The sequence below is a fragment of the Netta rufina genome (genome assembly GCF_964035555.1).
Source record: "Netta rufina genome assembly, chromosome: W".
NCBI classification, from domain to species: Eukaryota; Metazoa; Chordata; class Aves; order Anseriformes; family Anatidae; genus Netta; species Netta rufina.
The window spans coordinates 12,862,548-12,917,119 of record NC_140139.1 but is presented as its reverse complement, the minus strand read 5'-3'; the positions used below and the strand labels follow the sequence as shown (position 1 = coordinate 12,917,119).

Sequence of the window (54,572 nt, the reverse complement as noted above, 5' to 3'; positions counted from 1 at the left end):
TCATATTATTTTCTCAAAGTGGTCTGAATTATAATAATTATAAAAATATCTTCCCTTTAATCTAAATCTAATAAAATATTTTAAGTGGAAAATTAACAGCAGATTTCTCTGTAAAATGGCATACAACATAACTTGTAAAATTAATCATGTTAAATAGTTGAAAGACTGTGAAGTAAACTACTTCAGAAATCAGAAAATTTCCAGTCAGAAAATTGAGGAGAATTCCTATTGAGAAAATGTGTATAGAAGCAAATATGTACTTCTCTGAACTGGGGATTTTTCCCACTGATGTGACTTTTTGTGCTATTATGTTGATCAGAAGCTATTTTGTCTTAACAGCGCTGAGGATTCAAGGGAACAGGGTGAAGAACTGGATTTGATGTATCTGGAGTGAACAAAACTGAAAAGAGCTAAGGAGCATTGGAGTGGGTTATAAGGGCATTCCAGACCAAAGGTGGAAAGTATTAAACCTCCCTTCTTTTTTAAGTTTTGAGTACATCCAATATATTCTGGCATAGCCTATCTGTCTCTCACTGATAATTTTAACCTGATAAGTCTCTAATTTGTGTATACAACTTTGGAAAAAGTGAAAGAGATCAGGGATCAGAGGATGAGGTATTACTAGAGCTGCCTGTGACCATGACAACTTTCCTAAAAATATGCATTTCTGCAAAGTCTTCAGATTTTTGTTGTGAACATTATACCTCCAGATACATCAGGAGTAGGTATGTCTACGCTTTAGGCTGCAGTGTAATTTGGAGGTCCACAAACAGTTTATATATTGAAATTAGAGTAGCTTCAGCAGTACAGCATGTGACACAAGTTAATTTATTCTGTGTCTTGGAGCAACAGATGTCAGCAGAATAAACAATACAGAGCTCCACTGCTTAAGTACCTAAACTAGCTTGGGATCTCTGCATTGTCTTCAAACCCAAGTCGGATACATCCAAAGAAACTGTTCACTTCAGGACACAGCTTTTAGCCTCTTGCGTTCTCAGGATGGGACAAGGTCTGGAGCACTGTTGCAACTGCGCGTTGCTGTGATGGACACTACCCCTCAGGCAGATCAATATTCAATATAGCAAGTATGGCACGGGCACCCGTGGAGGGAGGCAGCAGAAAGCCCCTGGGGATACTGCGCTTAGGCGGGAAGGGGGCGGTTAAGGCCGTGCACTTCAGGCCACGGCTCTGCGGTGAACACCGAGCGCCCCCACTAGGCAGGGCAGGGCCGAGCAGAGCAAAGCGCCCTCGGCGGCCAGGACGGGAGGGGAGTGGTGCCGCCGAAGGTGGAATCCCGGAGCTGCCCCTGCTCTGGCACCGCCTCCTTCGCCCCTACACTGTCCTGCTGGCCCTTCCGCTCCCTCCTGGCTGGTTCCGGTTGGGACTCGGCGGTTGTCATTGGCTTAACGGCCTCATCCGGGTAACTGGCGTAGCGCTGTTGCTCAGTCTGATCGTCCCAATATGGCGGAGGTGAGCGGGGAAAGTGGGATGAGGTGTTGGGGTTCGGTCGGCCCCCCTGTGCTCACCCCGTAAGGCGTCACCAGGGTGGCGCAGGGGGCTGGCAGAGCGGCGGGGCAGCTGAGCGACGGGGTGGACGGCTGAGTCGCTGGCGTCAGGGCAGTGGGAGCCCGTGCGAGTAGGCCGCACAGTGGGTGCCTGGTTTGTAGATTGTGAGCGGCCGACAGGCCACAGCCGAGCGCGGATAGGGGCGCGGCCGGGGCACGGGACAGGCCAGCGGCGACGTCGCAGCACGGGCGATGGAGAAATGCCTGGTGGGAGGGAGGAGGAGGAGCGAGCCCTTGGCTGGGAGCGGGGAAGAGGCTGCGGTCGGTCCGTCTGCCTCTGTCTCTGCCTGCCTCTGTCCTGTCCCGTCGGGGACGGAGTGAACGAGCGGGAGCGCCGGGCCGGGCCGGGCGCGGCTCCTGGGGAGCTTTTGCCAAGGGAGGAGGGAATGGGAGCAAGAGGTAGGCAAGAGGTGGGCGAGGGAAAGAGGAACGGGAAGGGGGTGAACGGGATGGAGGGGTGAGTGGGATGGGAGGCGGGGGCTGTGGTTGAGGTTGAGGCTGGTGACCCGTGCGAGTGGAGGAGTAGAGTGGCAGAAGGGGGACGGTGGGAGAAAGAGGAAGCTCCGGTGATGAAGGGAAGGGGGAACATAAAATAGTGAATCCTACTTGCTGCAGAGTGAGATGCTTCACCTCGATCTCTCCTCTCCCCGCAGGCTTCCTTTGGGAGTTCGAGCCCAGGTTCGTTCTTGCCAGCTACTGCCCAACACGCTGCCTGCCACCCACACGCTGTGGTCTCCCTCCTGCTCCTTTCTACAAATATCCCCTCTTGCCTCGTAGCTTTTCTAATGCTTTGCATTCATGTAACTGATTGCCTGCCTGATTTTTAAAAGAAAAAGAAGTATGTTGTGGAGTTCTTTCCTTAACTCCAGTTGCAGTTAGTAATTGGCTGCTTGGAGTTCAAAATGAAATCAGTCTTGTAGTGCTTTTAAGTCAGCATCTCAGTAAAGCCATGTAGTCTGAAGAAAGAGAGACTGCTTCTCTTGCTGGTAACTATAGGCTTGTGTGACTTCTTAATAGTATCAGAAAACATTTAAAATCATAGTGACATGCAGTTGTTAAGGCTTGAACCACGGTTAAGGTTCTTTGGAATATCTTCATTTACACACGTGTATTTAACATCAATAGGGCTACTCATTAATAAGTATCTGGGGAGTGCATTTGTTTCTGCATAACTGCTTTCTGTGTTAGCTGTTTTTCTTCTTTACTCTTACTAATTTCAATGAGCTTGTTTTACTTGAGTATGGTTTTAAATTGGATATTGAGTGTTCAGAGCCACCAAGTGGGACTTATTTTTATCTAAAGTCTGTGAGTTGTATAGACCTTCTACTTCAGTTATTCAAACATAAAATGAGTTAGAACAGCGATTAGAAACGATAATCTTGAGCACATTTGTGTGTGTGTGATTGTTGTGGTTTAACCCGGTTGGCAGCTAAACACCACACAGCTGTTCGCTCACCCTCCCCCCTCCCTCTCTGGGATGGGGGAGAGAAATGGAAAGTGAAGCCTGTGAGTTGAGATAGAGACAGTTTATTAAGACAGGAAAATAATAATAATAGTACTACTAATAATAGCGTGTATGAAACAAGTGATGCACAATGCAATTGCTCACCACCTGCTGACCAATGCCCAGCCTATCCCTGAGCAGCTGGCCGCCCCACCCCAGCTAGCCACCCCTATATATTGTTTAGCATGACGTCAGATAGTATGGAATACCCCTTTGGCCAGCTTGGGTCAACTGTCCTGGGTCTGTCCCCTCCCAGCTCTTGCTGCACCCCCAGCCTGCCCGTTGGCAGGACAGAGTGAGAAGCTGAAACGTCCTTGGCTTGGTGTAAGCACTGCTCTGCAACAATTAAAACATCGGGGTGTTATCAGCACTCTTCTCATCTTAAGCCAAAGCGTAGCACCCTACCAGCTACTAGGAGGAAGATTAACTCTGTCCTAACTGAAACCAGGACAGTGATTAAGACAGTTGACAGTTCTTGAAAAGCTGTAGGATCAGGATGTAATAGGCAACAGCAGAAAAATTGTGTGCAAAGTAATTATTGTGATTGGAGTAGCATTATAAGCAATGCTGAGAGATCCACGAGACTATAATATGAATAGCATGTGAATAAAAATATTTTTGGCCTGAATGTTTCCTTATGGTATGGTATTGTGAACTTGCATAGTATTGTCTTAATCTAAATGGACAAAGTTTATGTTAAACAAAAATGCTGAATCTAATGATAACTTTCTAACAGTTGACAAAATGCACTTAAGCCATCAAAAAATAGTTATTATTTTATGAGTATCCTCTTGAATAATGAAAACGTGTCTTGGACCATAGAGCTGTCACAATGATTTGTTAATTAATGTGATCCATTAGAAGCATTTTATTTCCAATATATTTTCCTCTATATTTCTTGAGACACTGCCATATTTTTTCTTTCTTTCTACATCAAGTGCTAAGAGTTTAGCCTTGCAGATCAGATGCTTTATTAAAACTAGCTTAACTAACCTGAAGTGTGTCTCACTTTATTTTGGTGTTAGTTAGAAGTTGATTTATAAGCTATGTTAGCCATTTACTAGTGAAAAACTAGGCTAATTATCATATAAGTCATTCAAGAGTCAGAGACCCTTGATTTGTAAGGTACAACCGGCATGCTTGCGGCATCTGAAATCTTGTGACGTGTGCTTTGTACCTTAATGATGATTTCAAGTATATTTTGAACAATCTTTTATCCAGTAAAATGCTCATTTGGGATTGTACTTATTGAAACTTTGTTTCAGTAGTTTAGGTAGTTCTTTCAAGTATTTATACTGCAAGAGAGAAAACTATGCATATTACTTATAGATATGAAAAGGGAAGGCCAGCTAAAACAGCTATATTTGTCAGGTAGTTAGGAGTTTGTTCCAGTTATTCCATTGAGAGTTCCCTGTATGTAAAAGAATTCATGTAACCTTATTTTTTTTCTATGATGTAACTTCATATGTTGGTGTAGAAAGAAATTACTCAGATTTTTCTTTTTAATAGTTGGCTCTTTATCATCTGAGGATCATGACTTTGACCCTTCTGCTGAAATGCTGGTACATGATTACGATGATGAGCAAACTCTCGAAGAAGAGGAAATGATGGAAGAAAGCAAAAATTTCAGCTCTGAAATTGAAGATTTAGAAAAGGTAAGAGTGACTCACCCTCTTCTAAATGTCCGTATGTGTTGTACCTCTTTTACTGAAAATAATGGTCAATGCGTTCTTTAGTCAGTATTGTATATTGTAGTTTCTTGCAAAATGCCTTTACAACTTTTTTATTAAAAAAATAAATACAATATAATCAGTTTCAGTTAGGGTATAGCAGTGCATCCTCACAAAAAGGTGGAATTTAGCTTTTCAAATATATTAGTGCTGTGTTAAGTTCAGGTTCTTTTTTATTTAATAATGCTTTCACTTTGAAGGAGAAATTACTGAAGCTGCTTTTAGAGTTGTATTATCTAATATCTCTTCTAATTTTTGTAAGTCAGTAATAAGTTGAAATTGCACATTTTGAGTACTATTAAATGACAGCTGTATTTCATTCTGTTGGTCAGTTGTTATTTTTCCAATCCAGAAATGAACTGGAGCTACTCATCTTAAACACTCTATTACTTTAGGTCCTGATCCTGGAAAGACTTGGACATCAGTTTATGTTTACCCATTGTGAAAAGTCTTTGCAGGACTAAGACTAAAGAAAACAAGTAATTTAATCAGTATACAAGTCCAACAATAAATTTTTGAAGGTAATTTAACTTTTAAAGGTATAAATATCAGAAAATGTTTCTAATTCTTTGATGGCTTGAATCAGGTAACTAAAAAAATCTCTGCAGTTTGTTGTTTTATTGTCTTAGGATGCAAACATATTTAGAAAAATCACTTCTTTTTTTTTTTTTTTTCCAACAGTTTTTGATCATTATAAATCCAGCCTTTCTATTGTTTTTTTTTTTTTTCCATTAGCTGTTCTCCTATTACTGTCTCAGCAGTCATTATAAAGTATTTTGTGCAGGAGATGGAAATAATAAAAAGTTGCCGTTTTGGTTTACTTTTGTGGGTTTTTGAATGCACACATGCAGTTGTAATTATATAGGACTAAAATCTTCAAGTTTTTCTGCAATTCTCTCTTGTAGGGGGGTGGTTGTTCTTCTGTTGTCTTGAAGAAATACAGGCAAATCATGCTGTACAGTATGAATCAGATAAGGAGCAAATATTTAATAATCAATTACTGTTTATTTTCATCTAGCAAACAGTTTTCTTGAATAGCTTAATGGGACTTCATTATATGCCAAGAGAGATGGTGATGAATCATTTCAGTCTTGTGCCTGAAAATATTTTAAACCTTGATTCAAGTTTCCTGATTTCAATAAAGTTTTTCTTTGTTTTTTACTTTTTTTTTTTCTTTTCCCCAAAATATGTCTTATCCTTTTAGGCCTGAACTGTTTACAAGTGTTTGGCAATATGTTGAAATGTTTGTAAATCCTCTTGTGTTAGGAAGGAAACATGCCATTGGAAGACTTACTGGCATTCTATGGCTATGAAACCACGATTCCAGTTATGGCAGGTTCTAGCACAGATAGCTCTCCAAGTGAACTTGCAGATGAACTTCCAGATATGACTCTAGATAAAGTAAGTTGGAACCATTTTTCCCCGTATTACAGATTGAAAGCAAAAATCCAGGTGACTTCAAATAATATTTCCCTATCTCTTAATGTTACAAAATGCATATCTTTGTCAATTTCAATGTACAATCAAGAATTACTATATTATTATGAATTCTTTCATTTTCAAGGACATTGAGGATCTGATTCTAATTATTCTTATTGCACTTAAAAATGCAGAGCGACTTCAGTGGCACTATATTACTACAAATGAGAAATTACTAAATTAACAGTTGTTCTAAAACACATCCAAAGAACTGTAGACTTTTTTTTTTTTGAGGTGGAATTTTCCTGAAAAGATCTATATTTTAATGTATGCAATGTCCAGAAATAATAATTTGGGCTTCCAACATACGTGTTATATACCAAAACTGTGGATGACTTGAAAAGACTCTCCTGAATACTTTGGAATGTTTCTTTCTGATGTATATCATTTAGAAAGAGATTGCAGCACACACGGTTGTTGCATTTGTTGGCTGGATGGTCGCACTCAAAGAGTTACAGTCAACAGCTTAATGCTCAAGTAGAGATCAGTGAGGAGTGGTATTTCTCAGGGGTCAGTATTGAGACCGGCGCTATTTAACATCTTTGTTGGTGACATGGACAGTGGAATTGAGTGCAGTCTCAGCAAGTTTGCTGATGACGCCAAGCTGTGTGGTGCGGTTGACGCTCTGGAGGGAAGCCATCCGGAGGGGGACCTGGATAGGCTTGAGAGGTGGGACTGTGCAAACCTCATGACAAGTTGAACAAGGCCAAGTGCAAAATCCTGCATCTGTGCCAGAGTAATCTGAAGCACAAATGCAGGCTGGATAGAGAATGCATTGAGAGCAGTTCTGAGGAGAAGGACCTGGGGGTGCTGGTTGATGAAAAACTCAATGTGAGCTGGCAATATGTACTTGCAGCCCAGAAAACCAACCGTATCCTGGGCTGCATCAAAAGAAGCATTGCCAGCAGGTCGAGTGAAGTGATTCTTCTCCTGTATTCTGCTTTCGTGAGACCCCACCTGGAGTACTGTGTTCAGCTGAGGCCCCCAGCACAAGAAGGACATAGACCTATTAGAACAAGTCCAGAGCAGTTGTGGATTCCTCATCCCTGGAAGCATTCAAGGCCAAGTTGGATGGGGTTTTGAGCAACCAGGTCTAGCAGAAGGTGTCCCTGCCATGGCAAGGGGGGGGGGTGGGGGGGGTTGGAATTAGATGATCTTTAAGGCCCCTTCCAACCCAAACCATTCTATGATTCTATATTAAAAAAAAAAAAAAAAAATCCTGTTGGAGGGGGGGAAAACACACCTAAGAACAAAAAAACCAAACACCACACACCCTTCAGCTTCTGTGATTTGCAGGCTAATATCAAATTCCGAAGTTTTAATCTGTTTTTTTTGGCTGTAAGACATATGTAGCTAGTAGTTTGGATCCTAAAATTTGTATGTAGTAAACATATGCTGTTTCTTTTTTTTAAAAAAAAACTTTTTCTGTGAGTGATGTAATGGTAAATTCCACAGAAAGTTGAGTATAATGATGGCTCTGCACATCTGATTTTCATTAGGGTTCACAATTGTTGAGGCTACAAAAATGTAGTCGACTTGTTGTCTAATACAGTTCTTTTGCTCCCTAACTTTTATACAGAGGTATTCAAACATCTGCTGGTGGAGGAAGTGAGCTTTTTCTGTTTTCCTTTTTTTTCTTTTTTTTAGTCTATGAAAACTTAATTTTGTGTATTTTGGGAAGATAACCGGTTGTCCGTTTTCTGTAACTGTCCTTAGCAAAAGCCTACAAAAATGCCTGGCTGTTCTATTTTCTTTTTCCGGAGTTTAAGGGGTAACAGCCTCTTAAACCTTCAGTGTATCTATGATGTAAAGAATAACAAAATTCTAAAGTTTTGAGGCAATTTCCATTGGTGTTTTTCATTGGAAGCAGTTGGAGGAACACCTGAGGTTGATAGTTGCAGAGGTTACTTTTTGTTGACTTCATTTTAACGGAAGACAGGGGAAATGAACCCCTGCGTTCAACTCTGAAATTAATGGCTATATTTGTCCTCAGATTTAGGAGGAGCCAACCCCCTTTTTAATTAAGGGAATACGGTCTACTAAAATTACTTACGGTAAAATAATTCATTTTATTTAATGGGACTTATAATTTGCTGAATCTAAATGCTCATTGGTCTATACTTAATAAACATTCTGAGGTTTTAATTTTTATTTATTTTTCAAATGATACAGGAGGAAATAGCTAAAGACCTCTTGTCAGGTGATGATGAAGAAACACAGTCCTCTGCAGATGACTTGACACCATCAGTTACTTCACATGAGGCTACAGACTTCTTTCCTCGGCCATTAAGATGTAGGAAAACTAATTTTATAACAGTACTCAAAACAGTCCTGACATTATATACAACATCCTAGCTTAAAATATCAAAATTGTAAAGTACTGCTGACTTTTCTGGGAGTTGAGAAACAGTGCTTTGGGGGGTATTGAACATGAATGTTGTCTTTGGTTGTTAGTAATGATTACTTGAAAGACCTTTTTGTGGTTTAACCTTGCAGGCAGCTAAGCACCACAAAGTCGTTTGTTTCTTCTAGAGAAAAAGGATGATAAAGGTGATGTGCTGCCTCAGTTACCTGCAGTTGTAGTTCCTTGTGCATTGCTGATTGTGTAGTGAAGACATTCAAATTGAAAGAGATTTAAAAAAAAATAAATGTTGATGCCCTTTTTAAATTAAGCAAACCCCAAATTTGCTGGCACTTAAATGTTGCTTGTGAACTGTTAATGAATATGACACTGAAAGTGTGGCAACTTTTATGGAGAAATGATTAGCCCCTCATTTTGCTCAGGATTAAGAAATAGTCATGTTTGTTTTCAGCTACCATGGTTTTCTATCAGAATGTTACTCTTTCTCTATTAGAATGTTTAGTTGGACATCTTAAAATCAAATATCCACCGTTTCAGGAAGGGAAATGTCAGTTTTCTCTGCTGTTGGAAGTTTCATCTTTTTTTCCATTCCTTGTGTGTTTCTCTAATATTAAGATAATGTTAATTTTTAAGTTAAGTATTTATAACACTTAATCCAAATTTAATAAAATAATATATTATTTGGAAAAATAATTGCATATTGTTATTTCATAAGTTTGTTTTAGCTTCTTGCCTGCTACTTCTAACAGCAAAGAGAGACTGGTAATAGTAGTAATGACTACAGAAGAGCCTCAGTCTATACGTTCTTGGATATTGTCTCTGATGTTGACAACTCTAGCTTGGTGTGATGAAGATAAAATTGCAACCCCACTTTTGAGTGTGTTATAGTTTGAGAATACAATGTAACTTTAACTTTAGTTTAACAGTAGATTCCATTCTACCAGTGATTATACATCTATAAAAATAGAATTACTTCAGAACACAGTACCACAGTGTTCCATATTCTAAAATATGAGTAGTTCTGTAAAGTACTGTCTTTGAGTTACATGGAGTGTTCTGCTGTCTTTCTTCCCAAGGGGAAAAAAAATTAAAGACTAAAAAGAGTAAGCGATGAGCTGTCTTTCGCTTATTCTATTTTGTATGTTGCTGCTGTATCTAGACTCTATGTTGAGGCAGCCTTGTTTAAAAGAATGTTTTGAATATCCATCAAAACTTCCAATTAAAAGCTTTGGTAGGTAATAAAGACTTGCCTTCAACATTGCTTTTTGTGATTGACTAGGTTGTAGCCCTCAAAGTATTGTTTTCTCGTACCTTTTCTGTAATGTATAATCATTCATTGAAGGGGAGGGGGCGGGAAAAAAAGATAAAATAATTTTATTTCCTTTTGTCTGTTAGAAACGCAATAGGTTGTCTTAGTTGCATAAATGTTTCAGTTCTGCAGTATACAAGTACCAGTGCTTTCTGACTTGATGCTATAGTTTGATAGATGTGTAGATCAACAAACTCATGATCAGTGTCTCCCTGAATAAAAGCAGGTGCTCTTTTCAAAAGTAAAAGATACCCAGCAATTTCTTGTAGTGATGTTTAAACTAAAAATGCTTCCTAGCTAAAAACAAACTTTTTTGTGTCTGAAGCGAACACTGCATGTGATGGAGATAAAGAATCAGATGTTGAAGATGTAGAGGCAGACAGTGGTAATTCATCTGAAGATTTGAGAAAGGTAATAACTATTTCTTAAAGCAAACAAAAACAGATAAAAAAACAACTTTACTATTAAGAAAGAAATGCATTAATATTTACAGTATGTATCTAAAATAGTACCTTAATTCTGGAATTCTCTGCTGAAAGCCAAGTAAATGTCTTTTTTTAATGCTTCCATGTGAAAAATATGTTAGGCTAATATTTTTCTTCTGTGTTTTTTGTTACGTCTTCAGGAAATAATGGTTGGTTCACAGTATCAGGCTGAGATTCCCCCTTACCTTGGCAAATACAGTGATGATGAAAAGGGTAAGTTCTTCAATTTGTTTTACTTCTTATATGTAGCAGTTGATGGAAAAACATTATTTAAATTTTTAAGGTAAGGTCAATGGGTTAGTGAAAATCAGACCTTAAAAATACTAGAAAACTGAGTGATGCAACCGCATAATTATTTCTCAGAAATGTGATTCTACGACTTTGAGAAGACATACACAAAAAGACATAGGAGTGTGGATTACAGTGTTAATTATGAAGTATTTAATAATCTTAGGAGGCAACAAACAGTGGGTCTCCTCAGAGTATCATAAGTGTCATAAGTGGGCCATGAGTGTGTAACTTAGTTGACATTGAAGATCTTCAAAATGTGTTGGTTTTTTTGTTTGTTTGTTTTTAGTAAAACCGTATGGGCTGCAAAATGTATATAGAATCATTAAGGTTGGAAAAGACCTCCAAGATCATCTGGTCCATCTATCCCCCTACTAATAATGTCACCCACTAAACCATGTCCCTAAGCACCAAGTCAAACCTTTACTTAAACACTCAGGGATGGTGACTCCACCACCTCCCTTGGCAACCTGTTCCAATGCCTGACTACTCTTTCTGAGAAGAAATGTCTCCTAATTTTCAACCTAAACCTCCCCTGTCACAACTTGAGGCTGTTCCCTATAGTCCTATCACTGGTTATCTGTGAGAAGAGGCTGACTCCCAGCTCCCCACAACATCTGTTCAGGTAGCTGTAGGGAGCAAAAAGGTCTCCCCTGAGCCTCCTATTCTCCAGACTAAACAACCCCACTTTCCTCAGCCGCTCCTCCTAAGACTTGTGTTCCAGACCCTTCACCAGCTTCGTAGCCTTTCTCTAGGTATGCTCCAGGGTCTCCATGTCCTTTTTGTAGTGAGGGGCCCAAAACTAATCGTAGTACTCGAGGTACGGCCTCATCAGAGCAGTGTACAAGGGGATGATCACCTCCCTGGTCCTGCTGGTTACACTGTTCCTGATACAAGCCAGGATGCCATTAGCTTTCTGGGCCACCTGGGCACACTGCCGGCTCATGTTCAGGTGAGCACTGATCAATACCCCCAGATACTTTTCCTCTGCACAGCTTTCGAGTCACTCTGCCTTAAGCCTGTAGTGTTGCATAGGGTTGTTGTGACTGAAGTGCAGGACCCGGCACTTAGCCATGTTGAACCTCATCCCACTGGCCTCTGTCCATCAACCCAACCTGTCCGGGTCCCTCTGCAGGGCCTTCCTACCCTCCGGCAGATCGACACTTCCCCCCAACTTGGTGTCATCTGCAAACTTACTGAGGGTGCGCTCCACTCCCTCATCCAAATCATCAATAAAGATATTGAAGAGGATGGGCCCCTACACTGACCCCTGGGGAATAATCCAGCTGGTGACTGGTCGCCAGCTGGATTTCACTCCATTCACCACCACTCTCTGGGCCCAGCTGTCCAGCCAGTTTTTAACCCAGCACAGAGTGTACCTGTCCGAGCTATGGGCTGCCAGCTTCTCCAGGAGAATACTGTGGGAGATCGTGTCAAAGGCCTTGCTGAAGTCTAGGTAGACTACATCAACAGCCTTTCCCTCATCCACCAGGTGGGTCACCTGTTTATAGAAGGAGATGAGGTTGGTCAGGCAGGACTTGCCTTTCACGAACCCTTACTGACTGGGCCTGTTTCCCTGGTTGTCCCACATATGCTGTGTGATTGCATTCAAGATGACCTGCTCCATCATCTTTCCTGGCACCGAGGTCAAGCTGACAGGCCTGTGGTTCCTTGGTTCCTCCTTATGACCCTTCTTATAGATGGGCGTCACATTAGTGAGTCTTCAGCCATCTGGGACATCTCTGGATGACCATGACCGCTGATGATGGAAAGCAGCTTGGCAATTGCATCCGCCAGCTCCCTCAGCACCCTTGGGTGGATCCCCTCTGGCCCCATGGACTTGTGACAGTCCAGGTGTAGCAGCAGGTCTGTTTCCACCTGAACTTGTGTGTGTGTGGGGGGGGGGGAGGGGGTGTTCTTCTGCTCCCCGTCCCAGGCTTCCAGGTTGGGAGGCTGAGTACTCAGAAGATAAGTGGTCTGGCTAGTAAAGACAGATGTAAAGAAGGCATTAAGAACCTCAGCCTTTTCATTATCCTTGTAGTTGTGTTCCCCTCTGCATCCAGTAAAGGTTGGAGATTCTTCTTGGCAATCCTCTTACCGTTAATATATTCATAATAACATTTGCTTATGGAAAACATAATGCAATAAACTATTTTCAGTTTCCATAGCATGAGTAGAAGGTGTAGGTATTGATACGTTTTGTCTTTTACAAAATGAGATGTTTTAAGTATAATTCCCGTGTAAGTTCAAGTTAAAAACTGAGATTGTGCTAGAATAGAAAAAATAACTTGATTTTTATTTGGTATCTTTAAAAGTCTTCACTATGATAAAATTATAGCACATAGAATTGTGTGATTCAAAAAAATATTGAAAGAAATTTGCTTATGGGTGAATCAGTTGTGAAGTTAAAGGAACGTTTTGGGTGATATTTTAATAAATGAAGAGCATTCTGGTTTTTTTCTAAGTTATTAATATTCTGTTAATTACTTGTGTTGAAATTGCAGTGTTTCATGGGAATGTTATTCTAGTGAAGCATATGAAGTCTTTTCACCATTACCGACAGCTTTTGGAAGAACGTTCCTTTGCTATAGAGAAGAATATTTACTATAGAGCTGGAAGCATTAGCAAGTGGACATCTGTTGTGTTGTTTGAGACCTAGAGCAGTTTACTGTTTTCTAAGATTCAGGCATGATGCTTACTAGTCGTAAGAAATGGAGGAATAAAAATAAGATTTTTCTGCATAGTCCTTTTACTATTTATACTTTTTGACTTTTTATTAGCCAAGAACTAGAGAATAACCAGGGGATGACCAGGAAAGAGTTAGTGCTAGAGAGAACCAGTATGAGTTTTGTTTGCTGGCTTGGCCAGCAAAGCTCTTGGCCAGCTCTCAGATTGAAGAGCCCAAGGAACTCCTCTTGAGAATATCAGGCATGGACTCCAGCAAGAAATACTGGATTATCTTGGTTAATAAAAGAGGTTGAAGCTGGGTGTCAGCAGTGCTCAGAGGCACTGGACCTGGCTGTATGGGTGGAGGTACTCTGGAACACTGCATGTACTGAGAAAAACATGATTTAGGATTTGGAATTACACTGCAGGAATTCAGAAATCATCCACTTCTACGTAATGTGAATCTGTGAAAGCCTCTTCTATACTCCCTGAAGAGGTGGCGTTGGCAAACGTGTTTATATTTCTGCTGCATAGTCCAAGCTACTGGAGTTGTGATAGATGGCCATTTAGTTCTTCTATAAACCTTATACTTATAACATGTCTGTTTGAAAACTTCCTTAAGCTGTCTGAAAGCTTTTTCTTAAGCCATAACAACACTTTTTCAGTAGATGTAATTTTATTCTTCACTTTTGCTTAATATTCTTTCCTGCAGTTTTATGAGATGTTTGAGAATCTTCTTTGCCTCTTCTACTGTGCCAACCATTATGCTTGTGTGTGTTTGGACTGAATAATTTCAATTTTGCATTGCCAAGAGATTACATGAAACCTTATATGCAATGTTAATCATATCTATTGAATAAAATAAGATTTATAGTTTAATCTAGAATTCAAGTGTGTGCACAGACTGACAAAGTTTCAGGGCAACTCTTGTATATGACCAATATATTGTCTGTCAAATAAGATACTTAAGAGGTGCATACATGACTTTAGTGTACTATGAAGGAAGACTAAACATCCTGTTTGCTTGTAAAATGTGCAATGCACAAGTTGTAAACAACATTTGGTTGTTAATGAACAGAAAAAGAAATTGCAGAATTAAGATCTAGATTCCATTTTGGTAAGGTAAGTTTTGGCAAATTTTAATTGAAAATGACCATTTAGCAACCACCTCTTTTTTTTTTTTTTCCATGACACGCAATACTTAAAATATGAAAGTAATACCCTACACTCTTTTATTGTAAACTATAGATTATTTGTTGAAAACAGATGAATAAAACTGAGCGTATTTGCTAGTTTGCTTATACAAAGATGATGTGTACATATACGTAATTTGACTTGAATCATCTAGCAGTCAACAAGCTGCCTGAAGAGTTTAGTCCCTTATCTCGTCCTCATGGAACCTGAATCTCTTCACCATACCATGCTGTAGAGTCTGTCTCTTAACTGAGGCTTTTGGGCAAAAAGTGAGCTGCAATTCACAAGTAGCATGATGATATTTGATTTCATTTCTTCTGTGTTCCTGTTCTTTGTCCGTGAGATAGCTTTTTATGTTACAGTCTTTAAAATGTCACACCTGTTGTTAATGGATTTCTGTTTTAGCAGCCTATGAAAATGAAGACCATTTACTTTGGAAACCTGGTGTGATTTCAGAAAGTAAAGTTAAAGAATACCTTTTTGAAACCTCCTTAAGAACAGGAAATGAAGAAATAATTGGCAGAATTCCTGAAGGGCTATATACAAGGGACAATGAGCAAGTATGTTTTATATCCTGTACCATTTGTGACTACTCCATTTCTTTTTTTTCCTCATTAGATATGATTGGGGTCAGGATCTTATTGGTAATTTTCATAGAATAAGGTCCCTTCCAACCCAAACCATTCTATTAAAGATCATCTAATTCCAAACCCCCTGCCATGGGCAGGGACACCTTCCGCTAGACCTGGTTGCCCAAAACCCCATCCAACCTGACTTTGAATGCTTCCAGGGATGGGGCATCCACAACTTCTCTGGGCAACCTGTTCCAGTGCCTCACCACCGTCATAGTAAAGATTTTCCTCCTAATATCTAACCCAAATCTACTCTCTTTTAGTTCAAAGCCATTAACCATTCTCCTGTCACTACGCTTCCTGACAGTCTCCCCCTCCAGCTTTCCTGTAGGCCCTCTTTAGGTACAGGTAATCTGCTATAAGGTCTCCCTGACATCTTCTCTTCTTCAGGCTGAACAACCCCAACTCTCTCAGCCTGTCTTTGTAGGAGAGGTGCTCTACCCCTCTGATCATCTTCATGACCCTCCTGGATTCCTTCTAATAGGTCCATGCCCTTCTTGTGCTGGGGGCCCCAGATCCAAACACAGTACTCCAGGTGGGGTCTCATGAAAGCAGAATAGAGGAGGAGTATCACCTCCCTTAACCTGCTGGACACGATTCATTTGATACAGCCCAGGGTGTGGTTGGCATTCTCGGCTGTGAACGCATTACCAGCTCATGTCAAGCTTCTTGTCAACCAAGACACTCAAGTCATTCTCCTCAAAACTGCCCTTACTCCATTCTCCACCCAGCCTGTATTTGTGCTTGGGATTGCCTCAACTCAGATGCAGGACCTTGCACTTGGCCTTGTTGAACTTCTAATGAGGTTTGCACAGGCCCACCTCTCAAGCCTGTCCAGGTCTCTCTGGATGGCATCCCTTTCCTCCAGTGGGTCAATTGCACCACATAGCTTGGTGTCATCGGCAAACTTGATGAGGGTGCACTCGATCCTGCTGTCTGTTTTGCCAACAAAGATGTTAAATAGCACCAATCCTTGAGGAATGCCACTTATTGCTGGTCTGCACCTGGACATCTAGCCATTGATTGCAACTCTTTAAAGAACATGTTTAAAATTATGAATATTTGAATGTTGGCAGTGTTGTGTTCTGTGATGTTTCTGATTGCCATGCTCTTGACAAATCTAGCCTTTTTTTAATAATTGTATGTAATATTTCATATTTGTTTAATCAAACCTTGCCTCAACTTTTAGATGGTTTTGCTTTTGGCTGTTTTTTTTATCGTGTATAAAGATAATTATTTTTATATGAGGTGCGCTCGCTGAAAGGCTAGTTTCAGTTGTTTAGATTGGATATTTGCAGTCTTTGACTCTTTTACAAAGACTTCTTTTATTTTATAGGCGCTGTATGAACTTCTCAAGAGTAGCCATAACGTTAAAGAAGCAATTGAGAGATACTGTTCAAATGGAAAGGCATCTCAGGGTAAGAAGAGTACCTGAGTTTTTCAGAAATGTGTGTTTGAAAAAACCTGCCTGGCCTATTGTTTTTTTGATGCATTTGGATATTTGTGTGTTAGCAACACTTTTTATTCTCTGTAATAGTTTATTGAGTGAAAATACACTTATCGTGCTGTTCTTGTTATTGTCAGAAGAGATGACAGCATGGACAGAAGAAGAATGCAGAAGCTTTGAACATGCACTTCTGATTTATGGAAAAGACTTCCATCTCATACGGAAAAACAAGGTTAGTGTTTTTACAGTTAAATGGAAGAATTGGTAGATGCCGAAAATCTGTAAGAGCAATATGTTTGTCCAAAGTCACGCAGAAGAGTGAAATAATAATCAACATACTAGAACCAGCTTGGTGTTTTTGTGTTAACTTTATCTCAGATGTCATTTGAAAAGGCAGATGAATCAGTGTGTTATCTCTGAAATTGACTTAAATTGGCATCACTTCCATTTATGCACTTATATTTTATTTTAGTTTAAATGTTTGCCTTGCCTAGTATAGTACTTCGTGCTGCGGCTGTAGGAAGGGAAAATGCTTCTTTACTTAATTTTATCAACAGGAGGGTGTAGTTGTACAGAAACAGGTTTAGCGTATTTGTGTTTTCAGAAGAAAGTGCTATAGGCATTGATCAGGACTTTGTTTTCTGGCTAACGAAGAAGTTCTAATCTTGATCTGGATTGCTTCCGATTCATTCCTCTGTGCCTGAAGAATAAGGATTGGATATTTTTTGATCAAAAATATGTATCACTTGGTACAGTTGATAGTATTGGACACTTCCAAATTTTATGTGTGTTTCCTTTATGTTTTGATAGCATCTTGAGGGTTTTTTGTTTTCTTTAGGAGACTGGTGTATTTGTCATATTTCAGGTAAACTACAGTGTCGTAGTTGCTGTTGAACGATAGTTGACTAGTCCTGCTCAATACCTGGCTTAACTTGTCCTATGATAAATGTTTGGGCAGTTCAAATTTTAAATGGACCTTACCAATAAATAATAACTGCCCAGAGAGATGCAAAGAAATCATTTAAAAATATATATAATAAAAAAAAAAATCCAACATGCAACAAAGCACACGATTTGGAGTATCTGTCACTATGGACTAGAATTTGTCGAAGAAATCCAGTCGTTTTTATCCAAGTAGGTAAAACATCAGAGACGTCAGGGACCCAACATAAACTGACGTCACTTGTATATGGAAAGTATCGGCTAGTCAAGATTTAGTGCATGGAGAAATTTAACGACAGATGCTTCCTCATCACTGTACTGCAAAGCATTAGCTGAGACTTTGGATACTAGGTGGTGCATATGGACATATATTTGTTTTCTCCCCTGCCTGGTATGTTCCTGTATAAACTAGCAAGGGTTATTACTATGCCCAAGGTGTTTTGGATTTGCCTCTGATGCTTCTGTAAGTTTGATCAAGCTCAAGTATAGTTTACTGACATACTATATCAGGATGGAGTTTTATATTCTAGTATATAGTGAAACTTAAATGGGAACTGTGGGCTGATGATGATTTGAAATGTTTCTGCATCCAAAAAATTGTATATTTTATAAGAATATAGGTAGATGTAACAGATTTTTCTCCAAGAAGCTGACTTTGCATAGCAATGTCCATTTTGGGGGGTGAAAAAGATGAACAGTTAACAGATCAAAATGAGTCTCTTAAGTCCTTAATACCTTCAAGACAACAATTTTTACTGAAGGGGGTCCAAGACAGCTGGTCAATGTTCAAGCATCACTTCCTCCAAACTCAAGGTCGGTGCATCCCTATGAGTAAGAAGGCAAGCAAAAAGGGCAGGAGACCTGCATGGATGAGCAGGAAGCTCCTGGCAAAACTCAAACAGAAGGAGGAAATTTACAGCATGTGGAAAAATGGACGGGCCACTTAAGAGGAATATAGGGATACTGTCAGAGTATGCAGGGATGTGACAAGGAAAGCCAAGGCCCGTTTTGAATTAGATCTGGCAAGGGATATCAAGGGCATCAAGAAGGGCTTCTTCAAATACATCAGTAGAAAAAGGAAGACCGAAGAAAATGTTGGCTCACTGCTGAATGGGGTGGGTGCTATGGTGACAAAGGATAGGGAGAAGGCAGAGTTGCTGAATGCCGTTTTTTGCTTCCGTCTTCATTGCTGATATCAGCCCTCAGCAATCTCAGACCCTTGGAGACAAGAGAGGAAGTCCAAAGAAAGGAGGACTTTCCCTTGGCCGAGGAGGATTGAGTCAGAGATCGTTTAAGCAAACTTGACATCCACAAATCCATGGACCCTAATGGAATGCACCCACAGGTGCTGAGGGAGCTGGCCGATGTTATTGCTAGGTCGCTCTCCATCATCTTTGAAAGGCTGTGTAGAACAGGAGAGGTGCCTGAGGAGCAGAAGAAAGCCAGTGTTACACGAGTCTTCAAAAAGGGCAAAAAGGAGCACCTAAGCAACTACAGGCCAGTCAGCCTCACCTCCTCCATCCCTGAAAAGATGGAACATCATGGAACAGCTCATCTTGGAGGTCATCTCCAAGCACGTGGAAGATAAGAAGGTGATCACGAGTAGTCAGCATAGATTCATCAAGCGGAAATCATGTTTAACCCATCTGATAGCCTTCTGTTATGAGATGACTGGCTGGGTAGATGAGGGGAGAGCTGTGGATGTAGTTTACTTTGACTTCAGCAAGGCTTTTGACACTGTCTCCCATAGCATCATCATAGGCAAGCTCAGGAAGTGCGGGCTAGATGAGTGGACAGTGGGGTGGATTGAGAACTGTCTGGATGGCAGAACAAAGAGGATTGTGATCAGTGGTGCAGTGTCTAGTTGGAGGCCTGTACTATCAGTGTCCCCCAGGAGTCAGTACTGGGTCCAGTGTTGTTCAACCTATTCATCAATGACCCAGACGATGGAACGAAGTGCACCCTCAGCAGGTTTGCTGATGGCACAAAGCTCAAGGAGTGTCTGATACCCCAGAGGGCTGTTCTGCCATTCAGAGGGACCTTGACAGGCTGGAGGGTTGGTCTGAGAGGAACCTCATGAAGTTCAACAAAGGCAAGTGCAGTGTCCTGCACCTAGGGAGGAATAACCCCATGCACCAGTACAAGCTGGGATCTGACCTGCTGGAGAGCGACTCTGCAGAGAGAGACCTGGGAGTCCTGGTGGACAGCAGGCTGACGACGAGTCAGCACTGTGCCCTTGTGGCCAAGAAGGCCAATGGTATCCTGGGCTGCATTCAGAAGAGTGTTGCCAGTAGATCAAGGGAGGTGATCCTCCCCCTCTACTCAGCCCTGGTGAGGCCACACCTGGAGTATTGTGTTCAGTTCTGGGCTCCCCAGCACAAGAGGGACATGGAACTACTGGAGAGAGTCCAGAGGAGGGCTACTAAGGTGATTAGAGGACTGGAGCACCTGTCATATGAGGACAGGCTAAGAGAACTGGGCATGTTTATCCTGGAAAAGAGAACACTGAGGGGAGACCTCGTTAATGTATATAAATTTCTGAGGGGAGGGTGTCGAGAGGATGGAGCCAGTCTCTTTTCAGTTATGGGTCTAGGGTCTAGGCTGACAGGACTATAGTTCCCTGGGTCTTCCTTATGACCCTTCTTATAGATGGGCATCATATTAGCAAGTCTCCAGTCATCCAGGACCTCCCCAGATGACTATGACTGCTGATAGATGGTAGAAAGCAGCCCAGCAGTCATATCTGCCAACTCCCTCAGCACCCGTGGGTGCATCCCATCGGGGCCTGTAGATTTGTGGGTGTCTTGCTTGCCTAAATAACCTCTAACCTAATCCTCTTCAACCAGGGGAAAGTCCTTTCTCCAGGTTCTCTCTCTTGTTTCTGGGCTCGGTAGTGTATGGGCCTAGCCTTAGCCTTAGTCCTTTCTCCAGACTTCCTCTCTTGTCTCCAGGGTCTGAGATTCCTGAGGGCTGATCTTAGCAGTGAAGACTGATGTAAAGAAGGCATTGAGTAACTCTGCTTTCTCTGTATCTGCTGTCACTAAGGCACCCACCTCACTTAGCAGTGCACCCGCATTTTCCCTGGTCTTCCTTTTGCTTCTGATGTATTTGAATAAGCCCTTCTTGTTGTCCTTGATGTCTCTTGCTAAATTTAATTCTAACCAGGCCTTGGCCTTCCTCACTGCATCCCTGCATTCTGTGACAGTGTTCCTATATTACACCCAAGTGGTCTGTCCTTTTGTCCACATCATATGTGCTTTCTTCTTCTGTGTAAGTTTTCCCAAGAGCTTCTTGTCCATCCACACAGGTCTCCTGCCCCCCTTTGCTTGACTTCTTTCTCGTAGGTATGCACTGATCCTGAGCTTGGAGGAAGTAGTGCTTGAATATTAGCCAAATCTCCCGGGGCCCCTTTCCCTCGAGGGCCCCGGCCCAGGGGATTCCTCCAATTAGGTCCCTGAAGAGGTCAAAGTTAGCTCTCTTGAAATCCAGGGTTGCGGTTCTACTTTTTGCCCTGCTTCCTCCTTGCAGGATCTTGAACTCCAACATCTCGTGATCACTGCAGCCAAGACTGCCCTCAGCCTTCACGTTTCCAACTAGACCATCTCTGTTTGTTAGTACTGGGTCCAGCAATGCCCCTCTCCTTGTTGGTTCACCTACCACCTGCGTCAAGAAGTTATCCTCAGTGTTCTGCAGTAAACTCCTGGACTGTTTTGTTCTGAGCTGTGTTGTCTTCCCATCAAATATCGGGGTGGTTAAAGTCCCCCATAAGAACCAGGGCCTGCAGACGTGAGGCAACTTGCAGCTGCCTGTAGAAGGCCTCATCCACTTCCTTTTCCTGATCTGGTGGCCTGTAGTAAACACCCACCAAGATGTCACCCCTGTTGGCCTGCCCTTTAATCCTCACCTATAGGCTCTTGACTTGCACTTCATCCCCCCCCTATGCAGAGCTGCAGAGCTTCCAGTTGCTTGCTCACATAAAGAGTAACTTCACCACCTCACCTTCCTGGCCTGTCCTTCGTAAAAAGCACAAAGCTGTCCATGGCCACATTTCAGTCATGAGAGCTGTCCCATCAGGTTTCAGTAATTGCGATGAGATCATAGCATTTAACAGTGTGACCAGCAGGGCTAGGGAGGTGATCGTCCCCCTGTACTCGGCTCTGGTGAGGCCACACCTCGAGTACTGTGTTCAGTTTTGGGCCCCTCGCTACAAGAAGGACATCGAGGTGCTTGAGCGGGTGCAGAGAAGGGCGACGAAGCTGGTGAGGGGCCTGGAGAACAAGTCCTACGAGGAGCGGCTGAGGGAGCTGGGCTTGTTCAGCCTGGACAAGAGGAGGCTCAGGGGCGACCTTATCGCTCTCTATAGGTACCTCAAGGGAGGCTGTAGCGGGGTGGGGGTTGGTCTGTTCTCCCACGTGCCTGGTGACAGGACGAGGGGGAATGGGCTTAAGTTGAGCCAGGGGAGTTTTAGGTTAGATGTTAGGAAGAACTTCTTTACCGAAAGGGTTGTGAGGCACTGCAACAGGCTGCCCAGGGAAGTGGTGGAGTCACCATCCCTGGAAGTCTTCAAAAGACGTTTAGATGTAGAGCTTAGGGATATGGTTTAGTGGGGACTGTTAGTGTTAGGTCAGAGGTTGGACTCGATCATCTTGAGGTCTCTTCCAACCTAGAAATTCTGTGATTCTGTGATAGCCCCGCAACTGCATGCGTATTTCCAGTTCCCCTTGTTTATTCCCTATTCTGCATGTGTTTACATAGGCATTTGAGTTGGGCTCCCAATGCGTCTGCCTTTCTGGATGGGGCAACTATAACTTGTCCATGTGGGCCTGCGGTAGCTCTCCTGTTAAGCTCTGTTCCCTCTCTAGGCTCTAGGCATCCTTTGTCGGCTGTGGTGTTCAGCTGGCGTAAGTGGGATGGCATGTCATCCTGTACCTTATCGCCAGCATCCCTGATGATATCCCCCTCCTTCATTGAATCTAGTTTAAAAACATGATCAGTGAGCCCTGCCAGCTCATGACCAAGGACCCTCTTCCCTCTTTGGGAAAGATGAATTCTGTCTGATGTCAGCAAGCCTGGTGCCATGTAAGGCTTCCTGTTGCCAAAGAACCTGAAATTTTGGCGATGACACCAACCATGGAGCAACGTGTTAATGGACGCTACCCTTCTGTTCCTGTCGCTGTCAGTACAGAGAATGGAAGAGAAGATGACTTGTGCACTCAAGTTTCTGATCATCTGTCCACATTCCTTGAAGTCCCTTTTGATTGCTCTCAGGCTACATGTTGCCCCTTCTCCTTCCAGATGTAGGACTAGTAATGGGTAATAGTCTGAGGGTCAAACCAAGCTTGGAAGTCTCCTGGTGACGTCCTTAACCCGGGCCCCAGGAAGGCAGCAGACTTCCCTTAGAGGAGGGTCCCTCAGTGGCCTCAAGTTGTGCCAGGGGAAGTTTAGGTTGGAAATCAGGAGAAATTTCTTCTCAGAAAGAGTAGTTAGGCATTGGAACAGGTTGTCCAGGGAGGTGGTGGAGTCACCTTCCCTGGGGGTGTTTAAGGAAAGGTTGGATGTGGTGCTTAGGTACGTGGTTTAGTAGGTGATATTGGTGGTAGGGGGGTGGTTGGACCAGATGATCTTGGAGGTCTTTTCCAACCTTAATGAGTCTATGATCTTCAGAGGTCCCTTCCTACCTTGGCCATTCTGTGATTCTGCTGTGCATGTCTGCTGTCAAAGCCTTGGCAGTTTCTGACTTTCCCAAAAGGAATGAGTACCCTGAGTCTTTTCTGCTTCACTTTTTTTAGGTCATTAATCTAATGAGCTTTTTCTATTTTAAGAGAGTCTGTCTTACAGTTTAAAAAAATGTTATAATTTATGAACTGAAATGTTTCCAATATGGAGTTTCAATTTATTCAACAACAAAAAAACAACAATGTAATACAGTAGAATAGATGTAACAGCTATTTGAAACTGTATATCTCTTATGTCTTATAAATGTCTTAATTGAATTGGTTTGTTCCAGATTCTAGAGTAGTAAAGCTAACAATATTGCAGGTATACGGGAATTGGAGAAATGACAAAACATAAGTCTTGTCAGTTCTTCTTGCCTTCTTTTAGGTAAGAACCAGAACAGTTGCTGAGTGTGTGGCTTTCTATTACATATGGAAAAAGTCAGAACGTTATGATTACTTTGCTCAGCAAACAAGATTTGGAAAGAAGAGATATAACCATCATCCAGGAGTTACGTAAGTAAAATGTTCTTAGAATGTGTTTTCTGTTTCAAATCTTAAACGTAGAAGACTTCCCCTTGCCCACTTCCTCCTCTCACCATTGCAGTGTAATGCTGCAGTGGCTATGACAACTGAAATTTAATCCATCATCATTTTAGGCCTTGATTTCATTTTTATTTTAAATAACCCATTATAGGTGTAATATTATTTTAGGGACTACATGGATCGTTTGGTAGATGAAACAGAAGCCCTTGGTGGAGCAGTACATTCTTCAGCCTTAACATCTAATAGTCGAACAGAAACCATTCCTGATCAACAGCTAAGCATTCTGAACTCTATCACTGCCAATGAGTTGACAGGTAAATCAAGGCAGGGGGGATCTTTGTTGTGACTACATAAACTATTTCATTTACATTTGTGTTCATCTGTTGTTTTTTTTTTCCAGCACTGACAAATAGTGTAGCTACAGTCTGCCACGCTTCAGATGTGAACTGCCTGGATGATGCCTTTCCTCCTATGGACAACTTACCCCGAGCACCAGTTAATCATGTGCCTGTTGGAACAGAAGAATTGCTTAACTTGCCTAGCAATGGTGAAAGTGATTGTTTTAATTTATTTGAGACTGGCTTTTATCATTCAGAGCTAAACTCAATGAACATGTGCAGTGAGGAGACAGACAGACCTGCAAAGAGATTGAAAATGGGGATTGCTGTCCCAGAATCTTTCATGAATGATGTCTCTGTAAACAACCTTAGTGTGGACTTTGAGAACCACACGCATCATATTACAAGTGCCAAAATGGCTGTTTCAGTGGCTGACTTCAGCAGTCTACCTGCAAATGAGACAAATGGCTTTATCAGCACCCACACTCTTCACCAACATACTGCCCTTCACTCAGAGTGACTGTGGAAAATGAAACAAACGGTGGGTACTTTATGCAGTAGTAGTAAACTTGATGAGAGCTATCAGGTTTGCTTAGTCTTTCACTGGAAGTTTGAACTTTATGACATCAGTGATGTCTTTGTATATATAGAACTATATCTTGATTTGTCAAGAGTAATTTCTTTTTTTTTTTTTTCAGTCCATAAATGTGGAAATGTCATGTGATGCTTGGCAGTTTGGGACTAAGAGATCTCTGTGTTGCAGCTTTAAGCTCTGCTTCAATTTTTTTTAAAGCCTGTAGACAGAGGCCACCATTTCAAAACCAGCACAGAAGTTCTGAACTGATCAGAGTGGCTTTTTAGTCTGTTACTTCTGCTGTAATAAATGTAGTGGAATAACAGTGTTTACAGGTATCAGTCCTGATTCCTGCACAATGTAGCATTTTTTTTTTTCTTATAAGGCAAGTATGGGTTTCTTTAACTTAAACTGCACAAACATACAATTTTTTTATTTTTTTTTTTTTTAATGGAACCTTCTCGTGATATTAAACTAGAGCACTTCAGTTTACAAAACAGCAAGTTCATCTTGGTGGAAGCTAACACAAGGGACTTAACATGCGTAAAGTATGAAGACATGCAGTTGGATGCTGTTACAAAATTATAGGCCATGGCTACCGTACATAAGTAATTATACTGCCAGAGGTGTCTGTGTACTTTAACCTTACTGGCTTAAACAGATGCATTTTAGGCTATTGTATTCTGATGGGTTTTGTCTACAACTTTGAAGAGTAATATAATTGTGTAACTAAGCTTTCTACAACGTCAGTTGCCTTAGGAAAGTTACAGTCTGCACAGTTTAGGATTTACAGCTAGTCTGTTTTTGGAAGACATCTTAAATTGTTTGGGCAGTATGTTTGGAGCACCGCAGTTCAAAGTGTTACAGTTTTGAGGGACTGTATAGTTTATATAGAAATAGTATAACGTAGTATGTATTTAAAAGCTTTTCTTCAGTGTGGATTGCATTTATCTGTTTTTAGTAAAGTCATTAGATAGTCCTTGGTCAAATATGAAAGAATGAGTAAAAACGTCTACCATAAAAGTAACTATTTAACTTCAGTAAATTTTTATTCTGAAAGTTGAGTGCAAGTTAGAAAATGCAAGTTCCAGAAAGTTTGTATTGCAAACGCTTGTTCTAATTCTTATGGGAGAGTTGAACCAAACATAGTATTGGTTTGTAACATGTAGCATACAACTTGCAGATTTTTATTTTTTTACTGAGAATCTAAACATTATTTCCATAAGATTAGTTTTCTCTCCATAATTTTCTTTGCACTGATCATATTATAAATTAAATTGACTCTAACTTGTTTTCATTATTCAAGTGATTAAATTTATGTTGCTGATATTTGTAATAGTTGCTTCAAGGTCATGCTGAGTAATTAGAAAGTAGTGGCCTTAATATTTGAAAGGGAAGAGGGTATTTATTATGCATACTGTGAACTGCATTGACATCCTGAATTTTAGATGGAGAGCATGAAGTTTTCTTTACAGCATGGTAATGAATATTACTTTGAAGTGTTTACACAATAGCACCTTTACTATATTAAAAATAAATTAGTTTAGCACAGGGGACATAAATAGAGATAAATTTGTAATCAGTTCTTAACTTATACATCTGATATATGTAATTCTAGTAAGTACACAGTAAATAATGGGTAGCCTTGACCCTGTTGTACTCTGGCCTTTTTTTAGCCAAGTTGTCAGCTTCTTGTTGCTGTTTTGTGCTGAACTCTACCTTTTTTCTTTTGTTTATGAATCAACACATTTTATGTAGTTTTGTAAAATATTGGCCATAATCATTTATTATTATACATTCAAGTTTATCTGTGGGTTTACAATGAGTGGCTGGTGTGTATTACAAAAAAAATCATTATACTAATATGACTGATTATACCAGTTGCACTTAAATGAATATGCCCATTCTCATTAACTGATGCAGTAATATATTCGGTTTATCTATGCATTGCTGGGATCTTAATGTAGACAGACTTGTCTAAGGTTTAGGTTGTCAGCAAGTTGAATGGACACTTTAGTTATTTAATAATGACTTTTGACCAAAATAATTCAGAAAAATGATATGAGAGAAAAATGAATTTCAGCTAGTCTAATAAATTTAAAAATGCTGATCTTATTTAACCTGTTGTCTAGCTAGCTGATATTGTTTACTTTGAATTCCTTGTGAAAATGAGGCAATAATTTGCAAGGTTTTGTAAATATGTAAATTCTTCATATCTTTTTAGTTACCTATTTCACTATTTACTGACTACTTCTGTGTGTAGTAACATTTCTGTGCATGCTCAATGTGACGTTCATAAATTTTGTACCACTATGACTTTATCCATGTAAAATAGCTATTTATTGTTTTTTTCTTTTAAAAGTTGGACTTATTTTTCTCTCAATTTAAACATTTAAATGGAGAACTTGTTACCATTTTTTTTAATAGAATTGTGTTTTAAAAGTCAGCATGAAGATAACTGAATTGCAAGCATATGAAGAAATTATATTGCCTTGGTGAAGCACAATTCTTATAACAAACTGTGATGAATTCTTTGTCCTTTGCCATGCTTTTTTCCCATACAAACAAACCAAAAATCCATAATGGGCAATTGCAGTGTTGGTAAATGTATTCTTTTTTATGTACAGGGAATCTGAAGAGGATAGTTGATTCATTTAGAAGTGTAACTGGTGCTGTGATTATAGCAATACTTTTACTTTTGTTAAGTCTTCTCATGCTATATTTTCAAATGTTTAGTTTTCCTCTTGTCATGGTCAAACTACTGAATTTATTTGAAGGATGTACAATACTATTTGAAGAATACTAAATTGTGTACAATTAGGTCAATGAATTGTGCAATTGCTTCCTTTTTTTTTATTATTTTTAAAACAGAGAGAAAAAATGTATGAAAACTTCAGATCCAATAGAACATAGTGATGCTTCTTAATTTAACCAAAGTCTCTAGTGAATATTTCAACTTTGAATGTAAACTAATGGATAAACTGACCAAGAGGGACATCATTTGTCCAGGACTACAAACACATTATCTACTGATGGCAAAACTAAATACAGTAATTTATAAAATAATGACAAGGTTACTATTTTTTTATTCCTATTTTTCATTTGAAAAAGGAAAATACCTATTGTATTTTACAATTGATAGTATGGTTAGAGTCCTCTTAATAAAACAGATTCCAGTTATTCTCGATTCAAAGTAAGTACCCTGTGCATAACAATAAATTTATTGACAATCAGAACATGTTTTAGTAACAGATGTTCAAGAGGGAAGTTGCTGTTGTTGCATTGGTTTTAATATTTGTACGCACACTTTTTTAGCATTATTTTGTATTTGTTGTACTTTAATACCTGGTGTACAGTTCCAGAAATAAATGTCTGGAAACCTTTCTTTACTTGTAAAGATTTTCATGCATCTACACCATGTTTGCCATTTCATTTTCAGAATTATTCAGCACCAACTCCAAACAAACTTTAAGGTACTCTGGGTAACACTTAAAGTACATGCTACTATTCCACCTGATGTTATAAAGGGAAGAGTGACAAATGTAATATGCAGGTAAAATAATAACGATTTCCCTCAAACGTTAAGAACAGCAAAATTGTAGATCGGACTTGCACAAAAGCTATGCTTAACAGCACAGCACCATAACCTGGTATGTAAACTATAGGTGTGGTGGTTTTACTCAGATGGGCAGCTGAGCTCTCATTCCCCCTCCTCAGAGAAGAACGGGGAGAAAATACGATGAAAAGGGCTCAAGGGTTGAGATAAGGACAGGGAGATCACACAGTAATTATTGTGACAGGCACAACAGCCTCAGCATAGGGAGATAGTAAGATTTATTGCCTATTACTAACAAGCTAGAGAAGTGAGAAACAAAGGAAGGAAACCAAAAGCACCTTCCCCCCCATCAACCCTCTTCCACCTCCTCCCCCCGAGTGGCACGGGGGAATGGGGAGTCTAGCGCTTCTTTGCCACCGCTCCTTCTCAGTCACTCATCTCCTGTGCTGTGGGATCCCTCCCACAAGATGCAGTCCTTGGTGAACTGATCCGGCATGGGCTTCCCACAGGCAGCAGCTCTTCAAGAACTGCTCCAGATATGGGTCTGTACCATGGGATCCATCCCTCAGGAGAAAACTGCTCCAACCTGGGTTGCCCATGGGCAGCAGCTCCTGCCAGGTCACCTGCTCCTGCGTGGTCTCCTCTCCATGGGCTACAGGTCTGGCCCAGAATCTGTTTCAGCAGAGTCTTCCATAGGCCATAGCTTCCATTAGTGCAGTGACTTGTGGAAAACGGACTCCACAAGTCACTAAAGTAGGTATGTTTATTCAGTGCTGGGCAGCACGGGGGGGTAGTCCCACCAAAATCATGTGCACCTGATGTGGCAACTTGCCTTGGTTATATGCAGTAAAGAGTTACATATACATGAGGTTTTACAATATGCCTATACATATTCATAACCTGTCTCCACTTCGTATTAAAACTAGTTCCAAGGAGTGACTTCCATAATCTCCTCCCATCTGCGCTTGTGCAATGTATTCTATTGGTGGTCGTGGGGATGAAGATTGATGCCTCTTCCTCATCACCCCTAGTTGACCTCTTGTCTTGGCGCAGACTCAGTTGCTCCTTGGCTCTTGTCCATCTGCAGGACCAGTTTCTTAAGATAAGCTCACACTCTTATTAGGAGACTGACCTTGGTAAGGGGCCCAGGGATTCTTGCTGTAGTTAATTTGCACAATGTACCATAGATAACAAAAACAGGAAGTAGCATCCTAGTTTAATGCCATCAGCCCTATATTGCTACTTGATAAGATTCTCCTAACTCTCTCTCTCAGTCCCTCCTTTTCTAAAAAGTTAGTAAATTCTTTTACTAGGTTCAACATAGTGTTTCTCTATTACTCTTTCAAAATATCTATTAGACACCAGTTTCTGTCTGAGTTGGTTCTTTTTCCTCTTGCTGTAGGAGTTTCTTGTACTCTTAAAACATCATAAGGTAACATCATAAGGTACATCGGATCACTATGCAAAGAACCATGGGTGAAACCATGACCACGATTATTGTGATAAACAACTGTTTCAGCTAGGTTAGGTTTGGCAACCAGGAAGTTAATTTTTCTACCAAGTCTGTAAATCCCCAGGATGTATTAGCCTGAGTTATTGCATGCAAAATTTCATTCTTTTCCCAAATCTTCCCTAGGTCAGTCTCAATCTGTTTTTGTTTGTTAACACATACACAGCAAGTTTGGTTTATGACTGTACACAATCCTTCCTCCTTGGCTAAAAGTATATCTAATCCCATCCTATTCTGAAGCATTACTTTGTGTAGGGAGGAGATTTCTTCCTGTAATGCTGAAAGAGCATCGGCTGTGGCATTTTCAATAATTTCTAATGTGGCTGAGATATTTACAACAGCTTTTTCTAATTCACTTATTCCCAGGGATGGAATCAACCACCTTACAAAACTGTGGAATCCCGTGGGTCTTATCACGAGGGGGTTATTCAAAACAGTCTGTGTTTGTCTCCATAAGGTCCGGACTATTCCTGGAGGTGGTTCAGTGAATGTACCCCCTCTAGGGCTAAGATAGCCCCTGATACAATGACCCTTCCAATTTAAGGGTAAGCTTTTTCTAGCATGCCCATCTCCACATAGCCAATAGAATCCTTTTTGTAGCTTGCAAAATTAAAAGTTCCTACATATTCTGCCATATTACAGTTGTCAGGTTCCAGGGATAAATAACTAAGTGGACCTGTACCTATGCATGGGTTTTTATCGTTTAAGCATCTGGTGTGTATGTTAACATGGTCTTGTGGAGTAGTTCAAATCTCTTCCCTAGACATTCACAATCATCCTCGCCAAATGGACATGTTCCGTTTCTTGGTTGCGCAAAGGTCAATGTCCAATTCATACTAGGTATGCCCCATACGGGGAATTCTAGGTTTCCTCTAGGCAGCAGTGTGCATACCCAACACTCAGAAAGGTTGAAACTGTCACTCACTGCCTGGGTGAATTTCACATAGGTATTGTGCACCCACTGTTCAGTTTCCTTGACCAATGATACCATTAAGACCGTGAGAAATGTAACCTTCCAGGTCGCACCTGAGTAACCTTCCATGGGGTCTTGGGTGCCTTTTTCACTCTGGTGTGATGGATCCAGGCATTCTGCTCCTTGATTCTGATTGCTGTGACCTGGAACGGTCTTTCCCACTGAGGTTCCAAGCTCTTCTCTGTAAGAGACTTTACATACACATAATCTCCAGGTTGTATATTGTGCACTGGTCCATCTAACCCTCTACCCCAAGTCCCACTCTGTGGTGGTTTTACTGTGTTAGGCAGCTAAACACCACAACTGCTCTCTCACTCCCCCTCCTTAGATGAGGAGGGGAAGAAGTAAATCAAAGAACAACTCACGGGTTGAGATAAGGATAATTTAATCAAAGGAAAAAAATAAAAAAATAATTATTAAGGAAAGATTATTATTAACTAAGCAATTTAACGAAAGGAAAAAAAAGGGGAAAGGGGAAAAGGGAGGGGGAAAGGAAAAAAAAAAAAGACTGTGGAAGTGCAGAGGAAAGAAATTACTCTTTACTTCCCACAAATGAGCGATGCTTGACCACGTCCTTGAAGCAAGGCCTCAACGCACGTAGCCAGTGTTCAGGAGGACAGAAGTTTTCGCAATGAGAGCCCACCCCTCCCCTCTTCTTCCTGTTTCCACCTTTTATTGCTGAGTGTGACATCATATGGTATGGAATATCCCTTTGGTTGGTTTAGGTCAGCTGCCCTGGTGATGTTTCTTTCTCACTTTTTTGCCCACCCCCTAGGAGGGTTAGAGCGAGTCCTGATGCTGTGCCAGCACTGCTCAGCAGCAGACACAACACTGGTGTGATAACACTGCTGTTCTAGCTACAAGTGCAGAGCACAGCATTGTATGGGCTGCTGCAGGGAAAGTTAACATCCCAGCCAGACCCAGTACAACCTCCACCCCTTATTCCATAACATTTGTGTCACACTCAGATCCCGATACTTTAGCATATAAGTATTCTCATCACCATTATTCCTTGTCCTTTAACAGATTAATAGGCAGGTATATCTTTTCATTCTATAGGTCTTTCTCAGAAAATGTTCATAAGAACTGTTGACGATTTGGTCTTCATCTGCCAAAGTGGTCACAGGGTAGCTGGAGTTGGATGTCTGGACGCCAGCACCAGCTTAGCTCAAGTCCTTGTTGCACTTGCCCAGTTCCTTGTGAAGCTGACCTGTCATTGATCCTGCAGCGTCTTCCTACAACACATAACTTAGATTACAGATTAGTTTTCTCTCAAGGTTAAATCTCCTTGAGGCATGCACTTGATATCCCCATTCTTTTGCATGACCCACCAGGTATACCCTGGTCCTTGGGCGAAGACAATCCCACGAGTGGGTTTGCCTTTTCCCGAGGCAGGAGCAACCCACACTGCCTTCCCCATCCACTTTCCTACATGCACTACAGGGACTTTAGCTCCTTTCACCGAGTGTAGGGGTTTTGTTTCGGCAGGACCAGCACAGCTGTCAGACCCCCTGTTGTTAACTAGCCAAGTGGCTTCTGGTAGATTTATGTCCCATTGTTTCCAGGTCCCAGCACCTAATGCTCGTAACATAGTCTTTAACAATCCATTGTACCTCTCAACCTTCCCAGAGGCTTGTGGGTGATAAGGGATGTGATACACCCACTCAATACCATGCCTCTTGGCCCAGGAGGTGACAAGATTGTTTCGGAAATTACTCCAATTGTCAGACTCAATTCTCACACTCAGTTCTCTCTTGTGTACCATATTGCCACAGCACTTGTCTTTCCAGGCCCAAGATAGTGTTTCGGGCAGTGGCATGGTTTACGGAGTATGTTTCCAGCCACCCAGTAATTGCTTCTACCATGGTGAGTATGTACCATTTGCCTTGGCGGGTTTCTGGGAGTGGTCCGATATAGTCAATTTGCTAAGCCTCAACATATCGAAACCCAAGGCACCTCCCCCTGTTCCAGGGAGATTTTACCTTCATGGCTTTCTTGATTGCAGCACAGGTCTCACACTCATGGGTAACCTGTGTGATGGCCTCAAAGGCCAGGTCCACCCCTCGATCACGAGCCCATCTGTATGTGACATCCCTCCCCAGATGTCCTGATGTTTCATGGGCCCATCGAGCTACAAACAGCTCACCCTTACGTTCCCAGTCTAGGTCCACCTGAGCCACTTCAATTTTCGAAGTTGGATCCACTTCAATTTTCGAAGTTGGATCCACTTCTTTGTTGTTCTGATGTTCTTCAGTAGCACGACTCTTGGGCATGTGGGCATCTACATGACGTACTTTAACATCCAGGTTTTCTACCCGGGCAGCAATATCTTGCCACAGGTAGCAGCCAGATAGGTTTACCTCTGCGCTGCCAGTTGCTCTGTTTCCATTGCCGCAGCCACCACCACAGAGCATTTGTCACCATCCATGAGTCAGTGTAGAGATACAGTACTGGCCATTTTTCTCTTTCGGCAATCTCTAGGGCTAGTTGTATGGCTTTTACTTCTGCATACTGACTCGACTCGTCTTCCCCTTCCATGACCACCACAACTCATCGTGTGGGACTCCACACAGCAGCTTTCCCTTTCCGATGGCTTCCTACCACACGGCAGGATCTGTCAGTAAACAACACATACTGCTTTCTGTCTTCTGGCAACTCATTGTATGGTGGTGCCTCTTCAGCACGGGTTACCTCTTCTGTCGGCATTCTGAAATCTCTACCTTCTGGCCAGTCCATGATCTGACTATAGCCTGGAACATGAATTCTCCAGAATCCCACAAGGCCTAGGAAAGCTTGCATTTCTTTTTTGCTACTTGGCGGAGACATTGCCGTTATTTTATTGATCACATACATCAGAATATGGTGACGTCCATCCTGCCATTTTACCCCCAAGAACTGGATTTCCTGTGCAGGTCCCTTGATGGCAAAACCAGCTTTCAGGAGAATTTGGATTACTTTCTTCCCTTTCTCAAAAACTTCTTCTGCTGTGTTGCCCCACACGAGGATGTCATCAGTGTACTGCAGGCGTTCAGGAGCTCCCCTTTGTTCCAGTGCAGACTGGATCAGTCCGTGGCAAATGGTAGGGCTGTGTTTCCACCCCAGGGGCAATCTTGTGGTAGCAATTCCCTTGGTCACTACACCCTTGTGGTAGCGATTGGTACCTGTTGTTCTTCAACCTTCAGCAATCCTCCACCAGAAGGGTCTTCTGAAAGGCCAGGCAGGGTAGACAGCTGCCTAATCTTCTCTGTGCTCAAAGCAGCTATGCCAAAAGCCCACTGGTACCCTTTTGGATCCTTGAAGTACCCTCTCTTGAGGTAGTCTATGCCAAGGATGCATGGAGCCTCTGGGCCAGTCACAATGGGATGCTTTTGCCACTCATTCCCAGTTAGACTCACTTCAGCTTCCAATACAGTTAGTTGTTGGGATCCCCCTGTCACTCCAGAGATACAGATGAGTTCTGTCCCTTGGTAACCTGATGGCATTACAGTACGCTGTGCGCCAGTGTCCACTAGAGCTTTGTATTCTTGTGGTTCCGACGTGCCAGGCCATCGGATCCACACAGTCCAATAAATCCGGTTATCCCTCTCTTCTGGCTGGCCAGAGGCAGGGCCCCTCTAGTCCTGGTTGGAGCGTCTGCCACTTAATTCTTGCAAATGAGAAGCAGAGGTCCCTTCATCAGGGTCAAGAATAACATCAGCCCTTCTACTGCCTCTGGGGAACTGCCCAACAGAAAATGAAGCAGCGGTTTTCTTAGGAGCCCCTCTTCTTGCTGCTGTATTTCCTTTCAGTTCACGTACCCGAGCAGCTAGGGTTGAAGTAGGTACACCATCGCATTTCCTCATATCTTCCCCGTGGTCACACAGATAAAACCACAAGGTGCCACATGGTATGCGTCCTGGGTACTCCCTTGAGCAGGAAAATACTGATTCTTAGTGGCTGAAATATCACTCCGTCTAGATGTGGAGGGATATTCTCATTCTATGAGGTGGTCAAGTCTTTTGGACAGTTTCTCCACAGCTGAGACACAGGCCCGTAGCAGAGCAGAGAGATTGTCTTCATATTTTTGAAGCTGGCAGGGTAGATTATACACTGTTGGTCCCATCCCCTCATCCAAGTGAATTGCTACCAGCGTACTGGCATGTGCTGATGGTGCACTCCGCACAAATTTACGCCACATGGATGTTGTGCACTGGACTTCATCTTGAGGTGTCTGGGCGTTGTCCAAATCACTATAAATCATCTCCAGCACAGCTTATTCCCGCAGATGCTGGAGACCTTTATCCATAGTGGCCAACTTACCTACTTGATATACAATATCTTCCTTATGGAGATACCTTTCTTTCACAGCTGCCAGGAGTTGCCTCCAGAGGCTGAGAACGTGTCCCTCTCCCAATTCTTTTGTCAATTACCGTTTCTCTAGAGAGGGATCCCAGATGCTTGGTTTCATTGCTTTCTAATTGTTGGCTAATGGCCCCAGTGTCCCAGCATCAAAGCAGCCAGGTGAAGATGACCTGGGTGTCGACCATAATCCTTTCATATTTCTTGCACCTCACTCAGGGATGGGGATTGAGTGGTTTCTGATTCCTTTATGATTTCCATCTCTTCTTCCTGCTGTTTTTGTGATGGCTCTGCTTTAGAGGTGCATGCCTTTTCCCCTTCTCCCTCCTTCTTAGGAGAGACTTCTTCCCTTACTAAATGAGCTGACTTCCGTTTCCATTGTTTTGACTTGACTATGGGGGAGACTGATGCCATAGTCGGTTGGTCCTCTGGGTCAGCCACAGCATGTGTTACTTGGTCATCAGATTCAGAGACTTCCTCCCTCTCTTCAAGGTGCTGGATGATGTTAAACAGTGTTTGATAGGAGTAAGCCAGGACCCAGCACAATGCTGCAAGCTGTTGTTCTCCGGCATTATCAGGGTCAGGGCATACGACTCTCAAACAGTCTATCAGGTTTTTAGGATTTTGCACTTGTTCAGGAGTGAAGTTCAAAACTGTTGGAGGAGACACCCGTGACAGGTACCTGCCTGTATACTCCTACACACCTTGCTACCCGCCACCATACTGTTTTGGGACATTTTCCTGGGTAGGCTTTCTAAACAATCGACTAATCTTAGAGAGAAGAGGAAACCCGTTATTCAGAATTAGAAATAGCAATATATGGGTTACACAAGGATATTCAAAATACTCAAAAACTGTTGTAATTAGCCCAGTGTGAAAGAAGGAGGAGGTACCATTGCTGATATTATTAATAAACTGACATCCAGATGAGGAAAGGAAGGCAGTATAGTTCTGAATATTCTCTAACAGATAGTTTCCATGAGATCCAAATGATAACAGTGCAGAGCCTGAATGCCAGATTAAATTCAAGGCCAGTGCTTGGCAGCACAGCGAATTAAAAAAAACGAACACTGATTGTGGCACATTCTCGGATCAGATATAGAGGAGAAAGGAGAACATGACACGGATTGCATGACATATGATCAAAGAAGCCACTATTAACAGGACACTGAACATGGTGACTAGGAAGTAAGTGTGTTAGTTGTAAGAGTTTTAATCAATTCTATTGTTATCTCAACCCTTGGGGCCCCGCGTTGGGTGCCAAAAAGGACTGTGGTGGTTTTACCGTGCTAGGCAGCTAAACACCACAATTGCTCTCTCACTCCCCCTCCTTATATGATTGTGTCTGCTCAGCAGCAGACACAACACTGGTGTGATACCACTGCTGTTCTAGCTACAAGTGCAGAGCACAGCACTGTATGGGCTGCTGCAGGGAAAGGTAACATCCCAGACAGACCGAGTACACACTCACATTCTTTCCGATTTCATTGAGCTGTTTACCTAAGGCCACCATTTAGGAGGTCATAATCTCATCCCCAGCTTTCATAGATATTCCTCTTTGTATTTCATAGGGTCATCCATATAAGATTTCAAAGGGGCTTAGCCCTTCCTTTGCCCTTGCTCTAGTTCGTATATGCAGAAGGGCTAAGGGAAGGGACTGAGGCCAAGCCAAATTTGCTTCCTGTCCCAATTTCACAATTTGCTGTTTGATTAAGTGGTTCATTTTTTCTACTTGGCCACTTGACTGAGGGCGATATGGAGTATTGAAACATGGAATTAGAAATTAGAGAGCAATTGATTAAGAATGAATACGTGCTACATTTGTGATGTACTGTGCCTGTGCTGCGCTTAGACTTCCAGATAACAGGAGCCCTTTGGACCCCCGAGAACTAGATCAAAACAACCTCATGGTTGGACTTTAACCAAGGGGTCTGAGATAAGGAGGACTGTTCACAAAGGGACAAGATAAAGAATGTCAAACATGCAAGGCCTCAAGACAACAGGAGCCCCTCAGACCCGGAGAACCGGACCAAACCAACGTTATGGCCCAGATTGTGACCAAGGGCTCAGAGAGCATGCGCAAGGAGACAAGGTGAAAAGTTACATCAATAAAGAAGCAGGAAAAAGAAGTGAAGAGGAACAGGCTGGCAGAACGGAGACCAGGACGGGAACAGGCATTTTGATTGCCTCATGAAGATAGGTTTGGCCAAACTCAGCAAACCGCTCAGGGAAGCTCGTTGCTGGAAATAGGTGCACTGGAGCTGGAGAGAAGCTCGAGATGAGAGAAGCGGACCTGTGCACACAACTGCCTCTCGCTGGTAAGCAGTTGCGCATTATGGGGAATCATATGTCCTTAGGAACAAAGACTGTCCTGGTAACCTTACAGCTTATTCTCCTTATTAACAATCGGACAGTTTATGAGCCTGAAACATGGGACCAAACTGAGGTCAAGGTGTGGGACTCTGCAACTAAAAATGACAAGGTTGCAGTGGGATTGCTCGGCACCTGGCGAGCAATCTCTGAGGCCTTAAAGAGCCATGTGGAGCCACAATCACAAACGTGTGGCTTGACAGATAGTGAGGGAGCTGCGGTCTCCTTTACTGATCCGACTGCTACGCCATGGCCATCGGCCTCTCTGCTGCTACAGCCATCGAAGGCTTTTGCTGTTACGCCCCCTGCTGACTTGAACGTGCCTTTTGACCCAGGCCTATTGGCCTTGAAAAGGAGATGAAAATGCTTTTCTTCGATCTGGGAAGAACGGGATACATAAGGCCTGAAGACCGAGTTGCTTGACAACTTAAAGCGAGATATATTGTTCAGAAGGAATGGAAAAATGGAGACTGTTAATTCATGGAACTTAAAGGATTGTTTGTTACCTTTTATGTATAGGCGTACTTGATTTTAGTAAGTTATGGAACTTAAAGGATTGTTTGTTACCTATCCTGATTGTATGTATGTATAGGCATACTCAGGTTATTATGTAAAGTGATTAAGGAGGTATTGGGGAGGCATTGGGGAGGCAAGGACAATCCCCAGACATGGACTGTATATCTCGAAACAAGACACTGAAACTCATGATAAGGAAGCGGCAGACGGACAGAGAAACAAACGTAAGGACTATAAATCTCAAAACTGGACACTGGAATTCATTATAAAGATACAACAAACGGAAGAATTGGCAACAACCAGCTCTCGCAATTAAGAAACATGCCAATTCAGCAGATTCCTGACCAAAGGTGAAAAGTACACTGTGAGGAAGACTCGGGGTCTTCCTCCCAGAGACCCCTGCCCACGTCCCAAAGACCCCTGCCCACAATTCTTGGAAGGCTCTACGCAGGCGCAAGGTGCCAAAAGGCTAATTAGCATGAGAAGCGAGGGAAGGCGGGGATAGGTAATGAATATGTATAGGCGCTTGTAGAATATTGATAGATTGATTGTATAAATTCAAGACTGCTTTCTGCTTTGGGTATGCACGATAGGTGGAGAGATCCCCCGTGCATCCAGCGCTGCAATAAAGAATATACCACTTAAAGGAATTTCGGCTTCGATCTTTGAATCAATCTGGCACCCCAGATGGGACGACCTCTCTGCCGGACCGCAGGACCCGCGGGGGACAGGACTCCCTAGGGTACCCCCGGGATTTCCCGGAGGGACTCCTCGACTCACCGGATCACTGCGGAGGCAGACAAGGACCCCATCATTGTAAGTGAGTATATTCTTTATTCTGGTTTGGTTTTCTGGTAGACCGGTCATCTGGGACTGTCCAGTAAGTCGGAAGGTGACTTCTGCAGGACAGTATTTGGTACATACTTTGTGGTTAGTACCACAAGTATATCTGGGGACCTTGGGGTCCATCTGTATCTGGAACTGTCTGTAAGTCAGAAGGTGATCTTCTGCGAGGCAGTGTTTGGTATATACTTTGTGGTAAGCACCATAAGTATATTTGGGGACCTTAAGGAAAGAGCTCGCTTTAAGGTCCATCTGGAATTGTGTTGTCTATTTCGGTTTTCTGACTCATGGAGTATGGTATTTAACTCTGGTTATTGTTACTGCGATTTTGGCTATTTTCCTGGTGGTAATAGTAGGTTCGTGGCATTGTTATAAGAAAGATATCATTACGGTGTTACACAGTTCGGTTTTCTGACTTATCGCATGTGGAATTTGACTCTGACTATTGTTATTGTGATTTTGGCAATATTGCTGGTAATAGTAGTTTTGTGACATCGCTACTGAAAGATATTGCGTGCCCGTATTTTTGTGAGTGATACGTTTTGTGATACGCTTTTGTAAGTAACGTGTATTCTGAAAGTGTAAACTGGAAAATGGGGGGGCAAACAAGCAGTGAAATTTAAAGAAAAGTGTGTTAGGATGTGTTTTAAGTCACTGGAAGGATATTGGAGGATCTGCCGGTGGAAGTGTGAACAGGAAAACATTGATGAAATATTGTAATCAGTGGTGGCCGCTTTATAAGCTGGAATGTGGAGAAAAGTGGCCCCTAAATGGAACTTTAAACTATAATATTTTGCTACAGTTAATGTTGTTTTTTTGAGAAGCAGAACAGGATGAAATGTTGTATACTGATGTTTCAGCATCTTGGTGGGAAAAGGTATGGAATTAAGTTGGCCCCTGACTGAGCCTTTGATGATGGCATTAGAGAAGTACAGGCTGGAGAAAGATAAAGGAAGTGTTAAAAGGGTTGTTGAAAGTGTTAAAGGTGTTTGAAGTTGAATGAGCAGGGAAAGAGGATGTAGGAATGTTAATAGTTCTGCCTCTGCCCGAGGCAGAGATCTTAAAATCATGGGTGTTAGCCCTTTGGGGCAAAGGGACCATGATGGGTCCGAGAGAGTTGTCACAGAAACAGAAAACCAGTTAACTCTTAAAACAACCTGAGTTCATGTGCGAGCTCAGATTGCCGATGGGACCGCTCAGGGAACTGTGGACAATTGCATTCCCCTGACCGACCCCCACTAAGACCCGAATCATCCCGAAAATTATGAACGGTTAAGTAAATACTAAAATCTGGATGAATTGGGAATTGAGAATATGCTTCCAACAAGGTCTAAAAGAAACCCCTATGGAATTTTTGGACCAACTCTGAAATGTAATGAAAATAAATAAATAAATAAATAAATAAATAAATAAAACAAAACGGTTTGGACCTGGCTTCGGAGGACAAATTGACTAGCCTTTTCCTAGGATAATAGACCCCTGATTTCAACAGGAATAACGGGGACCTGGGGAATCTACCCTAGCGGATCCTCCACTGGTTATAATGAAGCTAGGGGAGGAATGGAAGTGAAATTTCTTATTGATATGGGGCAACGTATTCAGTTCTAAATCAAGCATTAATGCCTTCACAGAATTATTATGTTAGGGTAGAAGATGTGTCGTGGTTTAACCCGGCCGGCAGCTAAACACCACGCAGCCGGTTGCTCACCCTCCCCCTCCCTCTCTGGGACGAGGGAGAGAAATGGAAAGTGAAGCCCGTGAGTTGAGATAAAGACAGTTTAATAAGACAAAATAATAATAATAATAATAATAATAATAATAATAATAATAATACAATGATGATAATAGTACTACTAATAATAATGTGTACAAACAAGTGATGCACAATGCAATTGCTCACCACCCGCTGACCGATGCCCAGCCTAACCCCGAGCAGTCCGGCCCCCTCCCCCTGGCTAGCCACCCCTATGTATTGTTTAGCCTGACGTCAGATGGTATGGAATACCCCTTTGGCTAGTTTGGGTCAGCTGTCCTGGGTCTGTCCCCTGCCAGCTCTTACTGCACCCCCAGCCTGCCTGTTGGCAGGACAGAGCAAAAGGCTGAGATGTCCTTGGCTTGGTATAAGCACTGCTCTGCAACAATTAAAACATCAGGGTGTTATCAACACTCTTCTCATCCTAAGCCAAAACATAGCATTCTACCAGCTACTAGGAAGAAAATTAACTCTGTTCTAACTGAAACCAGGACAAGGTGTAACCGAAAAGGCTTATTTTTGTGAACCTTTGAAGTATAAGTTAGGGAAACAATGGGGCATACACAGATTTTTATATATGCCTAGCTCCTCATGGGCACTCTTAGGTAGAGATTTATTAGAGCAAGTAGGAGCAGAAATTGTTTTTGAAAAAGGGAAAATGGAATTAAGTATAGGAGAAGAACAACTAACAAATGTGTTAAGCTTGGCACTAATACAAACTGACCCTAAAAGTGAAATACCTTTAGAGATCACAGATCAAGTATGTCCAGGAGTTTGGGCTACTGAAACCCCTGAAAGAGCTAAAAATGTGACCTTAATAATTATTAAATTAAAGCCAGGAGAGAAACCCGTTAAGGTTAAGTAATATCCTTTGAGGATAGAAGATAGGAAAGGAATTAAAGAGATAATTAATAAATTTTTACAGTATAGATTATTGATTGAATGCGAATCAGAATACAATACACCCATATTGCCAATTAAAAAAAGCAGATGAAAAAGCTATAGGCTAGTTCAGGATTTGAGGGCCATAAATAAAATCACTGAGGATATACATCCAGTAGTGGCAAACCCTTATACTTTGCTGACTAAATTAAAGAATAGTCAAGGCTGGTTTACCGTGCTGGATTTAAAAGACACCTTCTTCTGCCTAGGCTTAGCCACAGAAAGCCAAAACCTATTCGCCTTTGAATGGGAAAATCCCGATTCAGGCAGAAAGACGCAGCTTACGTAGACATTACTACCTCAAGGATTCAAGAATAGCCCCACTATTTTTGGAAACCAATTAGCAAGGAAACTCGAAACATGGATGCCTCCGGACACTGAAGGTGCTTTGTTACAATATGTACATGATCTCTTAATAGCTACTGAGACTAAAGGGAGTTGTATTCAATGGACTATAAGTCGTCTTAATTTTCTGGGTTTAAATGGATATCAAGTCTCTTGACAGAAAGTCCAGCTGGCTCAACAAAGTGTGACCTATCTGGGATTTGAAATTTCGGAAGGACAACGAGAACTAGGAACTGAACATAAGGAAGTCATTTGCCGGACTCCAGAACCTCAAATGGTAAAGGAGCTACAAACCTTTTTAGGAATGACAGGTTGGTGTCGCCTTTGGATTTATAATTATGGACTATTGGTAAAGCCTCTATGTGAATTGATAAAGATTAACCAGTCAAAGTTAGTCTGGACTGGAGAAGCACAAAAAGTCTTTAAACAACTTAAACAAGAATTGATGATTTTGAAATATCAAGCAATATTGGTAGAACAGGACAACGTGGAAATTGTGATAACTAATATTGTGAATCTAGCCTCTTTTCTTAGTGATGCTCCGGCACAACCTGTGATTCACGATTGTTTAGAAACTATAGAGACTGTGTATTCCAGCCAACCAGACCTTAAGGAGGAGCCCATGGAAGATGCGGAAGAAACTTGGTTCACGGATGGGAGCAGTTTTGTTATGCAAAGACAACGTAAAGCTGGATATGCTATAACAACTACTCAGCAGGTAATCGAGTCTAAGCCTTTACCCCCTGGAACATCAGCTCAAAAGGCGGAGATAGTTGCTCTCACGAGAGCATTGGAACTGGCAGCTGGAAAAAGGGTAAATATTTGGACAGATTCTAAATATGCATTCGGCGTGGTACATGCTCATGGAGCAATTTGAAAAGAACATGGATTGCTGACCGCTCAGTGAAAACACATAAAGTATGCTGAAGAAATTTTAAAATTGTTAGAGGCTGTAAAACAACCAGAAAAAGTAGCTATCATGCATTGTCAGGGACACCAAAAGGGGAACACCGATTTTGAAATTGGAAATCGATTGGCAGAGGCTAAGCAGGCAGCTGAAATAACTGAGGTGAAGGCATTGTCTTTGATACCAGACGGTAAAATCCAAACTATATCCAAATTATACAAAAGAAGACTTAAAATTAATTGAAGATTTGAAAGGTAAAATGAAACCAGATGGATGAGTATATTTAAAAGATAACCACATAGTAATACCCTCTAGTTTGACATGGCCCATAGTTCTTACAGAACACAATAAAACGCATTGGGGAGCTGGCACACTGCATAAGAGCCTGAGTCAGACATTAGTGGGACGATATGATAAAACAAATAACTCAACAATGTAGCATTTGCTTACACAATAACCCCAATACCAAGGATAGAATAAAATTTGGAATAATCGGTAAAGGAAATTATTCGGGGCAACAGTGGCAAATTGATTTTTCAGAACTCCCTAGAAAAGGGGGGTATCATTATTTATTGGTTCTGACTGACACGTTTTCAGGAAGGCCTGAAGCCTTTCCCTGTCAAACAAACAAAGCAAGAGAAGTGGTTAAAGTCTTGTTAAATGAAATAATACCATGCTTTGGGATTCTAGTAGCAATGTCTTCTGATAGAGTTCACATTTTTGTGCACAAGTGGTAGAACAGATAAGTAAGATTCTAAAGATAGATTGGCAACTGCATACTCCTTATAGACCACAGGCAAGTGGACAGGTAGAAAAAATGAACCGTTTAATTAAACAATAAATAGCTAAAATTGGATAAGAAGCTAATTTGTCATGGCCTCAATCCCTCCCTTTAGCATTACTTGGAATTAGAGTTAAACCTAGAATAAAAGGGAATTTGAGTCCCTTCAAAATCTTATATGGAAGGCCATAGCAACTTCTATTTAGTGGAGAGGACCTAACGCAGTTAGGATCAGAATATTTATATGCTTATATAACTGAACTTCAGAAACAATTAAATAAAGTACATAAATTTGTTTTAGGGACCAGGGCTAGAGGGTTGGATCAACCAATCCACCCCTTTAAGCTCGGGAATTATATATATATAAAGACTTTTTCAGGACAACCCCTACAGGAAAAATGGAAGGAAAGTGGATGGGACCATACCAAGTATTACTGACAACACACACCGCCATTAAGATTAAGAAGCAAGCAGCTTGGATCCACAATTCAAGGGTGAAGAAGGTCCCGGCGAGGATACAGACCACCACTCCAATTGGACCAACAAAATTATGGTTTTCCAGATCCTAATGATTGCAGGGGTGCGGTTCTCGGATTCGGGGTGGGCAACTTGGGATGAGAACTTACACCTGACCTTAATACAAACAATTTCTCAAGTAACTAATAAGACGAACTGTTGGGTATGCACCCATCTGCCACAGCATGGGAATAAGGGTGTATCGTTAATCGGGATTCCCTTGCCTGCAAACTTATCTTGGACTAATTTGTGGGAAAACACATCTTGGGGTCGAAAATATGAAGAAGTTTTGGAACTAGAAGTTAGTAGCTTCGTGCCGTTGGAATCTTACTATGTATGTGTACAAAGGTGTAACCCGCCTAAGGGTATGGGAAAACAGGATTGTATAAATACAGGTACTACTTATGTGGGGAATCAGACATCTTGTAATCGAACAATTGATATTAGTACAACTAGCAGTTGGGCAAATTCAACCAGCTGGCCAGTACCAGAAGGAAAAGGGTGGTATTGGCTATGCAATGATACAGCCTGTAAGGTCTTGCCCGAGAATTGGAAGGGAACTTGCACTCTTGGAGCGGTAGTCCCCAATATGACAGTACATGATGTAGTGCCTTGAGGTTACTTGAGAAATCATATGCGGAGAATCAGACGAAAAATTAACAATCCATTGATAGAGAGACACACCGCTTTTCATAGTTTTGTTTGATGGTTTATCCCATGGTTAGGAGTGAGTGAATTGGAAAAGGCAATAGTTAATATTTCTGCAATTATAGAGAAGTTAGAAAACAAAACTCCGGATGCTAAAAAGGCTCAACAAGAAGAGATATCTAGTTTATCACAGGTAGTATTACAAAATCGGATGGCCCTAGACTTGTTACTGACCGCTCAAGGGGGAGTCTGTACAGTAATAAACACAAGTTGTTGTGTGTATGTAGATCAGAGTGGAAGGATCTCTACCGACCTGGAAGAAATATGGAAGCAGACAAGGGTCCTACATGATATCAGTAAAGATGATCTTTCGTGGAGTTTTAGTGAAATATGGAATAAGTTAACCTCTTGGTTGCCCAATTTCCAATGGTTGAGACAAGTGTTCATTGCTCTAATCACATTAGTAGTGTTAGGAATATTTGTGTGCATGTTGTTTAGATGCCTGCTTTGTTGTGTTACTGTAAATAATGAAAGTATCTGATGCAAAAGAATTTGCATGGGAAAAGAAAAGGGGGGATTGATTAAGGAGGTATTGGGGAGGCATTGGGGAGGCAAGGACAATCCCCAGACATGGACTGTATATCTCGAAACAAGACACTGGAACTCATGATAAGGAAGCGGCAGACGGACAGAGAAACAAACGTAAGGACTATAAATCTCAAAACTGGACACTGGAATTCATTATAAAGATACAACAAACGGAAGAATTGGCAACAACCAGCTCTCGCAATTAAGAAACATGCCAATTCAGCAGATTCCTGACCAAAGGTGAAAAGTACACTGTGAGGAAGACTCGGGGTCTTCCTCCCAGAGACCCCTGCCCACGTCCCAAAGACCCCTGCCCACAATTCTTGGAAGGCTCTACGCAGGCGCAAGGTGCCAAAAGGCTAATTAGCATGAGAAGCGAGGGAAGGCGGGGATAGGTAATGAATATGTATAGGCGCTTGTAGAATATTGATAGATTGATTGTATAAATTCAAGACTGCTTTCTGCTTTGGGTATGCACGATAGGTGGAGAGATCCCCCGTGCATCCAGCGCTGCAATAAAGAATATACCACTTAAAGGAATTTCGGCTTCGATCTTTGAATCAATCGCAATGTTCTGTATACATGTTTTTATAAATGTTTGATGTGTGTGTGTGCGTTTTGGTGGAGCATAGACTCCCCCCGCACACCCAGCACTGTTTACTTACCTTTTTATACCTTTTAGAAATATTTGTTTTATAAATATTACAAAATTCAGATTGACTTGAGACCTCATTTATAACACTACCAACTGGTAACTGGGACTTGTCCATATGCCCATGAACTTGCATTCTGACCTTCCAGGAAAGAAAAAGCATTACAGTAATCTGTAGGGAGAGAAAAAAAAAATAGCCTGCATTTTTATACTTTTCCTTTACCCTGTTCACTTTCATAATCAGATAGCTATATATTTAAAAAAGAAAAAAAAAAAAAAAAAAAAAAAAAAACAACCACAAACAAACAAACAACAAAAAAGCACAATGGCTTCTGAAAAGTTCAGGTTTGCAAGTAGTACATGTTCAATATGATGGTGCTTTAACATAAAATGAGCAGTGCTTGGATCAAGGGTATAAACGTAGGTCTTTCCTCTTTCAGGCAGTGTCCTAGATGCATGGCCACAAACTCCTCACTGCCCTTTTTTCCAGGTAACCTGTTGAAACTGAAATGCATTTTTGGATAGCAGAATAGCTTTAGGTGAATGAGTTTAATTCTGTTCAAAATAGCACTTGACCTTGTGGATACAGTTCAAATCATCAAGTGGAAAGGAACTGAGTCTGGATGTCTCTTCTTCCTCACGTCCTGAGCAGGGAAAACCCCTTCCATTTTTTTTTCCCTAAACCAAAGACAGACCTCTGCATGGTTATGGGAGAGGTCTGCTCTTCTAATCTGAAGCATTGTTTGGAGCTTCCCTCCCTCCAATTTTGAGTCAAGTCTCTAAGCCTCTATTTTGGTTTAACCCAGCAGACAGCAAAGCACCACCCAGCCTTTCACTCACCCTCCCCCCGCAGTGGGATGGGATGGGGGAGAGAATCGGAGGGGGGGAGAAAGTAAAAGCTTATGGGTTCAGATAAAGACAGTTTAATAGGACAGAAAAATAAATAATAATAATGATGATAGTAATAATAACAATATGTACCAAACACGTGATGCACAATGCAATTGCTCACCACCCGCTGATGCCCATCCCTGAGCGGTCGGTTCCCCCCACCCCAGCCAACCACCCCATATTAATTTTTCAGCATGATGTCATATGGTATGGAACACCCCTTTGGCCAATTTGGGTCAGATGTCCTGGGTCTGTCCCCTCCCAGCTTTTTGTGCAACCCCAGCCTGCCCGCTGGCAGGACAGCGTGAGAAGCTGAAAAGTCCTTGGCTTGGTGTAAGCACTGCTCAGCAACAATTAAAACATCAGTGTGTTATCAGCATTATTCCCATCCTAAATCCCAAACACAGCACCCTACCAGCTACTAGGAGGAAAATTAACTCTATCCTAGCCAAAACTAGGACAATATCCACTCCTTATTCCATAATATTTATGTCAAGCTCAGGTCCCACACTTTCCAATACATTCCAATGAATATATGTATATAAAATGTCCATGGATTTTGTTTTATCTGTGACTGACTGGGCTCCACCTGTCACAACAGTCTTTTAGGGCAGAAGAGATGGCGTATGGTGCTGGATTGTCACATGCTGAAGCCCGTTCTGATTACATCAGACTGCTGTGTTTGTCCAATTCTATCAAAATTCATTCATCGTTATTTGAGTGACTGTTTCTGTTATGCCATTAATAGGACATACAGCAATTATAGTAGTAATGACATACAGTATTATATAGTAATTACCATCATACGATTCAAATCATGGGCTATTCTCACCCAACATTAAAACCCCTTGAGGTACACATCGGACTTCCTCATTTGTCTGCGTTACCCAAAAAGTGCACCCAGATCCCTGAGCAAAGGAATCCCACAGATGGGTGTCCTGGTTTCAGTTAGGATAGGGTTAATTTTCCTCCTAGTAGCTGGTAGGGTGCTGTGTTTGGGATTAGGATGAGAAGAGTGCTGATAACATGCTGATGTTTTAATTGTTGCAGAGCAGTGCTTACACCAAGTCAAGGATGTTTCAGCTTCTCACACTGTCCTGCCAGCGGGCAGGCTGGGGGTGCAGCAAGAGCTATTATTATTATTATTATCATTATTATCATTATTATCATTATTATTATTATTATTATTCCTGTCTTAATAAACTGTCTTAATCTCAACTCACAGGCTTCACTTCCCCAAACAAGCTTTTTTTTTTTTTAAGTGAAAAAAGTTGATGGTATAAATCAAAACATAACTTTGTTACAAAACATAAAACAAAACATAACTTTCAGATGATAGTTAATAGTTGTCAGCAGTGATGCTCAACAACAATAATTAGCATTCTTGACTTCATACATGTCCTTTTCCTTCCCCTTCAAAAATGAAGCAGCTTTGAAATTACTAGAATACAATGAGTAAACAGCTATTTACTAAAGCAGCAACATACACTTTGTAGACAGGGTCAGAACAGACCATGGACAGCACACTGCAGCAGGATTTAACCACGACATCTTCTGAGGTAGTGTTCTGAGATGACCCACTAGCTGCTCCCAGAGCTCCAACACTTGTGTTGTTTCCATTGCTACTTCCAGAATTTCCAGTGCTTTCACCATTAGCCAGTAATAGAGCACCACTAACATCATGGGAAAGACATCTAAGTGCCATCTCTCGTATATTCCAGTTTTGAGAAAACAAGCAGCCAACTAACTCCATTCCAAATACCTGCCAAGGAAAAAGCAACCTTACATGAGTCAAATTGAATAATGTCACAACTTAAGAAGAGCAATCAAAAAAGAGCAAAGAAATGTTTCTCGTGAAAAATCATTTTAAGTAGTCTGACAGCAAAAATATGTCAGAGGGTATACAGTCTTAAAAAATTCTATGACAGAAATCAACCATCATAAATGATGAATCATCAGTTCTCCAAAAACTCTGCTAGGACATGTGGGGGAATGACAGTATGGGTAGTTTCATTTACCGTGGTTTAATTACTTAATATGGAGTTTGTTTTTAGATGCTGATGTAAACAACCCTGAAATCGAGGTCCAGCTATGCTAGACAAAAATTACAGCAAAAATATAGGCAACATACATTCTCCCATTCTTTTAAGTGTATAACCCATGCTCAGTTGAACCCACCTCTAGGCTAGAGAGTATTTAGGCTATTTGCAACCCAACTTAAGTAACAGTAAGTGCCAATTTTGTATTTATGTGACACTTGCACAGTTAAGACCAAAATTAGGAATACTATATTTTATTACATGGACCTTCAATAAGAGGCCATATGTTGCAGGAAGAACGGCCGAAAGCACGACAGACACTAGTACGGTCAGATCATGCTCCATTTTATTACCCGAATAGCCTAGGTTTTATAGCGAACTTAACGGGGATGGATAGTATCTCACACGAGATTATTGGTCAAAAGCACTCAGACAAACAACTACAAGAAAACAACCCCCTTGTGATTAGCAGTCACGTAGACCTTGTCCTTGAAGCCAGCTGCTGGTAACAATATTTTTCTGAATTCCTCAATTGGGCGATGTGGGAACAATGTCATGGGAACTTCTCATAGTTGCCCTGGTAGCTTGGTTTGCTCAGCTGCAGCAAGCCATGGGATCTTTGCTGTTTCAAAAATCCCTCAACAGCCATTGGTTGAAAGGATTGATTTCATATTGAATCTTTCTCATGAGCTCTTTCAGGAAAGTAATGGATTTGTGAATTGACTCACTATGATCAAAAAGGTTCAAACAGCACATTCCCTCAAAATCCTCACACCCATGCCCTTGAGCCAAAAGCAAGAAGTCAATAGCAGCTTGATCCTGTAAGAGCGCATGTCGCAGACTATTTTGATCTGGTAACATCTCCTCAAGTATCTCTGTCGTGGCATGGGCTCGTTTCTTGGCCCAGCATACCAATTTTTCTAAGTTGTTAAGTGCGGCCGCAGATGCCACTCCTGGCACAAAAATTGCCAATGCTGCTCTAGCTGCAACACCAAGCAACTCAACATTATCATTGCAATCCAGTGCAAGCAATACCCATTTATGTCTGGTGACCTCACGCAACTGCGACAAGCTAGGAGCAAATATAGTAAGTTTACGTAAGTAACGTGGACGTCCGATAGCATTTGCAGGGATACCTTGCCAGGCCCTATCCCTGCAAATCAGGAAACCATCAGGAGGTAAGGCCATAGCTGTACGATTGTTCCAAACGCTATAGTTGTTACCCCTTGTCTCCATGCCATAAGCCCCTAAACCCTGCCTAGCAGTGTTTTTTATTGTTTGAGAATGAATACTCGCAGGACGGTCTTCTCGGTCCCTAATCAAACATAAGTGATTCACAACAACCGATGCCTTGGGCAATCGCTCATTGATGTTCTTGATCTCTTTTAATCTCACTAATTGTTCCTTTAAAACCTGATGTGATCGTTCAACCATCACTTGGCCCGTGGGAGAAAACGGAACACTCGTTTTTGGCTGAATCTGTAGGAAAATCCATTCCAGAACTCGACAATGCTGCCCTATCATTCCACCCTTGCCATCACCTGTGTCATTTATACTACTCCTATTACCCGTGCTATTAGTGTCAGCGGCATCCTCCTGATACCATTTCTGTCTTTGTCGCCCCTTACTCTCCCGCTTTTCTTTTTGCCACTGACCAATCACCGGAAATGGATGAGACACATGATTGCTAATTAGGAAGGAGAGTGCAACGTCTGCTATATGTCTGCAAGCAGTGCTGGCTGCAACCTTAGAAGCTGTTTGTGAAAGAGCCTGCCGGTGGTCATTTGGTAGTGTAATCTGTGGCTCTGCACTCCTGCACCACAATAAAGGTAGTAATGTAGCTAAGTCGTCATTAGTAATCCGTACAATGTGGCAACCCCTCTGAATGTTATCCAGCATTGCAAGATATGCCTCTCATAGAGAGAATGCTAGAGAGAAGCAGCACAGCCGCCTCCTCCTCCGTGGTTACTTCAGACAGGCTGCAGGGTCGTGATCTCCGCCCCTCTGCTATGTGCCAACTCGCCACACGGTGAGGGTCGGCTGCCGTTGTCCACTGACGCCTCTGGTCTCCCGTAGCAACTCGATCCCGGATGTCCCGCGTCGCACCGCGATGACGTCACTTTCCCGCGTCTCCCCGCGAGTCCTTTGTCCGGTCGGTGGTTGGAGTTTCTCAATGTCTTTCAGGTGTTTCGGCTTCTGTCAGGTCTCTCTGTAGTGATTTAAAGATCAAAGCCGAATTTCCTTAAGTGGTATATTCTTTATTGCAGCGCTGGATGCACGGGGGATCCTTCCGCCTATCGTGCATGTTTGAAGTGACAAACTATCTCGTATTTATACAGCGAAACAATGAATATTCAATTAGCACCTATACATATTCATTACCTAACCCCGCCTACCCTCGCTTCGTATGCTAATTAGCTTATTAGTCCTTGCGCTTGCGCAAAGCCTTCCAAGAATTGTGGGCCAGGGTCTCCAGGATGTGGGCAGTGGTCTTTGGGAGGAAGGCCGTAGGTCTTCCTCGTAATGCACTTTCTTAATCAGTTGTTTTCCAGGCTGTAAAAATGCTGAGTTGTCTTTCGGTTTAACTGGGGGTCGGCGGATAACAGGATGTCTCAGTTAACAGGACATAACAGACAGTTGACTCAAGTTATCTCAAGTCTCAGCCTGACTGAGTGTTAACGGATAATGGGGTGTTTTCAAATAACAAAATGCTTAAACGTAACAGAAGGTCTATGGATAACAAGATGTTGTTTACTTTGTCCTTGCTAACTTTTAATCACAAGTTCTATTCTATCCTAAAGTAAGTTTATACAATATCAATCCACAAGCTTTATTCTATCCTAAAGTGAGTTTATACTATATCAGTAGCAAGCCATGGGATCTTTGCTGTTTCAAAAATCCCTCAGCAGCCTGAGATGAATTCTGAAACTAAAAAAAAAACAACAGTGAAAACATTACTGGGAAACCTTTTTTTCTGATGCAAATTAAATATAATTCTTTCCAATAATAATAAATCATTAAGCTGATGGGATTCAGAATAATTTTTGAATTGTTACAGATGCTTTAGAATTGTGTCAAAATTAGACACTCATACACTAGAATCCTATTATGGCTCTACCTCAAATTGTCCAGTTTGTCATTTCATTTTCATGTCTGAGCAAAGAGAGAAGATATTTGTCATAATATTCTCTGTTCCACCAGGTGGATTCAGTAGACGCTAACATCACTATGGTAACCTTTTTCAAAATCAATAGTGTTAAGAAACTCACTCTCTGCATGTGCCATCAACAAGCATTTATTTTTTTTTAAGTGAAAAAAGTTGATGGTATAAATCAAAACATAACTTTCCTCTTATTCCAAGCTCTTTCAGAAGAAAGCTCCTTCAGTTATTAAAAATAGCAGGAGCAAATACTGCATAAGCATATTTCATTACTGGCCAGTAGGCACAATGATCATAGTTTCTTCTGAAGGAAATTAAAGTAGTTTTGCATTAGTGCTGTGTAAATGTAATATTCACCAAGTATAGCAAATCTAGCGTAATGGTTCAAAATCATTTTTTACATTTGAAGCTTCTTTTGCAAAGTAAAATTACCTGAATCCATGGCTCAGCGAAACCTTTATAGGCAGAAGGGATCTGCTGGACCCCATAGTGAGTAAGGTTAAAATTGCTATCTTGGGTTCTCCTCTGTGATCCAACTGTAGATTGCTGTTGAGTTTGTTGCTGAACCACATGGAGAACAGAAGAAACCACAGGGGTTGGCAATTCATGACTACAGATTAACAACAAATAACATGGATTAACAAACGAAACACTGACCAAAGTAAATACTTCACTGTATTTAAGAATACTTCTAGAGATCCAGAAACAGATAGTTTGTTATACTCAGACTGACTGCTTACCTATAGAAATCATGAGATCTCCATTTAGATCTACAAAGAGGACATATAAGTGGCTCTCTGTTTCTTCTACATTCTTCTGCCCCTGGAACACAGCAACAGGATAATATGTATTCCAGTTTTATAGTGTATATAACCAGAAGATGGCATTAGTATACCTAAATTTTACTGAAGAATGTCAGTTTCAGGATAAACGTTTCTGAACTGAGCCACTGCAGCAGCCTGATAAATATGTGCATTTAAACATTTCTGTATGCAGAAATGCTTCAGTCTAGCACTATAATTAATATTAAAAGTTATGAACTGAAATATGGGTCTTTTTATACGTCAAACATAAGCAATGTTTTTAAAAAAGTACTAATATACATGAGACTGAATTTTATTTGCTAAAGCAAACTAGCTATTTATATACTTTATTTAATGTAGTATGTAAGAATATTCCATAATTTACTATATAATCCAAGCTGATCGTGGATGACTCTCATGAACTCTAATGTCGAGTTGCAGAGGAATAAAGTCTGCTCCTAACCTTGCTCTGAGATTGGACATAATCTCATTCAGGTAAAAGAGGTTCAAACCTCTAGCCCTTCAGTTAACTTCTTTCTAAAAGCACTAAATTACAAGCTTGATTTGTGAATAAAAAAAAAAAAAAAAAAACCAACACACAAAGTTATAATACTTTTTGATATTTAGAGTCACCAGAATTTAATGAGACAAAGATGATAACATACATATTGACATGCAGTGGTGTAATTTGTTCCTGCAGCCATCTTCACACACAGGCAGGCTCTCTTCATCCAGCATGCCTAACAAACAAATGGAGCACATCTGTTCTTCATCCTTTATACTACTAAAAATAATAAAAAAAAAAAATCGTGATTGTTTATTGGGTTTACATGGCAAGGGTTTGGTAGCAGGGGGTTGTAGTGGTGGCCTCTGTGAGAAGAGTCCAGATGCTGCCCCATGTCAGATAAGGGCCAGTTTCAGCTGGCTCCAAAAGGAACCCATCTCTGGCCAGAGCCAAGCCAATGAGAAATGCTGGTTGTGCCTCTGTGAGAGCAAATTTAAGAAAGGGAAAAACTGCTGTGAATCAGCAGCTGGGAGAGAGGAGTGAGAAATAACCCTGCAGACACCAAGGTTACTGAAGAAGGAGGGGGAGGAGGTGCTCCAGGCGCAGGAGCTGAAGTTCTCCTGCAGCCTGTGGAGATGCCCATGGTGGAGCAGGCTGTCCCCCTGCAGCCCATGGTGTACCACGGTGGTGCAGATTTCCACACTGCAGCATATGGAGGAGCAGGTAGTTCTGACCTGAAGGATGCTGCGGCCCATGGAGAGCCTCTGCCTGAGAAGGCTCCGGGCCAGACCTGTAGCCCATGGAGAGGAGCCCACGCAGGAGCAGGTGCAACTTCTGGATGGTGTTACAAGATGGAGCTTTGATCCTCGAGCTACGCCTACTGTGATATTTCTGGAACAAACTCTCAACCTACCATCAGAAAAATATAGCAACAGTTGTATTTATGCTATGAATTGCTTATATTTAAAGGCAACGTTACTAAAGCTTAACTACTGCTTAAAGATCTATTGACCTTCACAATAATGTATTAGCAGCAGAGGTAACAGGAATTTCAGAAGTCTTACTAATCAACAGATCACAAGAAACACAGCTTACAGCAAAAAGCTATTTATTTATTAAAAATAGCTTACAGCTTTAAGTATATACAAATACTTCTGAGG

At 41.6% G+C, this 54,572-nt stretch overlaps 1 protein-coding gene across 3 annotated transcripts; it reads left to right on the top strand.

The window, feature by feature from the left end:
* The first annotated feature begins 1,423 nt into the window (after positions 1–1,423).
* Positions 1,424–28,075, top strand: LOC311220823 (mesoderm induction early response protein 3). 3 transcript variants are annotated; one of them, XM_084304440.1, is made up of 14 exons: positions 1,424–1,470; positions 2,219–2,243; positions 4,579–4,724; positions 6,066–6,200; positions 8,451–8,571; positions 10,275–10,360; positions 10,575–10,647; positions 14,992–15,143; positions 16,552–16,633; positions 16,800–16,894; positions 23,707–23,834; positions 24,033–24,178; positions 24,265–24,743; positions 24,901–28,075. In XM_084304440.1, the coding sequence occupies exons 1-13, from the start codon at positions 1,462–1,464 to the stop codon at positions 24,720–24,722; spliced, it is 1,656 nt and encodes a 551-aa protein (XP_084160566.1). In that variant the 5' UTR covers positions 1,424–1,461; the 3' UTR covers positions 24,723–24,743; positions 24,901–28,075. The 3 variants fall into 3 exon arrangements, with proteins under 3 accessions (XP_084160566.1, XP_084160567.1, XP_084160565.1); XM_084304441.1 differs by having other exon boundaries at positions 16,803–16,894; positions 24,265–28,075; XM_084304439.1 differs by having other exon boundaries at positions 24,265–28,075.
* Positions 28,076–54,572: the final 26,497 nt, after the last annotated feature.

Coding starts and splice junctions, on each gene's coding strand:
- LOC311220823 (XM_084304440.1), top strand. Junction 16,634..16,799: donor AAATGGAAAGGCATCTCAGG/GTAAGAAGAGTA, acceptor TGTTATTGTCAG/AAGAGATGACAGCATGGACA. Junction 23,835..24,032: donor AACCATCATCCAGGAGTTAC/GTAAGTAAAATG, acceptor ATATTATTTTAG/GGACTACATGGATCGTTTGG.